The following is a 71,712-nucleotide window of genomic DNA, read 5'->3' as shown; positions in this document are numbered from 1 at the left end:
TTAGGAAGGTTGAGAACCACTGCTTTAGTTAGATTTGGGGGTTTGGGGTATAGGAGAAGCTTCTGTCTCTTGGGAGATACATCACCGAACCTGGCATCCCCCTCTCTAGTCCTCCATGTGGCTTCTGTGGAAGCGTCTTCATTCCCAGTTGGCCTGGCCACATGGCCCATGTGTGCCATGTCTGCCAACCCAGGCCTCTCCGCTGTGCTCCATGACACGACCATGCCCCTCTCTGGTCAAAGTATTTGATTAGACATTTCTCTCAGGAAGAAATATAAGTGGCCAATGAGCACATGCAAAGATGCATCAAAAGATGCAATACTAGTTATTAGGAAAATACACTAAATTCACAGCGAGATAATCGGACTGGGATGGCTACGATAAACATGATAGATAATAAGTGTTGCTAAGGCTGTGGAGAAGTTGGGAACCTCATGCATTGCTGGTGGAAATGTAAAATGGTATAGCCACTTTGGAAAACAGTTTGGCAGTTCCTCAAAAAGTTAAGGTAGAATTACCATATGACCCAGCAACTCCACTCTTAGATGTAAACCCATGAGAAGTGAAAACATGTCCTCACAAAACCTTTACAAGATGTTCATAGCAGCACTATTCAGAATGGCGAAAAGGCAGAATCAACCCAAATGCCTATCTATATAGGCTACAACATGAATGACATTTCAAAGCACCATGCTAAGTGAAAGAAGCCAGCCACACAGAAAAACGTGTATTGCGTGATTCCATTTATAGGAAAAATCCAGAAGAGGCAAATTGATGGAGACAGAAAGTAGATTACTGGTTGACTAGGCCGGAGGAAGGGGGCATAGGGAATGGCTGCTGGTGTGTACAGGGTTTCTCCTAGGGGTGATGACATGTTCTCAAATTAGATTGTGGTGATGGTTGCCCAACCCTGTGACTATAGTAAAAGCCATTGAATTCGCCACTTTAAATGGGCGAATGGTCTTTGCATTTCTGCTGAGGGCTCCCTTTCCAGAGGGAGAGCGGTCTGGGTCTGGGTGGGGAAGGAATCACAGGGTTGAGCCTTTACAACACCGTCCCGTTTCACACTGGATGGATGGGAAGATAGAGAAACAGGTGCATGTGGACTGGTCAGCGGCAAGGCCGGCAGCATCGGGGCGGGGCTTCGGCCAGCAGTGGTGTGGCCTGGTCAGGAATTTCCCCTGGAAACAACTTAGCCTGGGACCTAGCAACATGGACGGGGCAGCTGCAAGCCCCTGTTGGTCAGATTTAGGAGTTGGCTCTAGGCCAGCCGTGGGCAAACTACGGCCCGCGGGCCGGATCCGGCCCGTTTGAAATGAATAAAACTAAAAAAAAAAAAAAAAAAAAGACTGTACCCTTTTATGTAATGATGTTTACTTTGAATTTATATTAGTTCACACAAACACTCCATCCATGCTTTTGTTCCGGCCCTCCGGTCCAGTTTAAGAACCCATTGTGGCCCTCGAGTCAAAAAGTTTGCCCACCCCTGCTCTAGAGTCTGGTACCTGAGTTAGGACCTCGGCTTTACCGCTTGTAAGCCGTTTGCCCCAGGCAAGTTATTAGTATGTAACCTGTCTGGACCTCGGTTTCCTCACTTGTGCGCTGGGGATAATGATATGAAATAATCTGTATCTATCTCAAGGGGTGGTGGTAAAGATCCAACTATACATTCCGCAAAGCATGCTGAGCGCAGTGCCTGGTACCAGTAAACACTCAGTAAAGGTGAGTTCTCTTCTAGAGAAATCTCACCCCTCGGGGCACAGGGAGGAGGGGAGTCACCTCACCCAGACCCCGGAGCAGAGAAGGCGGCTTGAAGGCTGCGGCAGGGGTGGGTCCTGCGGGTTTTACAGCTTTTGCAGAAAAGCTGAGGGAAACCACCAAGCCCTGCTGGGGATGAATCTGTGGCGTGGGTTGCAGCTCATCTCTTTGCCCACCTCTGCGGCAGCGATTGCGTTCCCAGGTTTGTTCTGAGCCCAATCGCCAGCATCTGCCCCTGCCGTGATCTCAGCGTGGGTGCGCTTGCAGAGGGGGAAGCCGGCACTGCGGCCTGTAAACCACATTGTGTAACGGGACACAGCTGCGTCTGGGACAGTCATTCAGAAAACCCAGGAGGAGGAGAGGAGAGGAGAAGGCCCGACAGCAGCGGGGCCCGGACCCCACGAGGCGGGCCATCCGGTAGCTGCTGAAGCCTGTGTCGCTCCCGGGGACGCCCAGCCCAGGTAAGCCGGGGAGAGCCCTCTGTGAGGGGGCAGAGCCGGACGGGGAAGGGCCCTCAGCCCTCAGCACAATTCTGAGTCCAAACAGCTCCCAGAGCCCAGCGTTTGTGGAGACTCATTTGGCTGCCAAACCTGATCACCTCATGTGGTGGCTCCTGTGTTTGCTGCAGAATATTAATGGCTTTAATGACGGAATCCTGCCCCGGCCCTGCCCTGGGCGTTATCTAACATATGACGTGTGCACTGTGTATTTCCTTCCTAAACCGCAAACGGACTGCCGGCTGAAGACTACCTGGGCCCCAGGTTTTTGGTTATGGGTGTGTGGGCTCCTACTATTTTAAATCTCTTTTACCCTCAGACTGCAGTCAGTGAACACAACATGGTCAGCTGGTATTCACGGAATAAGAGCAGAAGGGAAATGCAAGGGTTTTGCATCAGAGACAGCTGGGGCCGAGTCCTGTCTAACTCTCACCAGCTGGGCCCGGGGAATCATTCCGCCTTTCTGAGCCTCTGTTTCCCTCTCTGTCACACAGGAATCTTAACACCCACCCTGTGGCCGCTGGGGGTCTGAGTGAGAGGAGGCATGCTTAGAGTAAGTGCTTAATAGTACATGCCAATATTAATGAATAATAATAAATGTATAGTTTGATAGGTCTTTTTCTGTGTGTCCGTGGGAATCCACAACCAAGCTAGGGAGACAGGCAGGGGTCACTGTGCGTGAAGAGGGAGGGCGCTGAGGACATAGTGCTCAGAGTCTCAGGGAAGAAACCATGTAGCAGATGCTGGGAGAGGCTAGTCAACACAAATTCTCACACCCAGGAAACCGTGCTGGAGCTTGCGTCCCACCCCCACTCACCCACCACTGCCACACCACGTTTTCACTTCTCGAGAGAAGCAGGTGGATCAACAAACTGTGACGATTGTCTATTTGTCTGGAGGTCTGTGTCCCCTGCAAAATGCTTGGTGGCCTTTAGCGCTGAGGGAGGACGAAGGCTAACCCAGTGGTGCCTCTAGAAATCCTTTGATACACACACCCCTGCAGACTAATCGCTGAGAAATTTATCTTTCAGTCCAAACTAAGATTTAAAAAAGTATGATTGAGTATCATCATGGACCCACAATTTCTGTCCCCAAGAAGATAACAAAACACTCCCCTGACATGGGCCTCCTTTGCTAAAACTCCTCCTCCTCCTCCTCTGTGGGAGGGGCTGGGCTGCAGGAGGGGGTGGGGGGGCACTTGTGCCTGCCCCTCGCTAAAGGAGCTGCACAGCCCCAGGGACCCGGCCACTGAGCTCATCAGAGAACCTCACTTTGGCCAAGGGCTGTTTGCAGTGCGGGTCACATGGGATGTTGTTGAGGTTGTAGTTGATCGAAAATAAAAGCTGAGCAAAGCCCTTGGAGAAATTCTGTCTCCTGTTGCTCTAAACTTCCCATATCATTGTGGTCAGAAGTACCCAAGAAGTCTAGCCCACTAGGCAGGGGAAGCACTTCTATTTCTGACTGTACCCAGAAAAACAGTCCCCATCCTAGGTGCCTCTAAGCTCTCCCCAAGCTTGAAGCCTTCAGGCTGCAGGGGAGGGGGCCATTCTGATGGTCAAACCACCCCAATTCCTCTGCACCCAGCCAGGCACTGCCCCGGCCGTGGTGGTGCTAGCGGAGGTGCTGGCTGGCTGTAGGGATCCCAGGGTTCCTCTGGTTTGTGTTCTGACCCAGGGCCTGCTCTACAACTTACTCCTGGCTCGGCCCCAGCACTTTCTGTGCATAAACATGCCCACATTCTTGAGTGCTCTCCCCGCTTCTGGGCTTGCCAAACTGCTGCCTTCTCCCACCATTAGCCTCTCAGGGCCCCAAACTCTTGGCGATGCCTGAACCTGCCTCCCCCAGCACCCACAGCTGGGGCGCCTCAGACATGCCCTTGTCCCCCAGTAGCAGCCCTCAGCTCCCCCCACAGCCTCAGCCCCCGGCAGCCATTCAGCCCTTGGGCAGAGCTTGTTGCTCTTTGTTCTGAGCAGCAAGGTGGGAATAAGCACCTGGAGACCAGATGTGTCCTTTTTTTCATATATATTTATTCCAAAATAAAGATATAAAAATCTAAACAAATATATATTTTTAATTATAAAAAATATAACAATTTATTTTGATTTAGCGTGGCTTACTTAATTTTTAAACTGCAACAACTTAAAGAGAAGGCTTTTAAAATTCAATAAATAGAATAAATACTATTTTTTATCTTTATGCTCTGCCTCTCATCCTTTCTTTCTGGAAAACTCCCAGGAGGCTGTTGAGAAACGTCAGTGTGTTGCCTGTAGTGGTTTGGTTGCACGGCTGTTCACAGGAAAAATTCTGTGGGGATAAAAGTGAACAAAGACGGAGTGGTTATAGCAGTATGGAACCCAGCAGCCCAGGAACTGCCCTGCCCAGAACCTGCTGAGGGGACGGGGTTCCTTGGGGAGAAGCTGGGCAAGCAGTAGGGAGCTTGAGACACAGAGCAAATGGATGGGGAAGCCCAGGGCTAGCATTTTGTGTAGACATGCAGGTGGCTGACTTTGTGGTAGGATTTCAGGACACACACACACACCCCTATCAAATGCTCCTAAATTTCTTTATTAGGGAAAACCTTTTCTTGGACTCTTTGAGGCCAAGAATTTTGTTACTGTCCTTTTGGGTTGTCCTTTCAGGGTCATTTATAGCACAGTGGTGAAGGGCAGGGCCTTGGGGTCACAGAGACCAGAATTCAAATCTCAGCTTTGCCACTTATTAAATACTAGAAGACCAGTGCACGAAATTTGTGCACAGGGGTGGGGGGGGGCTCAGCCTGGCCTACACACTCTCCAATCTGGGACCCCTCGGGGGATGTCCAACTGCTGGTTTAGGCCTGATCCCGCAGTTGGACATCCCTCTCACAATCCGGGACTGCTGGATCCTAACTACTCACCTGCCTGTCTTCCTGATCACCCCTAACTGCTCCCCTGCTGGCCTGATCACCCCTAACTGCCTCTGCCTGCCAGCCTGATGCCCCCAACTGCTCCCCTGCTGGCCCAATTGCCCTAACTGCCCTCCCCTGCCAGCCTGATCACCCCTAACCACCTCTACCTCGGTCCCCACCACCATGGCTTTGTCCAGAAGGACGCCTTCCAGTCTAACTAGCACAGTATCCTTTCATTAGTATAGATGTAGCCTTGGGAAAATTAGTTAACCTTGCCGAGCCTCAGTTTCCTCTTCTCTAAAGTGAGGGTGATAAACCTGACAAGTCTGCAAGGTAGCCACGCAATGAAACAGTATATATTAAGCCCTTAGAACCACATGCTGTTGATGGTAGAAACATGTTCCATTGGTTCTCAACCTTCTGGCCCTTTAATACAGTTCCTCATGTTGTGACCCAACCATAAAATTATTTTCGTTGCTACCTCATAACTGTAATGTTGCTACTGTTATGAATCGTAATGTAAATATCTGATATGCAGGATGGTCTTAGGCAACCCCTGTGAAAGGGTTGTTCAACCACCAAAGGGGTCGCGACCCACAGGTTGAGAACCACTGCATTAGGCAGCTGAGCGAAGGGCCCTCAGCCTTCTATGAGCTCGGGTGGCGGTGCTAACTCCCAAGGTGCCCACTCCCCTCCCCAGCCCTCCAGGGACAGGGTATAGGCTGCAGAAGATAACATGCGGATGGGCATGTAGAGCAAATGGCCAGCTTTCACCTGGATCTGGGTGAGTTTTCCTTTAAACACCTCCTTCCAACCCTCCCCCAAACCTTCTTTAACGTGCAGGCTGCAACTGCCATTCTGTTGCTAATAGGTTAGCAAATTGAATCTCTGGATAAGTTAGTGTTCTGTGGGCTATGGCCCCGACTCCCTAGATTTTAGCATCTAATTACAATCGGATTTAGTAGGTGGAGAGAAGGTGTTTTTAAAGCTAGGGAACATCGGGCTCTCCGAGGCAGCGCTCACTTAAATCTGTGGTTCTGATTCATTTTCTGATATATCTCTTATCGACCTTGAACTACCAGTTCCACCGTCATCATCCATTCTCACTCAGACAGGCTTGGCATTACATTCACATAGAAACAACTGAGCCGAGTAGGGATATCACAGATGCAAACACACTCACTGGGCACTTGCTGTTCTTCAGGGCTCCAACCGTTTTCCTCACCCGATTGAAAACCAGGGGGAAACTTGCTCGCACTGTGGTGTTGGCCATCTGGGCCAGGCCCTCCTGGAAGCAGGGTGTGGTGCAGTTGTCCTGGGAATATTGAGAGGGAATTAGAAAAAGAATGCTTTTAGACACTATTTTAATTTAACCAATGGAGCCGAAACGGACCACGTCCCTTGCCGGTCTAGGAAATGACCAGTGTTTCTGGGGAGGCCCTTCGTCCGCAGCAACACTCCCTGCAGGTTTCAGGATGTTCTATCCAGGGAGCCTGAGGCCTGTAAAAGGGTCGTTCAACTGGAAATCAGCCAGTTCAGAGTCTCCTGGTCAAACAGTGCTCCCTGTTCCAAGTCTGGCAATAGTGAGTTTGAAAGTCAGAGAAGAAAAAGCCCTTGCACACCAGCCGGATGGGATGTGCTCATGAATGCAGCGGTGTTTCTGTAGGAGCTAACCTCGTGGGCTGGGACGAAGGGCGGAGCGGGTAGAGTTGCGTGGTGCTGCCTGTCCGGTTCTCAGCTGCTGGGTGGGCCTGCCCTCAGCTGGGGCGGGAGCTCTGGTTCTCCCAGTCCTTGCTTCAGAGAAAGCAAGCAGGGCCCTTTGGATAAGTTCTTCCTCCTCACCTCAGCCAGAACGTTCCTGCCACGCTTCCTCTTCGCTCAAGTGGGCATTGAATTTCCAAAAGCCCTTTCCACTTCCCCTCCACCCACAACCTTGGCCACTGTCCTCCCAGAAGGCCCCCTACATCAGCTAAGTAGACAGTGCGTCCAGAGAAAAGAGAAGCGTGGCCGTTTTATTTACATTGCTTTGCAACCTTAGAGTTATCGTCAAATGCATTAGAAATTAATGTGATATGGGCTGTATCATCTGTTATCATCTCAGTTCCAGTTTGATTCAATAATGCACCTGGCACAGCTCATTTAAAAGGACAATCAAGATTCTTTTTTAAATATTAAAAAGTGATCAAACTTCTCAAGGAACATAGAGCTGACCAACTACAAAGAAATCTATATGGCCGAAACCAGTTTGGCTCAGTGGATAGAGCGTCGGCCTGCGGACTGAAGGGTCCCAGGTTCGATTCCGGTCAAGGGCATGTACCTGGGTTGCGGGCACATCCCCAGTGGGAGATGTGCAGGAGGCAGCTGATCGATGTTTCTAGCTCTCTATCTCTCTCCCTTCCTCTCTGTAAAAATCAATAAAATATATATATATATATAAAAAAGAAATCTATATGATATAGAATTCCCAGAGCCTGGTTTTTAAAGGACATACTAATCGGAAACAATTGTAATTAAGTAACACTTGCTTATCTAAAATACCAAATAAAGCAATTATTTTTGCTTAAACACTTTAAAAAAGAACGAGATCAAGATTATAGGCTTTTACTATACTTACAGAAGGAATGGGCAGACACAAGCAATTGGTCACCTGCAAAAGAGTAATTTCAAAGTGAAGATTCCAGATATGGAAATTAAATTCAGCTTGGAAAGATCTTAACAGAGCATTTACTCACATTGCCGCTACAGCTGCATGTTGACAGTGGATCTTTCTAAAATAGATTAAGAGACAAGAACCCTTAATGTGTGATGTGTTTTTCATTCTCCCAAAATAATGCACTTACATTTCAGTAGCTGCCTTCTCCACTGGTGCCCCTCTCCGCAGCTTACCTGTAGGTTATCAATGAGGTGCGTGACGTCCTTGATCCCTACCAAGGTCAAACACCCCTGCCCAGCCACGGAGCTGAGGAGAAGGGCAGAGGCAAGGGCCACAGTCAGGAGCATCTTGACACAGAGCTGGAGCTCAGCCTGCAGACACCTTCACATCGAGGCGTATTTAAAGCTCCCTTGCAAATGTGGAAAAACCCCGACATCAAACTGATACCAAGTGCCCACTTTTTCTTTGTAAGTTTAGGTCACTTGACATTGAAAAAAAAAAGATATACATATTATAGCAAACTGAGTCACTTGGCAAAGACTATGTTGTATTATCTCAGGAAATATCATTCCTTAGAAAAAATGCTTTTGAAAAGGTTGGGTGTGAAGATGCTATAGGAAAAGTTAAAGATCTTAAAACACACACGCACACACACACACGCACACACACACACACACACACACACACGCACACACACACACACACACACGCACACACACACGGCAGAGGTTCTGGTTGTGAGAGTTAAAACACTCTCCACGAAAGCCCAGGGCTGTATTTTCCCTCTTTCACTTTATTGGAAATGCGATAGAGTAATAGCCAGACACGGGTGTTCTGAGGAAGGTGGGGCTGGGCTGGGCTGGGTGGGAAGAGGGTGGCGGACGGGGCAGGAGGATGAGAGATAGTGCAGTTTCCTGAGCTGCTCTGTGGGACAGGGTTTTTGCAACCTCGGTCTTTGCAAACTCAGTCTAGTCACTGCTACCTCAACCTTACTGTACTTTATTCCCAAATCTTAACGATGTCTCTCTCGCCTGGGGCCAGAGTCTGCCCCTCACACAAATGCATCCCGATGCAAGTATTCCTTTGAAAAAGGGTCTCAAGAGGATCTCTTCACTGTAAGAACAAGAATGCAGCAAGCGAGCCTGTTAGCACTGGCCTTGAAACTACATAGCACTGTGCTACACAGAGGGAAAACTCAGCGCTTGCAATGGGATCGTCGCTAACGTTTATTGAGCACTTACTGCATACCAGTCACAGTTCTAAGCACTTCATGGGAACCACGCCATGGAAGGGTAAGCCAGGAGTTGTGGTCCAAGTCAGTGTCTCTTCTCCCATTGCCCTTCTGCTCACTCAGCTCAGGCCTCTGGATAGAAGGGAGGGGCTTTGACACCACCGGCTGCCTCATCTCTGAAGGGCTGGAGGCCCGTCCTGTCCTGTGCTGTCTGGGAGAGGGCTTGATGGCCCATGAGCCAGAGGCCTGGTCTTGGTGTAGCCACGTACCCACCATCACTGGTATCTCGGGTAGGTCCTGGTTTACTAGGAGGAGCCGCACATATTCAAGTCAGGAAAAAAGTGAGCAAACTAACATTTTTTTTCTCCCCAGGCCAAACTCTGGCCTGCCCAGTTGGGCTTGGGTCACCACCCTCCTACCCACCCCAAAAGCTGGTGCAGGGAAAGGTGATCAGGGGGCACCGGAGCTCCTGGGGCAGGTTACCAGCCTTTCCAAGCGTCAGTGTACCGCCAACCCTCCCCTGCACGGGAACCGGGAGGATGGCCCAGTCCTACCTCCTGGAAGGGCAGGAGCATTCCATTCAGGATGCTTCCTCGGGAGTGAGCCAAGTTTATTGGGAACTTGGGCTGGTCTCTTTCATACTCTGCTCACGTACTGCTTCCACCTTACCTACCACCCTCCAGTCACAGTGGTTTCTTTCTAATTCCAGCCTCCAGGCCTTTGTTCTTGCTAAGTTCTGCCTGGACTGTTCTTCCTCAATTCTTCCATGCACATCCATTCTCATCCTTGAGGTCTAAACCCAAACGCCTCCTCCTCCATCTCCTCCATGAAGCGCCCCCTGACCACAGTAATCATTGCAATCTTCATGATTCTGTCTTGATATCTATTCCTCCTAGGACAGTGGTCGGCAAACTGCGGCTTGAGAGCCACATGCGGCTCTTTGGCCCCTTGAGTGTGGCTCTTCCACAAAATACCGACTTCTGCGCATGGGCCATGAAGTTTCAATCGCACTGTACGTGCACGCCCGCACATGGTATTTTGTGGAAGAGCACACTCAAGGGCAAAGAGCCGCATGTGGCTCGCCAGCTGCAGTTTGCCGACCACTGCCCTAAGGGGATATTAGTTCCATGACAGCCAACATGACAACTGATTCTTGTTCATTACTGTATTCCCAGGTCTAGATGAGTGCTCAGGAATTACTGCTTAGATAAATAAATGACAAATTTCATTTTCTTAAAAGGGTTCTTAAATTTATATTATTTATGAAGTGACCAATAGATGTTCCCAGTGGATCCGTAACAAAAATAGATACAACATTTTAAAAACCTGAGCAAGGAAAGCATTTCACAAGTGATTAAGCAATGAGCCATGTAAACATGCTTATTGTGTAGTCCCTTGAGAATGTTGAAGTGCTGTTCAGCCTCTTCTCCCTTTCAATTCTGACAGTAACTGCATGAGGAAGGCATGTTCGTTGTGGGAACTCCAATGCTGTAAAGGATGAAGCAGAGTTAGGTGACTGTGGTCTACAATTCTTGCCCACTTCCCCACCCACTCAGTTATAGAAAAAAAATTAAGAATATTTAAATGGTAGTTCAGCAGTTCAAAACACCATTAGAACAGCAGATGTTTATCTAGGCAGGCGACAGCTTTTGAGGTTTAGCTTCTAGGATTTCTTTCAATATCAAAATGTAAGTATGCAAATGACCTCCTGCAGAAAACATAAACCAAGCTCAGAAATTAATTACTCATTATTTTAAATATCAAGAAGATTGGAAAGTAGGATGCTTACCAAGATTTAGTCTAGATAGCATATTTTACAATAAATGACAATACTCAACTCACTTACTTTGTTCCAAAGATAACATATGACATTTTTATTTTGTGATAAAAAAGCCCATGTGTCATGAATTATTTCTTTAGGAATAAAACAAAATAGTTAATTGTTCTGGGAAGCCACAGCACAAAATGACACACACAAATGGCATGAAATTTCTAAGTAAAACCCATTCTGCGTTTTTCTCTAAACAGCCAAGAGATAACTAATTATGAGAACCCTCGAGTACTAATTTCTTAATCAAATAGTTATGTCGAAGTCGATCGGTATTTCCCAACCAATGGGATGGGCAAGCCCCGTGGGATGCGCTGTCCTCCCCACAGGAGCTTCTTCCCAGGGAGTGTGACTTCCAGCTGGGTGTCCTGCACCTCTTGCCTCACATCCCTCCTCAGCGAGTTCTGGGCCCTGTAGACACAGGGCTGACTGGGCCCTGTTAGGCTCCCGCACCATTTCCGTAGCTCCAGACACCTCCCCGCTACTCCTCACTGTCCGGGAGCAACAACCCCCGCTACTCCTCACTGTCCAGAAGCAACAATCCGGGCTGTCCTTGTAAATGGAATGTTTCTGGCCTCGCATCGACACAGCCCGTCATTAGCTGAAAGCTGCCTCTGTATTTGTCAGAGACTATGGGACCCCCTTTGCTGCCCCCATTTTCTTGGTGGCCATCTAATTAAGAAAGAATGAGAACTCCTGCTCAGGGTCGCACTGGGGAAGGCCCTAGAACAGCGGTTCTCAACCTGTGGGTCACAACCCCTTTGGGGGTCGAACGACCCTTTCACAGGGGTCGCCTAAGACCATCAGAAAACACATATATAATTACATATTGTTTTGTGATTAATCACTATGCTTTAATTATGTTCAATTTGTAACAATGAAATTGGGGGTCACCACAACATGAGGAACTGTATTAAAGGGTCGCGGCATTAGGAAGGTTGAGAACCACTGCCCTAGAATCTGTTGAACCCTTAAATGCAAGGTAACATATTAAGCACTTTATGGGGAAGAACATATCAAGCAGAGGGAACAGATGGAACAGAAAGGGCCTCTATTTTGATAGCTACTGTGTGCAGGTTTTATTTCCTAGCTGGTTATTAGTGGTGCATAAATAATGAGCTTCTGCTCTGAGCCAAGGACCACATTCCTTAATGGCGGCAACAACAATCATTAATCACTAACACATCCCCTGCAGGCCTTTCTGCACTACCCAGAGAGGGGTCCCTGTGGCGCTGTTCTGGATTCCTGTTGTCATTTCTTTCTCGATGTCCGGAGCCCTCAATGTCCTGCGAATGAAGGAGGAGGATGTGCTCAAAGTCCTTGCAGCAGGAACTCACGTAGGTGGCACCAATCTTGACCTCCAGATGGAGCAGTCCATCGACAAAGGAAGAGTGATGGTGTCTACATCAGAATCTGAACAGAACCCGGGAGAAGCTTCTGGTGGTAGCTTGTGCTGTTGATGCTGTTGAAAATCTGGCTGTGGGATTGGGCCTAAACCGGCAGTCGGACATCCCTCTCACAATCCAGGACTGCTGGCTCCTAACTGCTCACCTGCCTGATCGCCCATAACCACTCTGCCTGCCAGCCTGATTGCCCCCAACTGCCCACCCCTGTCCGCCTGATCGCCCCTAACTGCCCCCTCCTGCTGGCCTGATCGCTCCCAACTGCCCCCCAACTGGCCTAATCGCCCCAAACTGCCGCCCCCCCCCCCACGCCACATCCCAGGCTGGGGACAAATGCAGGCAGCGTCACATCAGCACTGGGTGGGGATGCACATAGGCAGCATCACGTCAGCGCTGGGTGAGGATGCATGCAGGCAGCATCATGTTAGCACTGCGCAGGCCTCTGCTGGGGGCTGTCCCTGGGCCGGGCCGTGCGGAGGCCCTCCTGTTGATGGATTGTGCCAGTGTAATGCAAGTCCCTGATGCTGCAAGTTCCCGCCCACCCGCGCCTGCTGCGACACAGCCTGCTGATCGGTCATTACACGTGAGGGCATCCCAACCAATTTGCATATTACCCTATTATTAGTATAGATGGTGAGAAACTGAAGTTTTAAAAAACTAAATGACTTGCCCAGGATCACATGGCTATTTATTACTCGATAATGAGCCATTTTCTTTTGAGCACAGTCTGGACAGCATCACACAGATTTTGGTATGTAGTTTGCCCACTCATTAATTTCTTAATAATCTGTAATGTCACTTTTGGTTTCTTCTTTGATGGAGTTCCTGTTGTTTTTGCCTCTGTAGGGAGCCTTTTTGTTTCTTCACCAGAAGTTGACTAGTTGTGCTCATTCTTTTTTATTCCTGCCCATAGCCCATTTGATCTTAAGATCACACTGTTTTTCCAGTAAAAAAAAAAAAAACTTTTCTATTCGTTTTTTTATCTCCAATCTCCTTTCTCCCCCTATTGTATATATGTTGAAATCTCCTAAACTTATTTTTCATACCTTTGCTTTTGTTGTTTTTATTTCTGATTTCTGGGGAAATTTAGGATTGGATCTTTTCGCAATTCAATTATCTGAAGAACCCAACCCCTTGTTTAACAGTCTCTATTTAGGTTCTTTCCCCCAAATATTTTAATTTTAATGTTTTTTAAAGTTCAATATGCATTCCAAAAAGTATGTAACAAGCTCATAAAGATTGCCTTGCACTATTTTTATAAAAAGAAGGCAGGAAGATGATACAAATGACAAAGCTATATAAGATGGCCTTTCAACTTTCCACTAAAATTAATTAAACATTCCACTAAAACTCCACCCTAGACAGAGCCATCTAGCATGTCTTTCTCCCAAATCTGATACCCACTGCCAGACCCCCAAACCAGGTTATGGTTCTGGCTTACTCTCCCCAAACTTCACTGAAGTACCTCTCCATCTTTTCTTTAATACTGGTTTTATTTAGAACAGTTTAAGATTTACAAAACAGTTGTGAATATAGTACAGAAATTTCCCATATACTCCACATCTATTTCCCCTATTATTAACAGCTCACATTTATTGCAATTCATGACCCAATCTTGATACCTTATTATTAGCTAAAGTCCTTACCTCATTCGGATTTCCTTAGTTTTTACTTATTGTCCTTATTCTGTTCCCGGATCCCATTCAGGTCGCCACATTACACTCAGTCCTCATGTCTCTTTGGGCTCCTCTTGGCTGTGACAATTTATCAGACTTTGTTTTTTATGAACTTGACAGTTTTGAGGAGCACTGGTCAGGTATTTTGCAGAATGTCCCTAAATTGGGATTTTCCTGATGTTTTTCTCATGAATAGACTGGGTTTATGTGTTTTGGAAGAAGACCATAAAATAAAGTGCAGTTTTCATCATAAAATATCAAAGGTCCAGATATCAACATGAGTTATCCCTCTGGATGTTGACCTTGATCATCTGGCTGAGGTAGTGTTTGTCAGGTGTCTCCATTGTAATATTTCTCTCCACCCCCACCCCGCATCCCAGCCCCCACCCATACTGTGCTCTTCGGCCGGAAGTCACCATATGCAGCGCACATATAAGAAGCGAAGAGTTATGTCCCACTTCCTTGAGTGCTGAGTATCCACGTAAGTTATTTGGGATTCTTCTGCATGGGGATTGGTCTCGACGTTTATTTATCTATTTATTTAGATTATTTATATTAATATGGATTCACAGATATTTATTTTATACTTTGGGTTACAATCCAATACTGCTATATTTATTTTGTTGCTCAAATTGTTCCAGCTTTGGCCATTTTGGGAGCTGTTTCCATTGCCTCTTGTGTCTCCTTTGACCCCATCATTGTGGCTTTTTTTGATTTTGTGTTTTGATCACTGCATTACTTTCTGGCATTACAAGATGCTCCAGGCTCATCTTGTCTATTTCCTTTGCTGGTTTCTTCATTGGAGAATGGCATTAGAAGGCAAGATTAAACCTAGCTGTGCTTATTGCTACTGGGGTTCTAGTTTTTTCACTTGTGCAATTATATTTTTTATATTCAAGAATTATTAAATATGGCTTCCTTTCCATAACAGCCTGCTCTTATTCCCTCAATGCAATGTAAAATTAAAGTTGTAAATATAGATACACACAGGAAACAAGTGAGGGAGAAGCTCTTTTATTAAGTGCTTTTTCACTCAGGGTTATTTGTCCTGAATGTTCCATTTAAACTGCTGAGTATTTTTATATATCTGCTCTTTTTTTTTTTTTTTTTTGCTCTGCTGATGCATATGTATAGCTGTTCAGAAAGATAATCAGGATTGGTAGCAGAGATAGGTCCCGATAGAGACTGTATAAGCCAATATGATTTCTTTGCATTCTTAGCAAAAATAAAGGACAAATTAAGATGTATACTTTTTTTCAGCAGCTTAGAGATCCAATAGTTTGTTCAGCACAGGGATGCTAAGAGCCACTTGGGTGGAACGTCACCTTAGCCCAAATAAAGTCTACCTCAAAGGGGGGCAGGGTTGTATGTATCAGCAGTTTAGGATTGTAGTAGAACCCACTTCTGTGCACCCCCTCAGATCTGTTAACATTATCTAGTCAGCCCCAAATGCAAACTCTGGGCCTCTGTCTCAGTGTCCACCTTTCTGCCCTGTTCCCTTGGATGGAATGTATCAAAATGACTCTCTCCTTGGCTCCTGGCTCAGTCTTCTCACAATCATGGCAAACCCTGCTCTTCCTCAATGGCTAGTGACAGGTCCTAGAAACCCAGCCCAACTTAGAGGCCAGATTTCTCACTACCTGCTCTCCAACCTACCAGGTTACTTAGACTTCCAAGGTCACTCAGTTAGTGAGAGACAGAACCAGGATCCAACCTATTTTCTTTGTATTATCACATTCTGCCTCCTAGGCTGACCATTAAAGTAATGATCTTAGCCATACTATTCACAGACTATTATGTCCATCGTCTAGATAGGGTCAATTTCATTAAATAGGTAAAATGGAATAGAGAAAATGAATACTGTGAATAGTGTGAAGGCAGGGCAGGGGTGGTAGGCACCTGGAGCTCAGAGCAATGGTGGGAAGAGGAGCAGGGCGCCGGCACCATGCATGTCCCAAGGATTTGTTTCACTGTTCTTTTTGGTGGAAAAGAGCCTCCCCCCGCTGGTTCCATTTCTACCATCTCCAGAACATCTGGGATGCCAAGCACAGGTTCCCAGCAGAGGCCTCACCCACAAAGCCATGTGCTTTAGTGTCTGCCTGAAAGAATAAAAGACCGATGTGTTTTCCAAGTTGATTTCAGAAAAAGATAAGAAAAGAAAGAAACAGTCACGATGCTTCATAAGAGCAGACTGGAGGATCCGGTGGAGAACCTCTAAAAGTTCTCAGTAACAGATGGGGGATCCCCAGTGGCCAATGTTCATTGCTTCAGTCATCCCGGTGGGGTTTCAGTTTGGCTCAAAGAGCACAGCATTCACTGAATAGAGCATCACCTTAATTAAAAACGGTGACATGATTTTATGAAGTTTTGTTACCAATGTCCTTTTAGATAAGGAATTGTTTTATTCATTTCAACCTGTCCTCATTATCCCTTCTAAGGAAGAATTGAGAATCTGGGTCAGGATCAGAGTCAGGTGGGTCAGGATCCTTTTACAGGCTTGAGCTCTTGGGAACATTTAATCCCATTTGAGTGCTCCCTTCCTCTGGAAACTGGCTCCTCTCGGGGCCCTAGAGAGACCACATTTGCTCTTAACCGTGTTCCTCTTCCATACACTACCTCTCAGTGACTCTCACTGGCTCCTTCCCCCGTCCAGCCTCTCCTGACTGGATTGTCCCAGTACTATCTTTTGGGCGCTCAGATTTCTCTATCATAAATTTGATGTTCTTATTCACATGCTGATGACTCTCAAATTGTATCTTGAGCAGTGACAGCTTCATTGAGCTATATGCTCATGTTACAAGTGTAATATGTTTAACTATGTCCAGATTTTGTTCCTCTTAAGAATAATCATATCAACATTTCCCACACCCCCTCAGCCATCAAGGTACAGCAGTGAGATTGAAAAGAAGTTTTATATCTTTCAATGCACTAAGATTCAATATGTACAGAGAAGATTACCCTCCTGCCTCTGCTGGCTGGGCTGTGATGGTTGCTGGGCCAGGCCAGGAGAAGAATGGACCGGGAGGAATGAACGTAGGAAGCCCATCTCTCCTGGTACCAAGGAGTTGTGGGGGAAAGAAGGTGGGACAGAGGGAGCCATGTGGTGCAGATCTTCCTTTTCTGAACTTCCGCCCAGCAGGGGAAGTGTGTTACAGCTCTTAAGTGCAATACCATGAGTTTTTGCCCAATTTACTTTGAAGCCTTTGACAAGAGAGCATCACCTCGCTGGCCCTGATGCCAACCTGGGCAGCAGGGACTATACAGTGGACCTATCAGAGTAACAGCGGTGGTACAACATGGTCAGGCAGACACAGGGCTGGATGGTAGTTCTCTAAAGCTATCGCCAGTTCCCTTGTGGTAAGGATGGGACTCAGAAACTTCCATATGCTCCCAAAGTGTCCATGGACCAAAGCTGGGTAGAGAGCAGATAAACATCCACAGGGCCAAGATGGGTCTTTGGGCCAGGAGCTGGGTGGAGAATATGGCAGACACTGGCAGGGTACAGGGCCAGCTGACATGAGGCTGAGTCAGCCAGGGAGTCCCAGAGCCTTCACCGAGCTTTCACCAAGCCTTACTGGCTGCCAGCGTTAGCAGTGGACACCAGCATGGCAAGCAGTGACCAGAGACAGGTGAATAAGATGCATTGCTGTAGAGTGCAGAGGAGGTAGCAGAGACCTAAAGGTATAAGGATGCCTCCTGGCACTGCTGGGAGGGCACCAGGGTGCCTACCTTGTTGGGGGAGAGATGAGCAATAGGGTAGAAATCTAAAAGAATGTGAACATGTCTGAATTCTTCCTTCAGATGAAGAATAACAGACTGGACTAATTTTAGTTCCTTTCCTCTGCCTTCCCCTTATCCCCAACCCTGGTGGATCAGGAATCATGAGGAAAACCTAAGAAGAGGCTATAATTTCTTTGCACTTCTGAGCTATACTAATGGCATCATAAATTTCCCCAATGCATAAATCTGAGTATTGGATCTTCAACATATATCTTAGAATAAACCTAGCCAAAGTAAATTCTTGACCCCTCTCTTTAAAATATATATATAATAATAAATGTGTAATATGCTAATTAGACTGGACAGCTGAATGACCTTCCGAACGTCATTCCGGATATCCTTCTGGACGAAGCTGCAGTGGCGGGGGCCAAGAAAGAGGCGATCAGGCAGGCAGAAGGAAGCAGATAGGGGCGATCAGGCAGGCAGGCAAGTGGTTAGGGGCGATCAGGCAGGCAGGCGAGTGGTTAGGGGCAATCAGGCAGGCAGGCAGGTGAGCGGTTAGGAGCCAGTGGTCCTGGATTGTGAGAGGGTGCAGGCCAGGCTGAGGGACACCCACCCCCCCACATATATTTTGTGCACTGGGCCTCTAGTAAATAAATAAACTTAGTCCACTCCCAACTTTCTCTACCTCAGTCAGTGACAGCACCATATCCCATGGGTTTAAGGCTCATGGTTGATTTCTCCTTTTCCCTCACCTCTCCCTCACATCTAATCGATCAGCAAGTCCTGTCAGCTCTACCTCTAGACACATCCTAAACCCACTTCTCTCCTTCTCCACCATGACTATTATCCTTGCAAAGATTATTGTGATATCCTCCCTCTTGTTCTCACTCTTGAGGCTGCTTCCTGCCTGTATGGCACATTGTGTTTGATGAAAAATACCCCTTTCTACAGGTGAATGCAGATCTATGCTTGACACAGGGCTTGGTGAATAGCACAAAGGCTGGATTTCAATCCCCCACTCATCTGTTCTGCCTGGTACCCTGTGTGGCACCCAACCTACAAAAACACAGCCAGCAGCCCTTCTCATTCTGTGCTTGTCCCTCTGATCTGTTATCCACCAGAAACCAGAATGGCCTTTTTAAAAACATGAATCATATGTCACTGCCTTGCTTGAAGACCCTCAGTGTCTTGCCTAAACCCTTAGAACAAAGTTTCAACCTCCCCATGGCCCATGGTGCTCTGCATGCTGGGAGCCTGCTTCCATCTCCTTCCATCACACTCCTTCACAGTCAGCTTCTCTCTTCACCTCCTATGTGATGTCAGCCTGCTCTCTGTGCTCTTGCTATCCTCTTGCACTGGAAAATGCATGCAGGCTCCTTCTTGTCATTCGGGTTTGGGGTCACCTCCTCGGTAAGGATTGTCGTAAATGTCCCTATTTCTATTGCCCTCCTCCCAGACCCTCCGTCATATTACCTGTTTTGTTTTCTTGATAACATTTATCAACCTCTAAAATAATCTTTTTCATTTATTCATTTGCTTGTCTCCTCTGTCTCACACAAAAATAACAATTTCAAAAACAGGGACCATTTCTGTCTGGCCCACCTCTGTTTTCAGAGTCTTGAACAGTGAATGGCGCATATTTGTGGAATGAACACTTGTAGTAAAGAATCAATGGTGAGAATTGCATAGGGTGCTATTGTGTTTCATGAAAAGGCTGACCAGAAAAGCCAAGACTTGGGTATTTCTCCTAGAAACAGGGACGTGAGCTCAGAGACATACACATGGAAGAATAAACACAATATACCAGTGAACAATATAAAGTGTGTGTTTTTTTATGTTTCGTAAGTTCAAAAATAGTTGCTATAAAGTACTCTGCTTGAAATGTAAAACTACTGATGGAAACCATCTATAATTGAGACTATTTGTCTAGATTAGCAGTTGCCAACTGATGGTCCATGAAGTCCAAAAGGTTGGCAACCGCTGGTCTAGATTACCATATGAATCAGTCTAAAGATTTCTTACCTACAGAAAACCTTATTTAATAAGTAATTCACATGGTATACTACATGTTCCTAATTCAATGAAGATGATAGTGAAATATATCCCCCTTTCCTTTTTATAATGTATAAATTTTAACTAAATATCACATGGTAAACCATGCCCTTCATTTGTGTGATTATGATACTAAGAAATCTTTTGGGGTGTCCTTCGTGACTGAATTTAAAACTAGAAAAGAGCAAGTTTTAAATAGTGAGTACTTTTACAAACCAATGCAAAACAAATTATCTTGATGCCCATCTTATTTTCTGACTCTGAAACTTTTTTATTCACCATTTGTCTACATCCTGTTTGTGGTTCAAAAATTCTGATCACAAAGAATGATATAACATATACTAAACAATAATTCAAATAAAATAATCTTAACATCTATTCATCATCATTATTATTCACTGCGTTACTAAGTCCAGGAACTGCCCACTTTCACACAATTTACTCTAATAGTCAGCCCTTATAAATGAATATTACTGATCATGACTAAGCCCTATTGTAAACAGTTCATGGAACTACAACAATTAGGACATTTATCAAGTGTCATCATCTTCTGTTACCTCATTTGCTCCTAATATTCAGTCCTATGAAGACAGGCTTTGGTCTGAGGCTCTGACTTGAAGTTTCTCTTATGGTTTCTTCTGTTCAATTTAGGAAAAACAGTAGTTTCATAGTAGACTAGATTTCATGGACATATTTTAAGATCATTATAAAATGCTAGTTATTAATATAAACTCGATTGAACAGTAAAAAAAAAAGAATTAATTTTTACTTGAAACCCACTCTACTTTTCTTCTTAATATTTCTCCCTCCCTCCCTCCCTCCCTCCCTCCTTTCCCTCCTTCATCTACATCTACTGATTTTCAATGATTCATGAAGCCCAGTGTGAGGCAACTACATATGATCACATTTATGAAAGACCCTATTGATGTGCCTAGAACACATTAAACACCATCTTTTGCTTACATGAATGAATTTTTCCCTGATGTAACATGGTAGGGGGAAAAGACCTGTATTATCATTCAGAAAATATTGAATAATTTACAAGATATAGTATATAAAGCTCAGTGTGGAAGAAAATTCATTGGAATGAATATCAGTAGCTCTGATTTCAAGTCCAAATTTTGTCCCCAATGTGCTGTGTGACCTTGAGTCAGTCACACTCCCTCCATTGAGCCTCACTTTCCTCATTTGAAAAATTAGAGGATGATTATCAAGGTTCTTTTAATCAAAAATGACAAGTCTAGCTAAAGCTAGTTCAGGCAAAAAAAGAAAGTGTCTCAACTCAAATATTTTCAGGCATGGCTGGATCCAGGAATCAGACAGCATCACTGGAACACATCTTTCTCTCAGCTCTGATGATCTCTGTGTTGGCCTCTATTGGCCGAAGGGAAGTAGCCTCTGTAACTTCACGCTTGCATCATCTCAGCTTATTCACTTTACAGAGAAGAAACTCTATTTCCCAAATTCTGTAAACCAATCTGAAGGGAGAACTTGGATTGGGTCTGCTTTGGTCACATGGCTATCCTTTGGACCTATTTATGCTGCTTGGGAGTAGGAACTATCATTGGCCAAGTATGGGTCACATGTCTTCCCCTGAAATTGGTTTGGAGGAGCGATCTTCTAGGTTCCTGCCCTGGTGTCCATTGTTCCGGCTACAGAAAGAAGCTAGAGAGATGTGGGCTAACACAAGTGTGCTCTCAGCCTTCCCAGCCCATCTGTTTCTCTAAACCTTTGACAGATGAGGAGACACTGAGCCCAAGAGGCCTTTTACAGCAATTCTATTGCCCGTTTGCTTTGCTCGTCTAGTGGCTCTGTCCTGGCACATGACCGTGAGCTTGGTTACTTACTAGGAGGGTTTCTATGGCCAGATTGTGATGAAGGCTGGGCTAAAATTCACACCTACCCTCTCCCAACCAGTGTCCTCTCCACACCACCTTGGTTTTTCTTTGGTCAAGCAGATAACACTGATTTACCATTGGTGCATGGTCATGGCATTACTTCAGTGTAGAGGCAAGTCTAGGAATAAGTTAGTTCCTCCTGGGCCCAACTCGAAAATCTCCTTAATAGTTTATATGATTTGCATTCCTAGAACAAGGGCATTTTTAGAGCATGCTGGCTGACAAGCTCAGTCAAGTATCGCTACTTTAGACTGGAAGGATATGCAGCAGGACTATGCTGAGTTACAAGACCTTTTTCAAGAAATGCACTCAGCCGTTTCCAAGCGCACACAAAAGCAAGACGTGGAATGTACACTGCGGAGATCACAGGACAGTAGTTAACTGTTTGGAACCTTGATTTCCTCACCTATAAAATGAGAGAGTTAGACCAAATGACTTCTGAGATCCTCCAGAAGATGGTACATATATGACTTAAGACCTGTTGGCATTTCTTTCAGACCTTAAGACTCATGGGGCAGTTTATTTTAAGTAAAGCACTTTGGAGTCTGGTCTTGTGAGTGTCTGTCCTACTCAACTCTATCTCCAGGGCGTAGGCAGTCAGAGTCCTGCTCCCTAAAACAGAGGCTGGACCTGGCTTACTGATGCCTGAAACTTCACCACTGACACCTCACTTGTTTTGCTTCTGGCTTTGTTTTCTCCAAAAGACATATAACCACCTTGGAAGAGGCAACTTTTTAAAGCTATAACAGAAGCTTTCCTGTGTGCCAATTTTGAACGGATGAAGGGTCCTGGGCATTTGAAGAGGGGGTCTAAGGTGCTAGGAGGCATGCCATTGGGAGACCGGGACACCAAAGCCACACTCTAAACATCTGGCAACTTTGTGGGAGCTCAGTCTCAGAAAGAACACTTATCTTTACCTTACAAGTGTGGTCAACACAGAGCACATGTGTCACTCACACTCTGACCTCAGGAAAACACTTGGTTAACCGCCAACAGTGAGCCCCACTTCCTTTCCAGAGCCTTCCTGAGTAATATGCTCAACCATGACATGCTGCGCAGACAGGAAGAATCCAGGTAACTAAGGTAACGGCCCAAGGACACCATGACACTCTGTTGACATGGGCATTTTTAGAACATTCTGGCTGACAAGTCATTTCACTTTTTTCTTATACGAATAAGCCAGGCGATAATAGACTTTCTAAGGTTTAAACGGCATATTGTGATGTCAAACTGCTACCTGGGTTCCCCTTGCACGTTCTCATCCAATACGAAGGTGTCAAAAGCCAGTGAGATCTTAAATCCATGAAGCCTCTTGCTGCTAACTGATGTAGAATAGTGAAGAATAACTACATGTAGTTATGGTATTTTTTTTAAAAAATTCATTTTAAGATGTTCAAATGAAAGGTACTATTTAATACTTAATTTCAGAGAAACGCGAAATGCATAAACATGATTATATGCTATCCTCAGTTTAAAATGGGAGAATTCTATTTGTAATTCTATATCAGAACTTGTGCTGCTTTCCCTGGAGTAGGGGTGAGAGAGGTAGTGACAGTTATACCAACCTATCTATAGGCTTGTTCTATCATCTATCTATCTATCTATCTATCTATCTATCTATCTATCATCTATCTATCTATCTATCTATCTATCTATCTATCTATCTATCTATCATCTATCTATCTCTATCAATCCCTCCATCTTCTGGCTACTAGACCAATTTTGTGAGATGACAAGACATTCATTTACTCATTCCCTCTATAATTATGCACTGAGTACCCACTATGTGCCACACACTGTTCTAAGTAATGAGGATATAGCAGTGCACATAACAGACCAACACCTCTGCCTATCTGGAGCCTCCATTCTAGTGGGAGAGAAGCAAACCATATTCAGTATATAGTGGTTATACTAAGGAGACAAAAAGCAGATGGCATGTGAGTAAAGCCCTTGGGGGAATAGAGAGTAAGCCTCGCAGATCCCTGTGGGAAGAGCATTCTGGGTAGAGGGAAAAGTAAGTACCAAGGCCCCAGGGCAGGAGTATCTGGAGGGTTTGAGGAACAGGGAGGAGGAGCCCCCTTAGAGTGAGGGAGGGAAGGAGGAGGCAGCAGAAGATGAAGTCCAAGAAATGGAGTGGGGGATAAAAAGATTGAGGGAAGGTTTCGTAGGTACTTAAAAGGTGTGGCTTTTACTCTGAGTGAGGACACAATTGGAGGGTTTCTAGCAGAGGAGTGACATGAGCTGACATTCTAACAGGCCTACTCTGGCTACTATATGGTAGGCACGGCCGTAGATGGTTAATAGACTTTCATGGTGACCACATAGTAAGGCATATAAATGTTGACTTACTATATTATACACCTGAAATGAATACAATATTGTATGTCAACTATACTTTTTTAAAAATTTATTAAATTGTTTGGGGTGACATTGGTCAACATGAATATACAGATTTGTGAAAAGGACCTTTTGCTCAGATCCATTACCTTTTATGGATGGATAGTGTCAAAACTCCATACTGAGAACAGTTAGGAAAAGTGCTAGGGATGCTATGAATGTTGTGTAAGAAACACTGTGACTTATTAATTAATGTTTTAACACAATTTCCCAGGTAGTTAACTCAAGGAAATGCAACTAAATTATATTCAGAAGTCAGTGAAGCAGTTGACTGCTTGTAAATGGCAACCTACGCATGTAATGCTACAAGTTTCATATTAGTGAATTTTTCTGGGTTGAAAATGAAAACTCTGTTACCCAGGGAAATACATCAACATAACAAGTTTGACTGGGTTCTCTTCTGAAGCACCTGTGCAATTATTCTGCTAAAAGTAACCACTCACTTTCAGGATATGACTCAACAGCAATTTGCTTTTAATGAAACACACTTCATTCAATAGTGGATGGTGTTGTGATTTCCTTTCAGAGATTTAAAAAGTTTCCTAAAGGTAAGAAGGTTTGATCGATGTTGATAAAGAAAAATGAGTAGCAAAGTGTTCTCTGAAAAGTAAACATCTTTAAAATATATATATATATACACACACACACACATACTAGGGGCCCAGTGCACGGGGGCGGGGGGGGGGGGGTGTCCCTCAGCCCAGCCTGCCCCCTCTCACATACTGGGAGCCCTCAGGGGATGTCCTAGTGATGGCTTAGGCCCGCTCCCTGCTCCCCTTGGGGATAGGGCCTAAGCCACAGTGGGAGGTGACCGGGCTGATCAGGGGAAGACACCAGTCCCATCACCCCGCTGCTGCAGCCACTGCCAGTCACCGCAGCCAGCAAGGTTTTTTTTTATCAACACGGACTCCAGTCCCTTCACCATGAAAAAATGACAACTTTCTTTAGGCATTTTCAAGAAGTATCTTTCATATAATAATAATTTCTTTATTATTTTTTTATCCTCACCTGAGGATATGTTTCCATTGATTTTTAGAGAATGTGGAAGAGAAAGGGAAAGACAGACAGAAACATCAAAGTGAGAGGAACACTTTGATTGGTTGCCTCCTGCATGAGCCCTGACCTGGGCCCCAGCCAGGGAGGAGCCTGCAACCTAGGTACATGCCCTTGGTCAGAATTGAACTCAGACCCTGTGGTAGGCAGGCCAAGGCATTACCCACTGAGCCAAACTGGCTAGGGCAGGATATGACATTTCTTAGCCCTCCAGCAGCAGACCTTCATTTTTTTCGCCAGGAGTGTGGTGAAAAACCCTAGATCACCTTTTTGGATTCTTATTACCCAAGTTACTAAGAATAATACCAGTGGCATACAGGGAGCTTAACCAATGAGCGGTCAGAATAGGTGTTTCCTCTGTAGTTCACACCAATCGCCAGCTTGCCCCCTCCCTCCCCCCCCAGGCCTGACGCCTCTGGCCCAGGCTTCAGGCCTGGGCAGGGGACCCCCATCTCCCCCCGATCACCAGCTCCGCCCTCGCCCAGGCCTGATGCCTTGGCCAGAGGCGTCAACCCCCATCACTCTCTGATCGCCAGATCTGCCCCTTTCCCAGGCCTGACACCTCCGCCAGAGGTGTCAGGCCTGGGCAGGTGACCCCCATATTCCCCTGATCACCAGCTCCGTTCCCCACCCAGGCCTGACACCTCTGGCCCAGGCTTCAGGCCTGGGCAGGGGACCCCCATATTCCCCTGATCACCAGCTCCGTTCCCCACCCAGGCCTGACACCTCTGGCCCAGGCTTCAGGCCTGGGCAGGGCACCCCCATATCCCCCCAATCACCAGCTCCGCCCCCCGCCCATTCCTGATGCCTCTGGCCCAGGTGTCAGGCCTGGGCAGGGGACCCCCAGACCCCTCCTATTGCCGGCTCCAACCCTGCCCAGACCTGATGCCTCTGCCAGAGGTGTCAGGCCTGGGCAGGTGACCCCCCTCTCCCCCTGATCACCAGCTTCTGGGCGGCTTCTGGGGCTTCTGGGGCCGGCCTGCAGCCCGGGATGGCGGCTCGTGCTGGTGGCTGCGCTGTCCCGCCCTGCCTGCGGTATGCAAATTAGCCGCCATCTTTGTTGGCGGCTAATTTGCATATTGTGCTGATTAGCCAATGGGAGGTGTAATGAAGGTATGGTCAATTACCATGTTTGTCTATTATTAGATAAGATAGATATAGATATAGATATAGATATAGATATAGATATAGATACAGATATAGATATACAAAAATGGTCAACAAGGATTTGGGTGTAGGGAGCGGCTATAGTGTCAAGCCTCAGACTGACCTGTGGCAGGGCCACAAACAAGTCCCACCTTGGAGGGCAGAGCCCTCCTAGCATAATTAAGCTTGATCTTATAGTCTTCCCTTGTTCCAAGGTAGCTAATAGGCTGTGGGAGGTGCAGCAAGTGCTGCCAAAACAAGGTGAAACTCGCAAGAACATTGTAAACATGTTGACCACTCCCCTTGTTTTGCTTTGTGTGCTCTGACTATAAAATAAAGCTTTGGCTTACAGTCTGTGTCACTGTGTCCTCATCCAGGCACAAGTGAACCTACCTGTATTCTCTTGCCTGTCTTCTTTTTTTTTTAATATATTTTTTTAAATATATTTTATTGATTTTTTACAGAGAGGAAGGGAAAGAGATAGAGATAGAGAGAAACATCGATCAGCTGCCTCCTGCACATCTCCTACTGGGGATGTGCCCGCAACCCAGGTACATGCCCTTGACCGGAATCGAACCCGGGACCCTTCAATCCGCAGGCCGAAACTCTATCCACTGAGCCAAACCGGTTTTGGCTTGCCTGTCTTCTTTAATCCTTCACCGCCCCTCCTCAGGTTCACCCCTGGCCTTACTGGACGTGGTTCATTTGGGGATCTAAAATATACTCTTTTACTAGGACACAACCCAAACTGAATACATAGGCTACAAATCATGAAAGAAAATAGCTCCAACTCTCACACATGAGATCTGCTCCCTTCTTCTGTAAGAAAATCACTCCTCCTGCCCTAACCGGTTTGGCTCAGTGGATAGAGCGTCGGCCTGTGGACTGAAGGGTCCCAGGTTCAATTCTGGTCAAGGGCATGTACCTTGGTTGCGGGCACATCCCCAGTAGGAAGTGTGCAGGAGGCAGCTGAATCGGTGTTTCTCATCGATGTTTCTAACTCTCTCTCTTCCTCTCTGTAAAAAAATCAATAAAATATATTTAAAAAAGAAAGAAAGAAAGAAAATCATTCCTCCTAAATCCAGAGCTTTCTGTATTCTCAAAAGTCTGGACTTTTCCTGAAAGCCCATCTTAGAGCCCAAACCACTCCAAGTGCTGGATATGCATATGGTCAGAAAAGTAGTTTCATTTAGACTTTTATTTGTACACTAGAGGCCAGGTATATGATATTCCTGCATGGGTAGGCTCCATGGGCCTGGCCAATGATCAGGACTGATCTGTGGGGTGACGGGCGGGGTGATTGGGGGAACCCCACTGGCACCTGCCTTGGCCAGCCTGGCACCATCCACTTGCTGGCCCTGCCCTCCCACCTCTGTGGGGCGACCAGCGGGGTAACCGGGGTGGGGGGGCATCCTCCCGCTGGCACCTGCCTTAGCTGGCCTGGGGCCTGCAGGCTGGAGGCAGCTCCTGCATTGAGCGTCTGCCCCTGGTGGTCAGTGTGCATCATAGTGACCATTCGGTTGATTTGCATATTAAGCTTTTATTATATAGGATGTTTTGCATACCTCACCCCATTTATTTCCATAAGACTCACAGGAAAGATTTGAAGATGGAACTCTTCAAATGTTGAGCTTTATAATTTTACTCAATACATGGAGTCCATACAGGAAAATGTAAAAACCAGACATGCTGTGCTCTGTGTTAATTTCTGCAGTTGTAATAACTGTAATTAACACTGCCATCCAGGAACCTTGCTGCAGCTGTAGTGAACATTATTGTCCCGAGTACCTAGCTGTGTTGCACGAATGTTTGTATTTTTGCACTGTTCTTTGTCCTGGATTGGTTATCATTGTCATCAACTGGCAAGCCTTGCTGAGGTCTTTGAGCTTGTTTTTCCAATGTCTCCTTAATAATTTGTAACAAAGAGCTGCCCTACTTCTGTTTGGGTACTTGATGGGTGTGTTTGCTGGCAGACCACTGCTATGATGTGGCAGACCACTGCTATGATGTGGCATTTTAAATATTACTTCCATTAAATATTTTTTCTATTTCCTCTGACAATTGTTCGACTGGCAATACAGCATATTCCTTAAGTTGATTCAAAGTAATCATTAAAAAAAATCCCTTTGAATTTCTAAGTCCAGTAAGTTAAACTACTGCTTTCCTAATTTTCCATCTCAAGGTATGTCATTTTTTAAAGATTTGGAATTAACATAGGAAAACTTTCCATAAACAAGGAAATCAAAATTTAGTAACTTGAGTTTATTGCTCTTTATAAAGAAATGATTTCAGTGTTAAATTTTTCTTTTTTGTTCAAAAGACTAAGAAATTTTTATAGTTGCTAATGACTCCTTTTTGTAATGCCCTTAAAAATGATGGATCATCAGGACAGATGTGACCTACTAACCTACTTTTATTAAATGATTTTGAATGACTGACCCTGTTTTTCTCAATGGTCCCAGACTTGTGCTGACAATCAAATAACACAGGGTCTTGCCTTTCATAAATAAAACAACTGTAGAAAATTATCTCTAGGTTAATAACGTATGTCTATGAAATGTTTAAACATGGCAATAAATTGATTTCTTTCTTTTAAAACAAAGTGTATTTGCAGAATTATTTTATTTGAATTACAGCTTTTAAAAACTAGGTAACCTACAACGTTAGAAAACACAATTCAATGTTATATTTTATTTTAATGACATTGTACTATAAAGCATAAGTGAAAAGCAACAGATTAAAAATCATCTTTCTTCTCTGTTTTAAGAAATAATATAAGTTCAGAACCACAGGGCTGTGCAAGACTAGGCTATCTTACATCAGATAGAACATAGTGTTAACAAAATCTCTACGCAATCCCCTTGACTTTATTCACTCTTCAAAACAGGGTGATGGCTTTGAATCAATGTTGTCAGTGATGACTAACCCTGACCCATTTAGAAATGCTTATTTCATAATCCCCCCTGTTTATGGGGGACTTCATACTGTGTTTGAATATGGTGCCAACAGCAGTAAGTTTTTCCACATTTAGAAACACACTAGTTGGCATTTGTGATTTTAAAATGCATAGCTTTAATTTTTTAGTAAAGTCAAATAGTTCCTTTTTATTCACTTATTTTAGCTGGGTACAGTGAACTTGTCTGATGGTGCAAGACAAAGTAGGGCTTCCTAAGCCCCTCCTCTTCTTCAGGGGGCCTGAGATGAAAAATATGGAGGTCAGGAGATTCTTAGTGTGTTTGGGGATGGATTTGGGGCCAGGATTCACCAGCCTCTCGCTGGGGCTGGTGGTCCAGGGGGCTCTTACCCCTTGGAGGTCATGTGGACCATAAAGTCCACCACCCTGTTACTATAGCCAAATTCATTCTTACCAGGAAATGAGCTGGACAAAGTGGTTATTGAGGGCAATGCCAGCCCCAGCATCGCAGATGAAGAAGTGGGTGTCACTGTTAAAGTCGCAGGAGACAGCCTAGTCCTCAGTACAGCCTAAGGTGCCCTTGAAGGGGCCCTCTGATCCCTGCTACCTTCTTGATGTCATCGTATTTGTCAACTTTCTCCAGGCGGCAGGTTAGATCCACAACCAACACATTGGGGGTGGGGATATGTAAGGCCATGCCAGTGAGCTTTGCATTCAACTCAGGGAAGACCTTGCTCACAGCCTGGCAGTGCCAGTAGAAGCAGGGATGGTTTTCTGGGCTGCCTCTTAGACATCATGCCACAGATTCCCAGAGGAACCATCTGTGGTCTTCTGGGTGTCAGTGATGGCATGGACTGTGGTCATGATGCCAAAGTTGTCATGGATGACCTTGGCTGGGAGGTCCAAGCAGTTGGTGGCATTGCTGATAATCTTGAAGGAGTTGCCATACATGTCATGGTTCATACCCATCACAAACATGGGGGTATCTGCAGAAGGGGCAGAAATGATGACCCTCTTGGCTCCACCTTCCAAGTGAGCTGCAGCCTTCTCCAAGGCACTGAAGACACCAGTAGACTCCACAACATATTCAGCACTAGTTTCACCCCATTTGATGTTGGTGTGATCTCGCGCCTGGAAGATGGAAATGAACTTCTAGTTCTCAGCCTGGACTCTGCCTTTGAACGTGCCATTAGCAGAATTACACTGTAACATGTAGGCCATGTAATTGACGTCAATGAAAGGATTATTGACGGTGACAATATCCACTTTGCCAGAGTTTAAAGCAGCCCTAGTATCCAGGCGCCCAATATATCCAAATCCATCCACTCCAACCTTCACCATTGTATCTCAGGGTTGCAGCTGGCACTGCATGGGAAGACAGTCTGTTGAACAGGGGTAGCAGAGAGCAAATAGTTCTTTTACTAATTTCATTAGGGGAAAACTTAATCTAAAAAAATATGAAGTGAAGGCTGAATCTCAAAAATATCTTGAGTAGGCAAAAAAAAATCTTAACCTATTTAGAAAATAGATCATATACCTTTTTAAATATGAAATACTGAAATTTTTAAAGAAAAGCGGGATAAATCTTCAATTAAATTCATTGTAGGGTTCTCATGGAACAGATGATAACAAAGCAAATCTTGGAGTATCTTTTTATGTAGGTAATGTGTTTGGTAACATGCAAGGTATAAAAGGGGAAATATACCTAAAATGTTCTTTGGAAAGTAGATAGTTTATATATTAAAGCAAATATGGCATTGATTTTCCCCATCATTTGCTACCTAGTAAGAAGCCAAAAATGAATGCTTTTTACTAGGCAGTAAATATTACTGACATATATTTTTCTTTCAAATAGGATCCATAGGCAATTTAATTGTGGCATTCTGAAATGATGTTAAATCAAATATGATTTAACCCCTGTGTAGTAAAGAACTAATCTTAAACAAAGAGAAGTCTGAGCTTTGCCTTCAACTCCTGCAGTGTGATGTCTAAGACCTTGGAATGCTCTGCCTGATAAGACAGACTGTCTTTGTTTACTTGGGGCTTTGAGCCACACCAAACATTCTAGCAATATGCCTTATGGTGGGGCATTGGGCCACACAGTTATCAACTGGACCTGTGGGGGGACTGAAGACTAAAGGTCAACCACAAAGGCAGCCAACGTTGTCTATATGACCAAGCCCCGGTAAAAACTCTGGGAACATCCCCAGTGAGCATCCCCAGTTGGAAATACTCCATGCATATTGTCATGCAATATTGCTGGGAGAATTTAGTGCTGTCCCTGACTCCACTCGCAGTTGACAACTGGGAGCTCCCATGTGGAGGTTTCCTGGACTCTGTCCCATGCATCTCTTCCCTTGGCAGCCTTCAAGCTGTATTCTTTCACTATAATAAAGCATCACCATCAATATAACAGCTTTCAGTGAGTTCTGTGAGTCCTTCTAGAGAGTTATCAAACAATCTGAGGGTGATCTTGGAGATCCCCAAACTTACAATTGTTGTTAGAAGCAGCGTAGTCTTGAGGATCCCTAATATCTGCAGTTGGTGTCAGAAGTAACTGCAGTTTTGAGGACTTCCCTCTTCAAACTTTATAAAAGTGAGTCCTTTTTTATGCTTAAAAATATTTTTTTTAAAAAGAACAGAAGTATAAGACAATATTAAAAAAAAGAACTGAAGTATAAGATAATTTTTGTGAAAATTTGATTGCCTAATTTTACTAATGTGACAGTCATTATGACTGTTTCCAAACATTCCAGGTTTCTCCTTCCAGGTGAGTGGTCAGATTGGATTGTTTCACCCACTTAAAATTAGGTGTGGCCATTTTGATTAGCTTTGACCAATGAAATGAGGATGGAATTGATATATGGTTAGAAGCATAAGATAAAATGTATGTGTCCCACTGTCTCTTTCCCTCTGTCACAGACTGACAACTTTTTATATAGTAACTATATCTATATAGTAACTGAAAGAAGGCAACAGGGATCAGAGCACCTAGTTGAATTGTGACAGAAATGTAGTATGACTGAGAAATAAACCTGTGTGTGTTAAATCACTGGAAATTGCAGAATGGTACTGCAGCACAACCTAGACCAGTGGTTCTCAACCTTCCTAATGCCGCGTCCCTTTAATACAGTTCCTCATGTTGTGGTGACCCCCAACCATAAAATTATTTTCGTTGCTACTTCATAACTGTAATTTTGCTACTGTTATGAATCGTCATGTAAATATCTGATATGCAGGATGTATCTTCATTGTTACAAATTGAACATAATTAAAGCATAGTGATTAATCACAAAAACAATATATAATTATATATGTGTTTTTCGATGGTCTTAGGCGACCCCTGTGAAAGGGTCATTCAACCCCCAAAGGCATAGGTTGAGAACTGCTGACCTAGACTATCCTGATTCTAACAACCAGAATCTCTATTTGCTCAAAGCATGAAAATGGCATTCCCTGTAAAAGAACTATACAGAGATGCTTTAAAAAATATATTATTGGCATAATTGCATGCTCCTGAGTTTGAAATAAAATATCCATGGTGTCCCTCAAAAAATGTATATAAATCAAACAGAATAGAGAATTTAAAAAATAGACCCACACATACAAGGACAACTGATTTTTCACAAAGTTGCAAAGGCAGTTCAGGCGAGAAAAATAATAGTCTCTTCAAAAGCTGGTGATAGAGTCCTAACCAGTTTGGCTCAGTGGATAGAGCGTTTGCCTGTGGACTGAAGGGTCCCAGGTTCAATTCTGGTCAAGGGCATGTACCTTGGTTGCCGACACATCCCCAGTAGGGAGTGTGCAGGAGGCAGCTGAATTGATGTTTCTCTCTCATCAAGGTTTCTAACTCTCTATTCCTCCCCCTTTCTCTCTGTAAAAAAATAAATAAGATATATTTATATATATATATATATATATATATATATATATATATATAGCTGGTGATAGAATAGTTGTATATACATTTACCAAAAAAGTGAAGTTTGCCCTAACTGGTTTGGCTCTGAATAGAGCATTGGGCCTGCTGACCAAAGTCGTTGATTTCGTTGCGTTGATTCCGGTCAAGGGCTGGTACCTCATACCTCGGTTGCAGGCTCCTCCCCTGACCCAGGCCCTGGTCGGGTGTGTGTGCGGAAGGCAACCAAAAATGTGTTTCTCTTACATCGAAATTTCACTCTGTCTTCCACTCTCTCTAAAAATCAATGGAAAAAATATCCTTGGGTGAGGATTTAAAAAAAAAAAAGTGAACTTTGATTCATGCCTTGAACCATACACAAAAGTTAAATGAATCTACACCTACATGAAATACCTAAAATTACAAACAATATAGGAGAAAATCGTTGTGAACATGTCTTAGGCAAAGATTTCTTAGATTTGGCATCACAATCCATAAAAGAACAAATTGATAAACTGAATTTTGTCATGAAGAAAACTTGTGCTCTGCAAAAGGAGAGTGTAAAGACAAGCAACAGATGTGGCGCAGAACAGGGAGGTGATATATACATATTTAATGCTGAGCTGTTATCACTTTTGATATCTTTAAAAGTTTCTTTAAAGCATTTATATATTAATAAAGGGGTGCATTTTCTGGGGAGATTAAGTTCTAGAAACCAGAACGGTTAACTCATGAACGTTTGGAGAAGTTGGCCATCTGTTTTACTTTGCAGGTTGTTGAAATTAGTTGAAGACCAACAGGCAGAAATCCTTCCACTCACCCACTAGGGGCCGCCCAGGGGATTCCTGAGCAGGTGTGAGCATCGTACCCGGTCTCCCGCGAAAAATGAAGCTGTGCGCATGCGTGGCTGGGCCATGGGCGGGGCCGTGGGCGGGGCCGTGGGCGGGGGCCGTGGGCGGGGCCGTGGGCGGGGCGGGGGACGCCAAGGAGCACTGCCCGCCGCTCGCAGCCACTCCGAGCTCGGACCGGAGTGCCGGCTCCCGCCACCGCAGCGCGCCGTCGGACGTGTGGCAGAAGCAGAAACACACGGTGTTGTATGTATTAAGGTAGCGTTTCCTTCTGGGGTCGCGGTGGACTTGGAGGTATGCGCCCCGGCTGACCGAGGCCGCTAGAGATTTGGAGACGCGGAGGTGCCCGAGCTCACCGCGCGTTTTCTTGGGGAACTAGGAGGCGTGACCTGGTATCCTTAGCGGCCCTAGGCGTGAGGTGGGGAGGAGACCCCGAGGAGTGACCCCATCTCCCCGGCTGGAGACCAAGACCGCCTTGCAAACTTCCCACCCCCTGCATTGCCCTGAGGTCCGGTGGTCGGTGGCGTTTTACAGCCTCAGTTCTGTTCTTGTTTCCTCCCGGTTGTTTTTTTCTGCGGGGGGAGCACGGGTCCCCGCGGTCCCTGGATTCGGTCATTTTGCTCATCTTTGGAGGGTAAGCTCGGAAAAGATTGCACCCTAACCCCTCTCTCAGACGCGCATCAGGTGATGTTTGGAGCCTGTGTCGTTGCTGGATGAGGGATAACAGACTCGCGGTGGCTTTAGCGCGACCCCTCCAAGTGCTCTAGTTTGCAGGACGATCGGGTAAGAGAGTTTATACTCGCCACAGAGAAATACATGTCCAAGAGGAAAATGGATGCAGGCTTGCCTGCGAGTTGGAAGAGTCTATACCCTTTAAGATGTACTGGTTTTGTCTTTGACACGTGTGTCCAGAAATGTTCTCCAAAATATGAAGTAGACTAAATTAGGATTATTTTCTTTCAGAAAAATGTTGCAAAATGCTTTCCTGAATGGTTTGCGCTAATTGTTAGATCCCTTAGTCTACCTTCTCTAGGGTGGGGACTCCCCGTTTCGAAGGCTTCCTGTCCAGAGCCTGGGCATTCAGAGTCCCGAGAAGGTGGGAACAGCTGCCCTTCGGGGACTTTAACACATTGCCCAATTCACTTTCTGCATAACTCTTCTTTGCATCTCAAAAGGTGTTTTGAATCGATATATATTTTCAAAACTTCAGTTTTTCATATGAAAGCAAACATACCTGTTCTAAGATTAAAGGGTTTAAAAAATAAGAATGTCTTAATATCGCAGAGACTTTTGAGAGTATAGAGAATTGCTAAATCACTGATAAAGAGTGAGGACACCAAATAGTTGGCAATCACTGCTTTAGGAAAGATTTATTTGACGTAAATACTTATCTTTTGTCTTGTTGAAACCTTGATGATATTATCATTTGACTGGGACTTTTTTTTCATGTAGATTTTAGATTTAGAAGGCAACTTAGAGGTGATGTGGGCCGCAAAGAACGTAAATATTTTTGACAACATTCCTAAAAAATTGAGTTTTGTTCTCTGTTTGGGTTCTATTTAGTGGGAGGAGGTGTGTTAGAACGCTATGTGTTTTAGAGCTGTATTTTTTGAACAAATTTTCAGTTTTCCTGTCCGGGCCACATCTCCCTTCTCATTGTATCAATAACTGGGACTTCAGACCCCATAGCAGAGACCATCAGTCTGGTGACAGCAGTCTGACTTGACAGTGCACCACTTTAGAAAGTAACTTAAGTGGAGGGCATTTGCTAATTTCTTCCTGAGGTGGCAACAATCTTACGTATTTCTCAGTGTGCCACTTTAGAAAGTAACTTAAAGGACATTTGCTAATTCCTCTTCATTTTCATCTGCTGCTTCTAACAGATTTGTCTAGCCTTTTAGATAATTTTGAATCTTTATTATCTGTAGTATTTATACAGCATTTCTAGTGTTGTGATAATTGAAAAGTTGGAACCTAAAAGTCCTTTCTGTGTATTCATTTAACCAAGTTGGAAGAACCTGGAGAGGTGCAGAAGATAGTTGCTTCCATTGCTGCCACTAGCTTGGCTTTGGGTGTTTTTAGTCTTTCTCCTAACATCTTTGACTATCTTTCCCTCAAGAATACTGTGGGAGCCCGGCCAGCATGGCTCAGTGGTTGAGCATCGACCTATGAACCAGGAGGTCACGGTTCAATTCCTGTGAGTGCACATTCCTGGATTGTGGGCTTGATCCCCAGTAAGGGTGTGCAGGAGCCAAGCAATCAGTGACTCTCTCTGGTCATTGATGTTTCTCTCTCTCTCTCTCTCTCTCTCTCTTTTCCTCCCTTCCTCTCTGATATCTATATATCTACATCTATATCTATCTACCTACCTACATACATACATACTGTGGGAGATTTCTTACTTTTAGAGGATCTGAGTCGCGTGGCCACCTGATCCACCAAATTAGTAAACATATCAAAAAAGAAAATTGGGTTAGGGTGGTTACTGAAGCCTCAACTTTGAGTCATCATTACATGCTCCCCAATGCTAATAAACCTGTTTTGTACTCCAGAATTGTGCTAAAGATCAAGCTTGCTCATCTCTCCCTTTTTGGAAGTATGGCTTATCACTTGATGGGATCCTGTACAGGCAGTCCTCGGGGTATGTCAGACTCGACGTGCGTCAGACTCGACGTACGTCGTTTCGTGGTTACGTCGCCATCTCCCATTTACAGTATTTATATATAAAAAAAGTTCCATCATTTCGACGTATGTACATATGTGCTTTATGTTTTTTATTATTTATTTACCACAAGTAAAGGTCAAAAATTGTTATCTTTTCATTTATTTTTACTGTTTCACTTCATTACTGCTGTGTATGTGCTCCATGTGAGTGCCCTAGGTGCTTATGTAGGTGGGTTCCGACTTTCGGTGAAAATCGCGTCGCGTAGGAACGGATCTCCGACTTAACCCGAGGACCTACTGTATTCTGGTTTTGTCTTCTACCAGCCTCCCAGGTCCCAATAGTGACTCTGAAGCAGCAATCAAGTTCCTTCAGCAACGCGGTACGTAGCTCATCTGATCCTGAAAACTCCAGTGAACTGATTTGAGATAGGTACTTGCATAGAGTCTTCTGGGTCTTAGGTAGTGATTTACTATATATACCATTACCAGATTACTTTATTATTTTCTAGCATAAAGAATGGCCTGAAAACACAAAAGTAACCAGATTGAGAACTCAATAGAAAAGTTTCTGCAGTAAATAAAATTGTGTCATCAGCTTAGGGCAGTGGTCGGCAAACTGCGGCTCGCGAACCACATGCAGCTCTTTGGCCCCTTGAGTGTGGCCACGAAGTTTCAATCACACTGTACGTGCGGGCCCGCACGTGGTATTTTGTGGAAGAGCCACACTCAAGAGGCCGCAGTTTGCCAACCACTGGCTTAGGGGAATACAATCGATTTGTCTTTCTCTTATTTGTGGTGTTCCTTTCACTGTAAGCCTGATAGCTCCTTTCTGCCTGTTTCTGGATTGGAATGTAAAGCACAGGGAGCCTACCATTCTATTGCCTGGAAAATAATGATTTAGATAATAGAACAGATGGTAGTGGGGGAAATCAAATTGTGGAAACTGGTGTCTAATATGTTCTCTCTATCTGCCCTCCAAAGCTCTAATTTAGGAATAGGATCCAGAGAGAGGCTGAGAGCTGGCAGCTGTTAGACAGAGACTGAAGAGAAGTTTTTAGTTGCGTAATAGGTTGTTTCCTCCATCTCCTCTGTGTAGTTTAATTTGGCTCACAAAAGTAATAGGATACATTTATTCATGATGCCCAGGCAGTGAGTTTTGTCATGGTGTAGAATAGTCATTATTTTCTTCCATGTCCATAAACTGCTCCTCACTCTAACAAGTCGCTGTGTCTAAAATTGGCCAAACCTCAAAGAGAATATGAATGTATCAATTAAGAATAAATCAATTATATCTATCAATACCACTGAAAAATTTAAAAATCACAGAAGCATATGTTCTGTTAATAGCAAACTTGTCAAACTATATTTATATGGGAACCGTAAGTAATAAAAGTTATGTCTGCTTATTTAATTATCACAGTTGTAGTGGTATTATTGCTGCTATAACCAGAACTGAACAATTTATGCAGCCTATTAAGAAATAAATGTAATTATGGACTACCTTAAATTTTTTGTAGTATCTTTCCATACATATTCATTAAAATGTGAATTTCAAAGCCATTTGACTGTTTGATCTACTACCTTCTATTTTAGTAGGGCTTCAAGTGTAATTCCTGGCAAGTGTTGCAATATTTCCACTAACCAGGTTGGTGGTTTTTGTTTTTTGTTTTTGATTTTTTTAATGGACAGGCTTCCTTCTGAGTAGAAAAAGAAAATAGTTTGTAATCAATAATTTTCTAACAAAAACTTGCAATATATACAACGATATATAAATATCCTAAGCACCAAAATTATTGGACTTCTACTTATACATTCTGATGAATGTGTTTTTGTGGTATTTTGCCAACTTAGGAAGTGAAATCAAATGGATGTTGGTGAGTACCCCGGGGCAGCAGTTACTGCATTTCATTCATCCCAAATGAACTGTAACCTGCAAGCCTTCTTTAGGTAAGAAAATTGGTCATTTGAAAAATAAATGATCGATTTCTAAAAACGACCATACATGTTTAGGCTGGAATTTACATATTATTTTCAAGCTAAGAAAGATCAATTTGTTTTGCATTCTAAAATGTAGTTTACTGACATTCATTGCCAAATTATTTTATATGACATTTATAGTTTGTGGATGAGTTTTGTGCTCTGAAAACTAATGTACACAAGAAAAAAATAAACTGTAAATTATTTTTGGTACATAATATCCTTTAGTTATGGTGATTCTATCAGTGAATTGGCAATTTAATGATTTTACTAAATAAGCAATTTTAGCAATCAATTCATATTACACACGGTCAGGTTTAATATATAGCACAATTGCTTTGTCTAGAATTGCAAGGTGATTTTTTTAACCTGGCATTTTGAAAAAGTCTTTGTTTTATTTTTGGCTTCATTGCTTTGCTAGTGAGGAAATGTATTAAGGATGACTTTTTGGTAATGTCTTAGTGAAATTTTATCTATTCTATAGGCTACCAAATAAAACAGTCACAAGCAGAATGTCAATAAATGTGCTCTACATTAGGGTTTAGAATTCAGTGTTGGTTCCTTTACCTTCCCCAGGCAATCATATGTTATTTTAGGAAATTAGCATTAAAGAATAGATCAGACCTTTCAAATAGCATATGCTTTGAATTATTGATGTCAGCAGTTTCATATATTCTGCATTGTATTGTTGGGCCAGTTCTCCATCATGCATGTGATTTTAGTGAGATTAAAATGTATGTGGTAGCACTTTTGCCTGATGCTTGAAACACATAGCTTTGCAACTATTTTTGCTTTCCATTTCAGTTTTCCAAACTCAAAAGATGACTTTTCATTTTGTTCAGTGACTAGGTCAGTCCTGCTTCTGGGATCCAACTCTATGTTGTGATTAAGAAATGTTTCACATCAGACAGAGTGACTCACAAGACAGAGATATTTATATATTAAATAACTATTTCATTAGATTTAAAGGTATGTTTTAATTATGACACTGAATCTTCCACATATACATTTCTGACAATCAAGGGTGAAAAGAGAATTGAATAGTCAACCAAAGTTAATGTTCAAAAGTACTCTTACCATTATTTTGCCTCTCAAATAATTGTATACGTAAAATACTTTGGATTTTTATGTAAGAACATGTACAAGATAACCCAATATACTTGGGTATATCTGGACCTGAAATTTATTGCAACTTAGTTGTATTTCAGGCTGACTAATACCTGGAGATTTATCATTTTTTTTCTGTTGGAGAAGAATGCTCTTTCCCTTGTTATTTTTCATTGGCGGGAAATAGGTGTGTTGCTTACACAGACTTTGCCCCTGCCATGGCCAGTTTCTCTAGAGCTTTTGTGTCCTGGGTATCATCTGAAAATTATAACAGATCATTTGACTTTTTATTAGAATTGTGCTTCAACTTAATGAAATTGGTTCAGAAAAATGCATTGGACAATTTAAAATATCAACAACTGCAACATGTATTGAGCACTTACTATGTGTTGGCACTTGATTCTCACAACAACCTTCCACCTTGGTACTGTTGTTCTCCCTGCTTTTCAGATGAGGAGACTGAGGCTTAAATTAATTTTCTCAGACAAGGTCACATGGTTAGTAAGTGGCAGAGCTGGGACTCATTGAGACCTGTGCTTTTAATTGTGTTTTACTATCCCCTAGTTCTCCCAGGAGTTCTTAGCACAATTGCGATGTGATGCATCCTTCTGTGTAGGAGATAATAAGAACACAATAACTGACCAGGAATAAACCTCGGACATACACAGTTTTCTTGGACATTTCCGCTTTGAAGCCTCCCCAGCGACCCCCTCCCACATACACACTCAACTCTGTAGCCTTGCCTTGCTACTTGTTCCAGTTTCAGTGATGGCATTTGTCACAGCATTTTACATTTGGCCACAGCCCTCTGAGCGCAGGTTCCCTCTTATTGATCTCTGTACCCTCAGCATATAGCAGTACTCATCAATTCATAAAAATGGAAGATTACTTTTAAAATAGTCTTAAACTGTTTTTCACTGTTTTAAACTGTTATGCTATACAGTTAGAGCACAAACACATAATCGGAAGGTGGAAAAATGATCACGTCATACTTTTTAATGTTTACAGAATGAAGAGGCGCAATTTCCCTGTTGTGAATAAAATTGTCCCGTCGTCACCAGCAATGAAACAGTCAAAACGTGAATTCTACTCTTCTCTCAACCAGACTCCTGTGTACACTGCTCTTCCAGACTGGGGGAGTTTGCCTCTTCATGTAGTGTTACACATTTTTCAGTATCTTCCTTTAATAGATCGGGCCCGGGCATCTTCCGTCTGTAGGAGATGGAATGAAGTTTTTCATATTCCTGACCTTTGGAGGAAGTTTGAATTTGAACTGAATCAGCCAGCTACTTCATATTTTAAGGCCACTCATCCTGATCTCATTCAGCAGATTATTAAAAAGCATGCTACCCATCTCCAGTATGTCAGCTTTAAGGTAAGAAAAATAAGCATTACATCGAAACCATGGCATATTTTACCAATATTTTTAATACCTAGATTCTTATGTTAAGCAGTGAGTGAATTTTGCAGAATTTTAGCTCAAACTATTTCCTGTTTTTCTGTAGTTATTTGCATAGATTGAGATGTAGAACTTGAGCTAGAATCGAATAACTTAAACTTCAGTTTCCTTCACCTGGGTGCTATTATTAAAATTCAGGTCATTGTAAAAGATTTGAAAGTATGAAGTGCTTAGAAAGTTCATTTTCCATAATCTCTTTTCCTTACTTTTTTATGAGACATTTTGTATGAAGAAAAAATACTAATTTACTTTATAGCTCGAAAGCTGAATACAATTTTGCAAATGAATTCTGTTAAGTAAGTATTTGTCTGTAACTTTCTAATAAGTTTGACCTTCATGAGATTAAGATTTAAATTGTCTTTTTAGGTTGACGGTAGTACTGAGTCAGCAGAAGCTGCCTGTAATATACTTTCTCAGCTGGTAAATTGTTCTATCCGGACCTTGGGCTTGATTTCAACAGCCAAGCCGAGTTTTATGAACATGTCAAAGGTAAAGATGCTATGCTTTTTTGTAGGATATACTAGAATTCTTGTCACACTGGCAGAAAGGATTCTTTTCCTAAAAACAGACAAAATTCTACTTGTCTTCAAAGAATTATTTAAAGCAATTTTCTGTTGACTAGCACTTATTTTTGCTGAAATAGCTTATTCATGGTTTCATTCTTTAGGTATATTTTAGTCATTGTTTCCCCAGTAAATATCATTAATATAAAGTTAATGATATGATTTTCAAGTGCTTGTTTATTTAGTTACTTTGAATAAAGGGCATGGAGGGCCCACAAATGGGTGTCTTCCCTGTCACTCTGGAGTCTCTCTTTGGAGGTGGAACAGTATAATATCTGACTAAATAAACTATATTTGTTAGGATGGTGTTTGAATCTATGTAGTAGACACTCCAACACAACCGTGGCTTAAAACACATGACTGAAGTTTATTTCTCTTACGTTAAAGAAATCCCGAGTGAGACAGTCCATAGCTGGCATGAAGTTGTTCGGAACCCAGGCTTCCTCCAGGCACTCCATTCTCTCCAAGGCATTTCTTCGTTTTCAATGGCGAAGACGGCTTTCTGAGCCGCAGCCATCACGTCCTTATTCTAGACGGCTGATGGGAGCAAGGGGGGAAGGAGGGTATGCCCTCTCCTTCTCAGGGAGACCAGCCATAGTATCACATGATGCTTCTGTTTGTCTCCTAGGCCAGGATTTAGCCCAATGGCCGGCCACACAGGTTTCTGGGAGGCTAGGAGCGTCTTTTAGCTGGGTGGCAATGTGTCCAGCTAAATGTTGGGACCAGATTACCAAAGAAGAAAGGATGAATGGTGGTTAGAAGCAACCAGCAATCTCTGCCATAAAAAAGAGTGACTGTCTTCTCTTCATCCAGGCTTCAGCTTGAATGCCATCTTTTCAGAGAGGCCTTCCTCTACCACTTGCTAAAACACCCGTTCCTCCAGCTACTCTCTGCTCTGTTATAACATTTTAGTGTTTTTGTGTCATCCGTCAGTACTTGGAAATACCATACTTATTTAGCATGTTTATTCTCTTCTCCCCAGACTAAGTCATAAACTCTGGAAGGCAGAGATTCTAATTTGTTTACCATGATAAACCCAGACTTAGGATAGTGCCTGCTACATACTGAGCACTAAATTATGGTTGTCAGTAAAACGGGCTCATGGAAACTTTCCTATAGAAGAGGATAGAGGAATAGTAACATCTTCTCCCTCATAAACTAGGTCATGGCTCTCTTAGCAAGCATTTCTGCTAGCTTGTTTATCTTTTTAAGAGATGTGCTGGGGGGAAAAATGGGTCATTTGGGGATTAGAGTAATACAATTAATCAGATGAAAATGTATTACGTCTAAATAGTTATCTTCTTGTTTGTAAACTATGGATCAGATGAGCCTAAAATTCTTAAATTCTAAGCTGTCTCTCATGTTACACATCAGCTTTAAGAGCCAGCTTCTAGGTAAGCTGATGCCGACACCGGAGAGAGGCCGCGGCCATGAGCAGGCTTCATGTCAAGCTCTGCCTCTATAATAAAATGAGCTCTGTGGCCTGTACGGGGGTTGTGGATCTCTCTAAGCCTCAGTTTTTCATTTATAAACTAAGGGAAAATAAGATAAAAGTACAGCATTTTGCTAGACATAAAAAGTGCTGTAAGAATATATTGTTCCTATAATAAATTTGTAGAGGTTTCCCTGCTATCCAAAAGCAGAGCTTTCCTATGAAATCTTTTTTTAAGCCGAAATGGCATAAAGTGAAGACGCTATTACAGTGGGGCCTTGACTTACGAGTTTAATTCGTTCCGTGACGGAGCTCGTAACTCAAATTACTCGTATGTCAAATCAAAAAGTGAACGAGTGAGACACGTGATGCTGGGCTGATGTTGCGGCGTTCACTGTGACGTTCGCTGCGCCAACTGGCGGTGGGGTAGCTGAAGCTGGCTCGTAACCCGAATTTTAGCTCGCAACTCAAAGCAAAAATCAGCCGAGAGACGGCTCGTATCTCGAAAAACTCGTTCGTCGGGACACTCGTAAGTCAAGGCCCCACTGTACCTCAGGAGGCATCTTACTAACAGATGCACAAAACACATTAAAATGAAGCACAGATGCTCACAGACACAGGGCAAAGCTGTGGCGGCTTGATGCTGAGATGCTGTGTGGCTCCTGGAGAAGGAGCGTGGCAGGGCCGTTGCCCGCCCAGGGTGCACGCTGCCTCTACGCCTCGCTGCCCATCAGATGCTGACCATTACTTTTGCTTGTGGCCTTTTTCCTATCAGTGAAATACTCCGGATTTCTTTCGGTTCGTGAAAACAGGTACTCATGTAGGTCTTTTGTAAAAGTGAAGTGGTGTAAAGCAGACTTTTGAAAAACGGGGAACCTGTACTCTAATACTTAACCGTGTCCTTCAGGACTGAAAGAGTCCACTGAGAGTTGATTAAAGGGGGAAAAAACCTTATATTTCTTAACGAAAAGGAGTTCCTTATTTATGTGTCCTAACAATTTTTGGCATCATCAAATTTTGCAAAGAGGTCTAGTCAGCCGCTGTTTAAAAATTTGTAAATCACTTAATTAGTATAAGTCAGTAAGTTTTCTTAAAAATAAATGATGATTTACAACCAATTTGATCATCCTAAAAGGGACAATAGAACCGTTGATAAATCCAAATAGATTTTGAAAAAGGAAAAGTGATCATGCCTGGATATGGTTTCCAGACTTTTTATCCATGTCCAAAAATACTAGTTCTGAAAACTTGTAAAACGATACCCATTTTGAGTTCAACCTATAAATAAGTTTGAGTTTGTCAATATTCAAAACAGAAAGTTTCAAAACATACTTTTAATTTGCCAGCAAAGAGCATGTCCCTAAAGAATGGCATCATTTATTGATTTACTCATCAACAAATATTTGTTGACCTTCTACTGTGTGCCCGATACTATTTTAGGTGCTGGATATAGAGGAGTGAATAAACCAGATAAGAATTATATTTCTTCTAGGGCAAGGGTTGAACAGGTACAGATAATAAATATTTTAGGCTCACACAGTCTTACTACAACCCTACTGCTGCAGTGCTATCAACTCTACGTATCTAGCACAGGGTGAAAGCCAACGTTCACAATACATACCGGAAGCAGCATGGCTGTGTTACAGTAGCTAGTTATGGACACTGAAAGAGTTTCATGCAATTTTCACATGTCATGAAATAACCTTCAAAACATTTTTTGCAATTATTTAAAAATATAAAAACCATTCTTAACGCATGAGCTATACAATAACAGACTGTGGACTAGATTTGGCTGGCAGACTATAATGTACATAATTATATCCTTTTCATATTGAAAACTAAATCCTGAAGATTGAAATAATTGAAAGACATATTTATGAAATCTTTGAAACTTTTTCCTTTCTCACCGTTCCATTTATGAATTATAAAAGTATTTAAAAAACTACACTTTGTTATAAAAATATCTTTTATTGGCTAATGGTGTTATGAAAAACAGTCATATGTTGGTGCCTTTTACTATGCTATTATTAGCATATGTTGATATAATAGTTTTAATGAATTATTTGATTGAAGCGGTAGATCTTTAAATAATGTTTTCATAATTTTTTTTTTCTTATTGCTGTGCAAGTCGCATTTTGTGTCAGCACTTACAGTTATTTTTGTCAACTCAAAATCATTGTCCTCGGTCAAAATCGAAGGCACGCCAGTGGATGACCCCTCACTGAAGATTCTCGTGGCCAATAACAGTGATACTCTAAGACTCCTAAAAATGAATAGCTGTCCTCATGTTTCATCTGATGGTGGGTTATATATTTTATAAGCTTGCATAATGTTTTTTATAGTAATAGTAACAATGCAATTTCTTATTGAAAACTACATGCTTCTGAAACATAATTTATTAAACTTTTATAAAAGAAATTTTAATCTGTAAGCTAGAGATAGCTTGAATTGCCTCTCCTAAGAGTATTGTAATTATATATATTACACATATATATATATATACACATACATATATATATAATTATGTATATCTTGGCTATAGTAAATAATGACTAATAACAAATGTAAATTGACAAAAATGTTAGTATGATCTTCGTTCTTAAGAATTTTCCCCCATTTCCCACAGGAATCCTTTGTGTAGCTGATCATTGTCAAGGCCTTAGAGAACTGGCATTGAATTATTACATGCTGAGTGATGAACTTCTCCTGGCACTTTCAAGTGAGACTCATGTTAACTTTGAGCATCTTCGCATTGATGTTGTGAGTGAAAATCCTGGACAAATTGAATTTTGTTCTATTAAAAAACAAAGTTGGGATGCACTTATTAAACACTCCCCTGGAGTTAATATTGTTATGTACTTCTTTTTATATGAAGAGGAATTTGAGATATTCTTCAAAGAAGAAACCCCTGTCACTCACCTTTATTTTGGTCGTTCAGTAAGCAAAGCAGTTCTAGGACGGGTCGGTCTTAACTGCCCACGACTAATTGAGTTAGTGGTATGTGCCAATGGTCTTCAGACTCTTGATGATGAACTGATTTGTATTGCTAAACGCTGTAGAAACTTAACAGCCTTGGGCCTCAGTGAATGTGAAGTTAGCTGCAGTGCATTCATTGAGTTTGTAAGACTATGTGGGAGAAGGCTAACCCAGCTATCTATAATGGAGGAAGTTTTGGTCCCTGATGACAATTACAGCCTTGATGAAATTCACACTGAAGTCTCCAAACACCTGGGAAGAATATGGTTCCCTGATGTCATGCCCGTCTGGTAATTGACTACCAAAGATTCTTAACTATTTTTTAATCAGTAAGATGAGCTTCTTTCAGTCTATGCAAATGTAAAATTTAAGATGCATTGCTAAAATATTTTAGGTAAAATATTTCATCATTTGTAAATTGTCTTAATAGGTTGCAGCAGAAACATTAGAAAAAGTACAAGAAATTTGAGAAGCCAGAAATTTTAGTAAAAGGGCACAGAGACTGTGTTGTGATTAGTTGATATGCTAAAAACTACAGTTTCTAGATAAGCTTCTTAGCCTTCCTTGAAGGAATATTTCACCTTGCTAAATGAATTTATAATATTGAGCTTAGGCTCCCTTAAATTATGCCATTTACAACTTTATATTATTTTAGTTGTTTTTGTTTCATATTAATTTTAATATATTTTATAAAATATTTAGTATTAAAAACAATAAAATCAAAATATAGATATAGAGGCTGACTTAATTATACTTCATTTTTAGTACTATGTAAGATCATATTATGATTTAATAAACAACTTTTAATTTCCAATACACTTGGAATTCTACTTTATTACATTAACTTGGGAGAAAATTGATAATAAACTAAAGTGAAATAATATTAATTCATTTTATGAAGATACTGTGTTAATTGATTAAATACACTACTGAATTAAAAAGGTAAATTTTGCAGAGTGTCTGGGAGGGAATCAGTGTTTACTGATCTATTACTATGTATCTGAAATGATGCCGAGTCCTTTGCACAGTGATCTTATAATCTAATCAGTAACACAGCAAAACTCCTTCATGGCTATGTATTAACTTTAGGATAAAGATATACCTTTAAAATGACCCACAAGATACTACAAGACCTGGCTTCTTCATACTTTGCTCTCATTTTCTCCCCACCAAACTGCCCCTTGCCCTTCTGCTCCCATTCTCTTTCAGGTTCTTAAGATTGCCATGCACCCTTTAGTCAGAAGGCATCGGTACATACAATTCTTTCTACTTTGATTACTCTCTTTGCTCCCTCAGATCTTTCCTTTAGAAGTCTTTTCCTCAGGGAAGTCTTATGACTCTCAGCACTCTGTGGCTTTCCATGTGGTGCGTATCACTATTGTACTTTGCCATTTACTTGTATGAGTATTTGCTTATTCTATTTCACAGTGTAAGATCACTATTGGGTTTTATTCACTGTTGTGTCCCTAGAATCTAGCATAATATTTAGCACCATAATAGGCACTCAGTACATTTTACTTAAGTACTTTCTTTTTCAAACTTGTCCCCCCCCCCAAATCTTAAATTTAATTCTCAGAAATAAAATTAAAAAGAAAATTAGAAATACGTTTATTATTTTCCAGTTTTGAATATTTTAAATATTCAGGAAAACATATTTTATTGTTAACATTATTATAGATATCCCCCATCCCCCCCCCCACTAAGCCCCCGACCCAGCCCCTGCCCCACCCCAGGTCTTCACCACATTATTGTCTTGTCCATGGGTTTTGCATATATGGTATATGTTCTTCGGTTAATCTCTTCCAGTCCCCCTACCCCTCTCCCCTCTAAGATCTGTCAGTCTGTTCCATGTATCCATGCCTCTGGTCCCATTTTGTTCATCAGTTTATTTTGATCATTAGATTTGCTGCTCTGATTGACTGACTTTTTTCCACCTTGTCTTCTAATTCGCTGATTTAATCCTCTGCTTCCCAGAACCTACTATTTATTCCTTCCAGTGTATTCTTTATTTCAGATACGTTGTTTTTCATTTCTGGTTGGTGTTTTTTTTTTTTTTTCATGATTTCTGTGTCCTATTTCATGCTGTTGAGTATTCTTAAAACCATTACTTTGTATTCTGTTTCTGATGCATTGTTTTGCCTTCATTTTATTTAGCTCCTTTTCTGAAGAGTCCTCCTGTTCTTTCATTTGGGGCCTGTTTGTTTCTCCATTTTTGCTGTTTCTTTGTGTTCATTTCTGTGTATTGGATAGAACTGCTACGACTCCCAGTCCTGATGGGGTGGCCTTCTGTACTGTCTTGTGAGACCTAGTGGTATAGTCTCCTTGATCTGAGCTGGGTGCTCTAGGAATGCCTCTTGTGTGGGTAATGCGGGCCCTCCTGTTGTAATTAGGTCTTGATTGCTGTTTGTGGGTGGGCTCAGCCCTTGGGCTAGCTGACTGTGAGGCTCAACCCCGACCATGTTGTGCCAACTGTTATACAGATGTGGGTTCACCCTTTGTATCTGCTGATTGTGGACCTTGCTGGATTTTGCTCTGATGTTGTCTGAAGCTGGCCACTTGATGTGCTGGCCCCAGACCTCCTGGGAGTTTCTCTGGTGCAAGCCAAGTCACTGTCCCTGCCTGGCTCTCAGCAATTTGTCTGAAGCTCTGCAGGGCAGAGCCCCAAGTAGTCCAGTGGGCGGGGCCTCCAGAGACTGGGTCTTCCTCGGGTCTTGCACCTTGAATGTCCCTGCCCTGAGCTGCTCTCCCTTCCCCCAATGGAACTGTACTCTGTGGGAATATCGAGGACTTGCACAAGGGGCTTACCCTCTCTGCATCTCCTCCTGTCTTTCCTCTGTGTTCTCTGCTCTCAATATTTTAGATCAGCGACTCTTTAACTGATTTTTGAACTGATTTCTCTGCAGTTCAGCTGCAATCTGCTCTGGGGTTGGGAGCAAGTGGATGGAGCTTCCAGCTACTCTGCAACAACCTTTTGTTATCAGGAAAACATTTAAAACTGTTCTCACCTATTAGGAGATCAGAATACAATGTGATAAATAGCACATTTTATATTCCTTTATTTAGAGACTGCTTATGCATACATTCTAACCATGGTACCACATTCATTGTCACTGAGTTCTGTAAGAACAGTCATCTCATTTCATTTACTTGTGAGTTAAAATTTCTCAAAACAGTGTATTGTATATTAGTGCACACTAAATAAATGCTATTAGAGCTGATATTACTGGTTGAAAAATAAAAACAGTTTCCTAAAGATAGCTATTATAATTGCAGAATTATATTAGCCATAGCTTAAGATTTCTGCACTCTCTCTCTTTCTCTCTCTCTTCCCTCTCTCCCTCCCTTCTTCTCTCTCTGGTAATCAATAAAAGAATAAACAAAATATATATATATATGCCTGAATGGTAAGGTAATAGAGTGCCAGTGGTGTTTGCACTAGAGGATAATGAAGCAAACAGAGAAGGACTAGAGGAAAGGGAGGTCGAGGGGGAGTTTAGCTCACCCCTGATGATAGCTCACCCCATAGCTCACCATCATAGAGAGAGAATGAGTACAAGTGCCCTCTTTTACATTGAGTGAAAAGTTGCTGCAGTAAATATGATCTTCAGTGGCCCAGTAGTTGAATCTAGAGAACTGAGTACTATAATGACTCTTAGAGCAAAACTCAGAGTAAAACTCATCAGCTCAATTAAATGACCCTGGTTGGTCTTATTGGGTTGACAAATTGAAGAGCAAACATTTTTAGGACAACCAAAAACAAGACAAGAAAATATGGAGTATTCTTGATGCTTCATTTAATGAAAATGTCTCCATTTACTGTGGAAGTCCATGAAAAGTACTGTTTGCCTAAGATTAGAGGATTCTAGATAAATGAAAGAGTTTGATATTAGATGGATTTCGGGCTTTAGGCTTTTAAAAGTATCTTAGTTGTGTAAGCAACTTTTTCATGCTAAACTTGTGTTTTTGAGTTTGCTAAAGGGTTCTGGAAAAGTTAGAATAATTTTGTAGGCGAAATGTAAATGTAGGTTGCACTGAAAAGACATAAAAATAAGATTCTCAAATTTTTGTTTTTCCTTCCTTAAAAACCTTCATGGGCTCATTTGTATTATGCTAAATACTAGAAATTTGGGCAGATTTTAAAATTATATGTATTGCTCTTGATATGCTACTAAATGTGACAAGTGTCACAGGATATAAGAATTCTTCCCTCTGTAGGCCTGGCCTTTAAATTGACCACTTATCTTATATTTCCATTAAATTACCTTTCTGCAAAAAACTTAAAAACATTTTCAAAATAAAAATTGATTTTGTTCACATTATTTATAGTCAATGAACTTAATACCTGACACCACAATTTTTAAGTATTATCACTTTCACTAAGGAAAAATAAGTTACTCAGTACTCTTACTTCTCTGTCATTTGAACCTTTATAATACTTTACACTGGACACTCAAACCTGAAACAGAAATTAAAAAAGGAAACAAAACTCTGATATAATACACCAGAGGGCGGGCGCTGTATTCTAGTTCTTACTCTGCATTTCCGTTCAACAGATGTGAGCGTGCTTGTGGAATGCTAGGCAGAAGGCACAGTTCTTGCTCTATCTTGGGGAAGCTCTCCATCCAGGTAACGAGTCTGGTTTTTAAAAAAACCATTTCAGAAGGTTAAGTATTTAGAAGGCTATATATTTCATTATTTAAACATTTTAGAGCTCTTTAAAAATTGCCTTTAAAGTCTGTGCTGTGTTCTTGTTTTATGTTCTCAATGGAAACATAGCTTTTGTCCTTTGAAAACAAATGTAATTTTTAGAGACAATCTAAAGTTATTTGGCACTATGGAGATAAATAAGGTAGGTTATCAAACCAAGCAGTGCTGGTTATAGTTTTCATTTTTTAAATTAAATTCTTAATTTGCTAACCTTGTATAACACAGTAGAGAATAGTATCTAATTGGGTATGCCTTGTGTAGACTCTAAACTATCTGAGAACCATCATTAACACTTTTTCCTGGCCACCCCTCTGCAAGTCCTAGTATATCTATAACATATAATTCATAATAATAAATACTCATGAAATCACCTCCCAGCTATAAAACTACAGCATTGATAGTAACTTAAATTTGCCAGAGTTTTTCTGTCCTATCAAGTCCTTAGGTAACCAGTCTTCATTATTTGTTTGATTTCTTTTTTATATATATTTATCACATAATTATGTGTCCTAAAAATTATGTTGTAGCTTTAACTGTTGTGACTTTATAAAAAGAGTATTCATGCTATATTTGATTTTTTGGACTTTTTTTTTTTACCTTGGTATTACAGTAAACCCTCGATTTTGCGGACCTCAGTTTAACAAACTTCAGATTTAATGAACAAAATTCCTGGCTCATATGTCATATGTGAAAATTAACACCCTGTTAATTTTAAAATGCTTTTAACCAAGATTTGCTTACAATTAAATTGACAGGTTGTTTTTTGTTATTAATTCACTGTTATCTTTAACAAATTTTAACAAATAGGCCATATCTTGGAAAAAAACACTAGAAATTTTGCCAACATAAATAAATATTACATATCTACAATGATAGTCTACATATTTAAATCCAACAGTCACCGCTCAAAAACAATGTTCAGTGAACGATTAGCACGTATGCATCATGGGTGGTAATTAGTTCTATTGTAGCATGGCGTAACTTTATACAGCAGTTTTAACGTGTGCCAGCTGATGTTCCGACGTGCTAAGCCATGCCCAGCCGTGTGCATTTGTTTACTAGTGCTGACTGGTGAATGCATGCATTTACTAGACCTACTCAGCATAAACTTAAAATTACTATACTACATACAGAAAACTTTTCTGTGAAATTAAACTTTTCATGCATAGTTAATTTTAATTACACAAATGTGTCTACATAAGAAAGACAGGTAGCCCTGACCAGTTTGGCTCAGTGGATAGAGCGCCGGCCTGCAGACTCAAGGGTCCCGGGTTCGATTCCGGTCAAGGGCATGTACTTTGGTTGCGGGCACATACCCAGCAGGGAGTGTGCAGGAGGCAGCTGATTGATGTTTCTCTCTCATCGATGTTTCTGACTATCCTTCTCCCTTCCTCTCTGTGGAAAATCAGTAAAATATATTTTTTAAAAAAAAAAAAAAGAAGAAAGACAAGTAAACTAACTAATTTGTCAACTTTTTGACATATGCATTCAGCAAACCTACTTTATTATATAACAGACACCCCCTCGCCCGAAATGGCCCGTTATATCGAGATTTTACTGAATATTGCTATGATTCATCCATTTTGTCGTTAGCTGAGGATTATTTATTATGAGTGCTATGTAATATTCCATTCTATAACCACAATTTATTTGTCCATCTCACTGTTGATGGGCACTTGAGTTGTTCCAGGTTTTGCTCTGACAAATAGTGATGTCACGAACATTCTTATACCTATGCCCTAGTATACAACTGCAGCCACTTCCAACCAGTAGTAAAGCAAGTTCAATTAATTTCATTTTCCTCTAACATATCTACACTAAGAATGGAGTCATTCTACTGGAGTTTTCTACACTCCAAAAGGATTTAAGCAAAAATTCATGAAGGATATTTTCAGAATGATGAATTCAATTTATTCATTTCTTACTGACAGACTAAACTCTAGGGAGCCATAATTATTTCTGGTCCTTTGAACATTTGTATGGTTATTTCACGTTGGCACCTGTTGCCAATATAACCAAGAAATAATAATTTAGTATACAATGATGTGTAGAAATAAGTAGCTATCAGACGCATATGGCTAGATAAGGCTGACTGTCTTGGTTCCCTGAGATACTTCAGGTTAGGATAGAACTCTTTCTCTTTCTAGTACACCTTGTTATGCAATCATACTGAAATCTAGAATAATACATATTTTCTTAGGCTGCCATTATTCATTAACTTAGAAGATCTACCACTTATATAGAATGTGGGAATATAAAGACCAGTGAATTCTGTTCTATTCATGCAAGCAGCTCACGCTCCAACCAATTTGACAAACCTAAGGATATTGCTGAAATTCTCCACAACCTTAACTCAAAAGAAGCCTCCAGTTTATTCAGTTAATACCTATTCAGTATGTATGAGTGTCCAGCATTGTACAAACCTCTATTCTTTTACCATAAATACAGATTAAGGCTTTTTTTTTTCCTAAGCAAAAGTCTAGTTTTAGAATAATTAAAAATGCAGTCTGGACTAACTTGAATTTACATGTTTATTTACTCTATGTATTTAGGACTAAGAAATATTAAGAAAAAGCCACCACCCCAGATATAGGTTACCAAAAGTTCAGAGAGCCATGAGAAATTAGTCGACATAAAAAAACATGAAAGTGGCAGTGATTTGAAATCAAAATACGGTTTTCTTCCTTGCACTTATCATGTTTCTATTTGAACATAAATTTCTTGGAAAGCAGGATATGCGTTCAGGTTCTAGGAAGATGGCTGTCTATCTTGATGATCTGGTCATCTGTCTTCCATTTATAGGTACACGGTGGGATCACTCCGGTCACAGTTTTCAATGTGTATGTGGGATTGTATGCCAGGATAAACTTTCTGCAAGGGCAACAGAATTCCCAGTTTTTCTCCCTTCTTGATAGAACCTTTATATTTAATTGGCTTAATGTAGAACATTTTAATACAGAAACCTAAAAGAAAAGAAGTAAAATTATTCATTATCTGGGTTTTAATAGCCTAGAATCAGAAATTTTAAAAAATAACAAATAACTCACACAAAAAAAAACATAAAAAGAAAAGAGAGTTGATTGAATTCAATGGGGGAGTAGAAGGAAATGACAAAATCATACCAGAAATAAAGACAAAAATTGCAAGATGCCCTAGGAAGAATAAATTTAAATGACAATGTAATAAAAGCATTAAACAATAGCAGGAAAACACTAGATAACTAAGAATATTGACCTGGAATACTGTTAACTCTAAGGCATATTCTAATTAAACTATTAGACTTTAAAGACAAGGAAAAATGGAAAGAACTGGCACAAGAATACAAATCTTTCTAAATACCAAAAGAAAAAATTTTAAAGACCCACCATATAGAGAAATTGAGTTAATATAATACCATAATTATAATGTAATATGACAATGTTATATCTATAAATGTTAACTCATCTATTAAACAGAATTTTCTATTGACTTGGAAAGGAAAACCCTACTCTATGCTGTATAGAAAAGCAATCATTGTAAAAGGCTAAAAGTTAAGGAATGGACAGCTATTTGCCAAGAAAATGGAAACAAAAAGAAAAGCAAGGGTTATGATCATGTTATGAGAGTGGAATTCAGGCCCAAAGCATTGAAACAAGACAAAGGAGGACAATTTATAATGCGAAGTCCAATGATGACACAATAGTGACAACTGTCCATGTGCTAAATAACATAGAAACCATCTGTATAAAACAGACTTCAGGAGATGCAAGGAGAAAAAATGGAAACCCACTAGTAATAGAAGACTTCCACACATTTATATCATTAAAAACAAGTCAAGGGGACAGAAAACATCAGTAAGGCTATAGAATTATGTCATACAACATGATAGCCACTAGCCACATGTGGGTAGTTAGCATTTGAAATGCAGCTAATCTGAATTAGATGTGCTCTAAGTACAAGGTACATACTGGATTTTGAAGATAGTACCCCCCAAAAGGTAAAATATTAATAATATTTATATTAATTGCATTTTGAAATAAAAATATTCTGGAGATACTGGGTTAAATAAAGTATATTATTAAATTAATTTCACCTCTTAACTTTATGTGACTCAATTTAAATTTTAAATTTAAATTTTACTTGGGTGGTTTTTATTATATTCCTTTTGGATAGTACTGCCATAGAAGATCTAGACAAAATCAATAAGGTGTGTCTTATGTATATATGAATACTAGAGGCCTGGTGCACGAAATTCGTGTACGGGGGGAGGTCCCTCAGCCCGGCCTGTGCCCTCTCGCAGTCCAGGACCCCTCGCTCCTTACCACCTGCCTGCTCGCTGCTCCTTACTGTTCAGCTCGCTGCTCCTTAGCACTGCTGCGGAGGTGGGAGAGGCTCCCGCCACCACCGCTGCGCTCGCCAGCCATGAGCCCAGCTTCTGGCTGAATGGCACTCCCCCTGTGGTAGCGCACTGACCACCAGGGGCAGCTCCTGCATTGAGCATCTGCCCCCTGATGGTCAGTGCACATCATAGCGACTGGTCGTTCTGGTTGTTCCACTGTAATGGTCACTTAGGCTTTTGTTATATAGAAGTGTAAGACCTCCACACTGAGAACCAATACAACAACTGCTAATACCGCAATGCAAGAAGACCTACATACATGGAGGATATAACATGTTCATTGATTGGAGGATTAATTACTTTCAAGATAGAAGTTCTTCTCAATATAACCTATATAATCAGTGAAAATCCAATCAAAGTCCCAACAGGCTTTTAGTGGAAATTGACAAACTGATTTTACAATTTGGAAATGCAAATAACCAAGAATTGCCAAGACAGCCTGAAAGAAGAACAAAGTTGGAAGATTTATACTATGAGATATCATTATGTATTTTAAAGCTATAGCAGTTAATTCAGTGTATTATTTGTGGAAGATTGACAAATGACTGATGAAACACAATAGAAAGACCCACAGAAACTGACCCACATATATTCAGACCCTGATTTATGACAAAAGATCTTGAAGTGTAGTAGGGGGAAAAATGATCATATCAAACTAATGGTACTGAGTTAATTAGATATCAATATGGAGAAAAATCTTGATCCCTAACTCATTCCTTACACAATCCCAGATGGATTATAAACCTAAATATGAAATATGAAGCTTATAGATGAAAACATAGGGAGACTATCTTAATGACTTCAGGGTAGGAAAATGTATCTTAAATAGGTAAAAAATGTTAACAATAAAGGAAAATAATACTAAATTGGGCTGCATTAAAAATATGAATTTTTATTTATTGAAAGAAGCAGTAAGAAAGTGAAAAACAACCCATAAAGTGGGAGAGGATATTTGCAATACATGTATCTGGCAAAGGACTTGTATCCAGAATATACAAAAAACTCCTACAGACCAATAAGGAAAAGACAATTAAGAAAGACAGGGAAAAATACTTGAATAGGCACTTCACAAAAGGCAATATTGATGTTATCAATAAATATGAAAAATGCTCAATTTTATTAGCCATTAGGAAAATGCAAATTAAAGCTAAATAAGATATCACTACATACTCGTCAGAATGGCTGAAATGAGAAAGGTAGATAAATAACACCAAGTATTGTGTGTGAAGCCACGGGAACTTTCATATACCCTTGTTTGGAGTGTAAGTTGGTACTACTTTGGGAAACTGCTAGTATCTACAAAAGCTGAAGATACACATATACCAAGTGACCCAGCACTTCCTCTACCACAGTATCCTGCCAGTTGCTGAGTATATTAATTCTAATTATGTAACTGGGGAAATTATCCCAGGGTGGATTTGTGGATGCACTGGGCCCATTATAAAATGGACCCTAGTGAAAAGTACATTGATTATCTGACCTTACAAGTCCCTAGTCTGACTGATGGACCACAGTGGCCTTTTGAGTCTCTAAAGAATTAGTATCAGTTTTAAGTAAGTCCAATAATCTCTGAAAAGCCTAGTTATTTCTTCTTCCCCAATGTACATTCTGCTAAATAGCCACAGGTCCCTTTGGGAATGGTTAGAAGTAAGGTTTACAGTATAAATTTTTGGCTGTGTGACAGAGCCCTTCCTCAAAGAAACTCAGCCTCCCTTTTACTCAAGGGGCTCTGGGACTGTGAGCTCAAGTGTACAGGGAATTGGGGTGGGGTGGATTTTGACCCATTGTTGTGATGATTGAAGTCAGAATTCTGTTCATCAGACCTGGAGTGCTTCCATTTATCCAAATCAAGTAAGGCTTTAGTAGGCTGCCCACCTATTTCATTCTAGGGTCTCCATGATTAACTAGACAAGGCCTCAGATTTCCGGGCTTCAGACGAATATGATTACTGCTTCAGCTCTGCTGCCTGTTAGGTAATCATGCCAACCTTGGCCTTGACTACTAAGTGGACTTCATTCAATGGCAGCAGTTTCTCTTGTCATTCAAGCCTAAGCCTCTGTATAGTTCCTCGAGGACATGGGCTCCCTCACAAAATGCTTCTTACTTGGTGAAGGGATTGTCCTCCGGACTCACTTCCAGCAGAAATGCATGTTCATGTTCCTTAAAAGACATGTGCAAGAAAGTTCATAGCAGCATTTTCATAGTCCCTAACACTGGATACTGCCCAAATGTCCATGTAGAGAAGAATGACTAAATAGATTAAGATATATGCATGTAATGGAATACTACATAGAGCCATAAGAACTAAAATGATGTGCAAAATATGGATGAATCTCACAAACATGATGTGGATGGAAAGAAGCCCCATAAAAGAGACTGCATGTTGTTTAATTCTATTTATATCATCTTCAAAAACAGGCAAAACTAACATATGGTGGGAAAGTGATTGCCCTTGCTGGGAATAATGAAAAAGTAGCACAAATGGTCTCTGGGATGCTGCTGCTGTTCTTTGTCTTGATCTGGGTGCTGGTTACATAGGTGCATTCACTTTCTGAAAATTCATGGAGCTGGACACTTAGGCTTTGTGCACTTTTCTGTGTGTGTGTTATAATCCCAATCCCTGGAATACCAGGAGACACAGCTTTACCTAGAATATAGAGGGCTTTGTAAATATTTCAGTCAACTCTTGGAGAAAGGCCAACATTTTCCAATTGTGGAATTTTGGTAAATGAAAGTATGTATTCATGATAGTTAGTATTGCTGAAAGTGGTTTTGTTTATAGATTGTTAAGCAAAACCACATGGGCCACAGGAAGAAAGCCCTCAGTCAGCTAGAGAAGTAGATGGAGTGTGTGCTTAAAAGCAGTTGACTCCAGGAAACCAGTGTAACATCTTTGGAAATGCATTAGCTGTTTTAGTTTGCTACACCAGGTCCTTTATGTTGTAGGTTTTATCATCTTGAAGGGAGTATGAAATTTCAATTATGGAATATGCATTCAATAAATAAATATCCAACATCTCCGTATGTGTCCCAGACATATACACCACCTCTTACCTCTTCCAGATATCCGAACACCATTATTGATGGCATTTTTGTTTTTATAAGGTTTCTCCTGGCCCACAATCATTCCACTGAAAGGTGCATACACAGTAGATCCATCAGAGCACAAGACGTCCACACCCTGGTGAGGCCTATGATTTCTAGGATGCAGATGAGAATGAAGAGACTTAGGAACTGCCCTGGAAGCTTTATTGCCCAGGAGTGTGGTGTTAGCCCTCTGTCCCTGGACCAGGGTATCAACAATTGAAGCTGCTAGAGCATATTAGGATGTCCCAGGTTTCCTCACTCTGTTTTGCCCAATTTTAACCTCCTTCCCTGAAGGTAGTAATAACCATGTTGTAAAGATGAAAGCATTTAAGATAGTATTTGGCACTTGGGAAGCCTTTAAAAATATTAGCTATTCTTATTATATGGCATTTTGGGGAAATGAAGCAATCTGTATGAGTACATTTTAATATAGACCACTTAGGAAAGAGTTGTCTTTTTATGGGAACCTATCATAAAAGAATCTTATGTTACCCTAGTCGTGCTTTTCCCTCAGCGACCCAGAAGTTATTACAAACATCATTTACTGTACATGCTATTTTAATATAGTGAGTGATGCTGCCAGTGTTTATTAAAGTACATGTAGCACAAACACAGAATGTTTCCAGGTTGTGAGGTTTCTTGAGGTTGTCGCTAACAGTCCTCACTGTTGTCAGCATGCCCGCTCTTGCCAGCCTCTTCTTTCTAATAGGCTCCTGCCTGAAAACTCAGACTCACCAGGATTGTTAGATGATGTAAAGCAACATTGAGCAGGTTCCAAGTGAAGAGCCATTAAGTTATTGTATAAGTCAAGTGCAAAATTTTAGGGTAGGAACTAACTGAGTCTTAATTTTGGCAATTAAGAGGCCATTTTTCCATATTTCCCATCTCTTAGGTATATCTCCAGGTGCTTGAGGTTACTTTGTAAGTATCCTATATGCAAATCGACCAAACAGTGGAAGGACCAGTCACTATGATGCGCACTGACCACCAGGGGGCAGACACTCAACACAGGAGCTGCCCTCTGGTGGTCAGTGTGCTCCCACAGCGGGAGTGCTGCTCAGCCAGAAGCCGGGCTCAAGGCTGCAGGTGGAAAAAGAGTGAGGGGTCCTGGAATGCAAGAGCCCCAGACTACAAGAGGAATGTCTGACTGTCGACTTAGGCCCGCTCTTTGGGGAGTGGGCCTAAGCCAGCAGGCGGACATCCCCCAAGGGGTCCTGGACTGTGAGAGGATGCAGGCCAGGCTGAGGGACCGCCCCCCCCAAGTGCATGAATGTCATGCACTGGGCCTCTAGTTATCTGTATAAGTGAGAGTTCCACTGTACTAGTAATGGGGGTGGAGGTTAATAATGCAATTGGACATGCAGCTATTTCATCATAGAGTGGTACTCCCAAGGTGATACTGTACGTTACTGGAAATTCACAAGTCTGTTCCTCATTGTCTGAAATAAATTGCCTGCTTAGGGCCACCTCCGGTGTTCAGCTCCCAGAGGCTGGGTTAGTACACTGTGGTTTGATGGAAAGTGGATCCTAAGGCCTGAATCCTAGTTCAGCTTTCACCACCTCCAGCTGTGTTTGGCAGGTCCCTTAGCCCTTTGGTGCCTCCATTCAAGTTCCTCATCTATAAAATGGGATAGTAATGCTTGATTTTCACCTTGGAAAAACCAGGTGAACTAAGTCAACATGGGAAAACACTGTTTGCTCCCCTTCCTCTTTTCCTTATTCCACGCTCTGTTCCCAATTCAGAACCCATACTTGAAGCAGAGTTCTTGGAAGTTGCTCCAAAGACAGTAATGTAACTGATTCCATCTCCGAGTTTTCCTGTTGTCAGAGGAAATGATCATGAGCACTTGAGGAAACATAAGGCAGGCACACTAAGCAAAGAGGTCAATAGGTCAAGAGCCCAGAAAGCATATGGTAAACATACCTCTGGGCAGTGTACTGGCCACAGCCATGGCTGTCACACGTCCTGATCTCATTGGAAGACTTGCCAGCACATAGATTAGCCCACGGCCCAGCCAGCACTGAAAAGGAGAAACATGAGAGGCAAATTTCCTGTCTCACATATTTCCAACCTCCATTTGCCTTGTAAGTCTTCAGTGGATTCTGAAAATCTTGTTTTTGCTATAATTTGTCCCTAACATTCTATAGTTTATGGTAAGCTCTTCCTTTAATTCCTGGTTCAGATGTAAAATTGGCTTTTTCTCTGGCCACAAAAAGTCCATTTTATGACATATAGAGGTATTTGTAAGTGTGTCTGTTGATAGGCATTAACCTCCATCATTATAGTTTCAGATTATCAACTAATAAATGGCATAAAGTGTGCTTTTCAAATTTTCTTTGTTCATTGTTTGGCATGGGGTTAAGGAAAATAATCAAACAGGTTGATTTATTTAAAGAAATAACCCCAGAAATTCTTAAGTAACTTTGAAATGTTTCCTTATTGCTAGTCCCAATAATCATATCCAAGAAAATATTTGAATTAGCAGCAGTCGCCAACCTTTCAGACCTCATGGACCACCAGTGGTCCGCGGACCACCGGTTGGCGACCGCCGCTCCAAAGGTTTCCTTAAACCAGCAGTCGCCAAACCTTTGGACCTCACGGGCCACTGGTCGGCAACTGCTGAATTAGAGAAATAAACTCTGAACTAACAAAGTGTATGTATCACTAAATAAATCTCTCTCACATTTGCAAATGGAAGAGGGAGATTCTTAAAAATATGAACATGTCAAATCAATTTAGCTTAGAGTGGAGTCAGAAGGGAAGATGGGGAAGAGAGTAGAAACAATTACAGACAGTCCTTGGGTTACGTCGCACTCGACGTACATTGTTTCGTGGTTACGTTGCCATCTCCCATTTATTTATATAAAAAAAAAAATTCCGTCATTTCGACGTATGTACATATGTGCTTTATGTTTTTTATTGTTTATTTACCACAAGTAAAGGTCAGGAATTGTTATCTTTCTTTTAAATTTTTTTTACTGTTTCACTTCATTATTGCTGTGTATATGCTCCATGTGAGTGACGTAGGTGCTTATGTAGGTGGCTTCCGAATTGTGGCGAAAATCGCCTTACGTCACACCGTAGGAACGGATCTCCGACGTAACCCGAGGACCTACTGTATATAAAAAATTATGAAGCAGTAAAACATGGAGAAGGGGGCTAGCTCTCTGTGTGTATTTTGTACAAACTTTGTAAGTGCATCTTCTCTTTAATATAGTAAGCACTTGATAAATGTTCAATTGAATTTTATTTCCAGGATTTTCAATGTTAACATTCATAGCAAGATGAAGTTAGCAAACTCAATCTTTCATTTTAAAGCAAACTAACCAAAACAGAAGCAAAACCAAGAACCTGTTAATTTGATCACTGATTTTATTTAACAGTATTTTACTATTTATTAATAATACATGTGCTATGAAGTGAAGGTACAAAATATGGCCATTAGGCATATTCTTTAATATTCTTTCAAAAGTCTTATACCTTAAAGCCACACTTCAAGTCAACACCTTGATCAAGATATAAAGCCATCACTGTGGCAACTAATATTATCCTTGGGAACTCAGGCAGAGACTAGACAATTTGTTAATTTATTCATTTTTCTCTTAGGCTGTGACTATTAAGGGAGCATTCCCCTGGTCCCAATCCCACTAATCTCTGCATCAGGAATTTTCGAAGTCATATTCTTACACAAACTTTTCATCTTCTAATTACATTCCAATTAAGTTCTAGACCACAACTGAAAGACATTTCTTAACGTCCCCCCCATTCCGCTTTTGTTTCCCTCATTAAAGAACCAGAGCATTCGGTGGACATCATTGAGAGCCCCCTGTTCTTCCTATTGCATTTTTAATATCCAGATACACAAGTTTCTGTTGTGATTGTGCTATTATTGACTTTTAAATCTATCCTTGAAATAAGTTTTTACAAATTAGCTGAGATTCTAAAATTGTGTCTGACTTACCAGTTGAAATCAAAGCAGTCAAAAGGAGGACTCCTGAAGAAAACATTTGGCTTTTATTTTCCTGTGATGCTTCTTCCTCCGATAATTATAATGGCTCCACACTCTCTTTGAAGAATATTCAAGTCTGAGTAAATATTTTCTAGCTATTTAGCCTTAGAATTCTGCATTTTTCATTTCTTTAACAGGAGACAATGGAACAAGTCAAATTCTAATATCCCATGGCTAGCTATTTGGTTCAGATGTAGGACCTATATAAAAGCTTCTGAGCTGAAGAAGCAGCTAATTTTATTGGAAATGCTGACTAAATATTAACTGAAAGTGATCAAACCAGGTGAAGAGTGACTGTCCTCAGGGCTGTGGCTTCGTGAATAACTGCAGATACAGTAAAAATACAAAAATACCCTAACTTTAGGATAATAGTTACCTCAGAGCAGAGAGGGAAACAGAGTTGTGCAGGGGTACACAGTGCTTAAACTCTAAAATAACCTATAGAAAACAGAAGATCAAAAGCAAATATAAAAAAATATTAATTTGTTAATCATTGGAGGTGGATACCTGTTGTAATGCTCTCTGTACTTTCCTGTATATTTCAAATATGTATTCGCATTTCCTTCCTTTTGTGGGAGACTGAGATTGGGGCCCCAAATCTCCACCTCTCCCTGCATCCACACCCTTGCCATGACTCTTAGGGGCAGAGGGGGTTTTCTCAACCTCTGATTTGTGGTTCGATTCTATGATGCACTTTGACCAACAGAGCGAGGCAGACATGACTGTATCTGTAGAGCCTTCATGAGGAGGACATTCCCGTACTAACCTCCCTTCTTGTGTCCTGTTGTCTTCATGAGGAGGACATTCCCGTACTAACCTACAGGGAGAGAATGACAGTCACGTGGAGCAGGCTCATCCTAGCCAAGCCTTCCAGCTGAAGCCAGACTAGCACACATCTTAATTTACATTAGAAAATTCCCAGCTCTCAGGATTATTGAACACAAATGAACTCCATTGTGTTTAAGGAAATAGTAAGGGAATTAAAGCAAATTTAAGCTAACTAACTGGACATTTGTCCAGAACGAGGCTGGCCTATGTCCATTTTGGAGTGGTATTTCAGGGCCAGAAGGCACTGTCCTTGTTCTTTGCGTATAACCAGTGAGTATAAGGAATGTCCAGATGATTGCTACCTGTTAGAGATCTTTTGATTAGAAACACTGATCTGTTAATAGACATATTTGGATAAGACCTTTATCCTCTCTGAGCTATATTTCCTCATAAATAAATATATGTGGAAGTACAATGACTTGTTGGGCTATGATTACTGAAGGGCATTTAACCTTTGCAAGATATACTCAACTATCCGCATTATAAATTGACCTCATTTCTCCCCCATGCCTTGTGCCTTGACCATTTTATTTTTCTTAGCACTTTCACCAAAGATAGAGAGGACCAGGAGGAGGCAGAGAAATTGAAATTGGCTATAATTCAAGTTGGATGGCTGTGGTGATAAGAAACGATTTTTCCTATGTGGAGACCACCTAACCTTTACTTGCCTCTTTCGGCTCAACATTCTCATCTCTTTAGAAAAGCTTGAGTTAAATTATTGTAATAGAGTTCATCCAGTAGGTTCAGCTGTTCCCTCCTGCCTTATCTCTGGTTCTCTGTAACTGTCTTCTGCTCCCAATAAGGTAGAGTTCATACTGAAATATCAAAGTGAGAAGGCTGGTCATATTCCGGGAGTTTATGAACACATTGATTTTATATGTTAATATTTTGTGTTTGTCTTAGTTCATTCAGGGTGCTGTAACAAAATACCATTGGCTGGTTTATAAACCAAAGAAATTATTTCTTATAGTTCTGGAGGCTGCAAGTCTAAGATCAGGGTATCAGCATGGTCAGGTTCTGGGCAGGGCCCTCGGTGGATTGCAGACTGCCAGCTCCTCCCTATGTCCACGCCTAGAGAAAGGGGGCAATGGAGCTCCGTGAGTCTCTTTTCTACGGGCGCTGATCCTATTCATGGGGTCTCCTCCCTCATTACCCAAAGGCCCCACCTTCTAATACCATCACACAGGCACTGGGATTTCAACATGTGATTTTTTGGGGAGACACAAACATTCCGACCATAGCAGTATTGATTGATATTAAATCATAAATAGAAAACAATGGAGAGAAACTATTTGATAGAGGGGGCAAAGTTATAGATTTGAAGGTGACCTCCTAGCATAGAGTCTTATTCTCCCCACCCCACCCCCGATTAAAAATGCAAAATTTATCAGAGATGTAATTAAATTTGAATGAATGAGCTAGAAGAAGAAAAGGTTGGGGGAACCCTGCCAACGTACATGCCTATATGGAATACAGTATATTGTTTGGGGTCATTGAATTTGTGTAGCTAACCAGGCTTAACTTTTACCACGTCTAGAAACAGGTTCAAAATTAGCTGAACTATGCTACAAGTTTAAGTACATGTCCTCAGTGTAAAGAATATAAGACAAGAAAAATTAGTCTCAATACTGGGATGAGGAGAATGCTTCTGCTGCCAAACCCCAACACAAAGCCTCGATAAGTGTTCACAGAATTGATTTGAACCAAACTACATCCCCATCAATGAGGAAGTAGCCTCTTTGCTTTCTGCTTTAATGTAGATTGACAAGCGCCAATAACTTAGCACGTATTAGATGAGAACGAGGACTAGGAAATGCATGTAGGCTTTTGGTCGTGTTAGTTGCTCCAACCCATAAGCACGACATGGACAGCCCTTCCTGAAATTCAGTCATTGGTAGTGTTTTCCAGCTAAAAGCAGAGCTAATGTTGGTTTTGTCTGACCTTTCATTTGGTGAGGGCAGCGAACTCATGAGACTGGTGTCATATGGTGACCTCTCTGTGGGTCACTTACCTCTTCCTGCCCTAGGACCCCAGGCAGAGCCTTGACCCCAGCCTAGCATCGCAGGATGGAGCCTTGTCCCCTGAGGGGCTGAACTAGAGCACATAAGGGAATCAGAGCAAGTTTATTCCTACTCATGGACTGACCTCTTCCTTGTCGTCTGTTAGAAAGTGGAATTGGATGTAAACCTGAGTCTGTTTCCAATGTCCTGTGCCTGGAATAGGCAGCTGAAGCCCTGAGAGGATCTCATTAGAGATGGCCTTGTTTGTGGGAAAATTCTGGCAGCCCATGTATCATGCTTATATGTGGGATGTGTACTGCAAAGGGATTCTGAGTCTATGTTCTGATTCTGAGTCCCTTACTCTGTTGGAGATAAATGTTAAAGATGTTTACACCCCTGGTATGGGTAGGCAGACATCTTTCCTTGCCAATTTTCTCTCCTATTCTCTTACTTCTCTCTGATAAGCCATACGCCAAATAAAACACTGGATTTTCTTCTCTTAAGGCTATGGTGTACTTTTGTTGATAATTTCCTTATTTGTTTTTAAGTAGTTATATCCTTGTTCTGATTATATAAGTAGTACTATCTTATTGCAAAAATTACCCCAAAGTTTCAAAAAGTATAAAACAACTTTTCCACAAACATTTGGGGTATATGTGTTTTTATTTTTATCTAGTGTCTCTTGTCAGGAAAACATCAGTGTTTTATTAAATAGGCACTATCTTAAACTGAGCATAACGCTAAAAGTTACATGAAAGACCAAGGATGGTTTTTTTTTATTGAGAGAGAGAAAGAGAGAGAGAGAGAGAGAGAGAGAGAGAGAGAGAGAGAGAGAGAGACGGCAATATATTGTTCCACTTTTGTATGCATTCATTGGCTGCTTCTTGTATGCGCCCTGACCACAGATCAAACCTGCAGCCTTGGCATATAAGGATGACACTCTAACCAACTGAGCTGCCCACCAGAACAAGACCAAGCGTTTTACCAGGACACTAAATAACAGAAGAGTTAAAGTGTTGAGTATGTCCAACTGCTTCCATTTGGGTAAAACTTAAGTGAAACCTTGTTGGATTTCCTTTGCTGTGAGAGGGCATGGAAATCATTTCTTTAGTCTCTTTGATCTTTGTTTGGATTGGCAGTGCGGACGCCTTTGTGAAAGGGATGAGGCCAATGTGCATTGCCGAGGGTTGTTGGCCTGGGTGACCAGACTGAACACACTGGGCTCCCTCCCTCTCTCTTCCTCAGGGTTTCGCTGGACGGAACCTACCTAGAAACACCAGGCTATGTTAAACGGCTGATTTAGGAACCACATGCATTCAGAAACCACAACCCCCAGAACCGCTCAATGAAAGTCTGCCTCATCATGCGGAGAGGGGGGAGTCTCCACTAGGTATCTTACATGACTTGAAAATGCTAAGCAAACATTTCAGTCATGCATTCTGCCTCCCCTGACACACCCCAGGAACCTAAGAAGCATTTTCTAATAAGCCACTTCCTTTCTCATTGATGGGATAATGAAGGGGGCAGATTGTGGTCCTTACAATGGAGTATTAAGTTTGATTTGTTTTAAATTAAGTTGTAAACTACTGAAGGTGAAAAGCTCTCTTTACGAAATGAAGACACATAATACAACTCTGTGTCGTGTCTAACGCAGCACTTAAAGGGTAGAAGCATGTGGCCAGGGGGTTTCTGGCTGGAGGTCCTTGAGGAAGTATATCTAAGTCAGGGTGGCAAATGTGCGGTGCCTATCCCATCATTCCTGCCTGTGTCCAAGGGAGACATCACTCATCACGTGTGCTATTCTCTCCAACTACACTCAGGCATGACCTCTCAAAGTAAGGTCACTGTAGCCTAGGAGATTTAAATTAGACATGAACTTTCCCAATAAAGGTTTTCTTTATTCTAGTAGGTACAACCATACAATTAAGGAACACTTTACATACTCTTTATTGAAAGTCATTGTCTTCAATTGAGGGTCTCTTGGTTTTAAAATCCTGCCTGAGAATGTTGTGTGGGAATGACCATTTGATGCTAAGATTCCAGAATGTACGAAGCCCCAGTCAACAGACAACCCCCGCTCTATCCAATACTTACAGACCCGCAGTGGGCATATTTCCTCACCCAGTTTCACCATCTGCTAGTACTTTGACCAACACAAAGCAAACAGCCCCGGCCACCTCGGGAAATGCAGATGACCCCAAAGCATGGTAAACAGATGTGATTGGCCCACTGAGCTTTGAACCCTGAAATTGCACCACACACAGACACAGTCAGAGCATTGCCAGAGGTTACAACACACACATTCTTGGCACCATTGTTCTGATTGACTCAGACCAGCTGAACATCTTAAACTGAGTGATAAATGAACTACAATCATGGAAGAAATGATGCTCTCCTGCTCAGGGATTCAAATGCCTCTCTAGCTGCTGGTACCACCTGAAAAAGAAACTGTCAACATGAATGATTTTCAAAGCTACAACCATCTTCACTGTCCAGCACCACAAGCCATCACACATTTGGTGGGCAATGTGTGCAGGGCACCTAAGGAAGCACTGTGAGAATGTGGAGGGGAGGAGGGAGGCAAGCAAGCCCGGGCATACTGAGCACCTGGGAAGGGCCAACCCTGGACTGAGAATGAGGAAGAGTGTGGACTCAAGAGGGTGAAACGGGTGGAGGGAGTGTTGGTTGTTCTGTAGCTGGCTGAGCCCGGTGAAGCATTTCAGAGGGCCTTGCAAACCAAGCCTAACCCCGCTGTTTGCTTGTTTCCAACAATAAAGATGGAATTTTTGAATTTCATTTGACTCCAGGGAGAGCTGGGACTGCTCCAGGAATATTTGTGTTGGATGCTCTGAGAGAGGATAGGGAAGTCATGATATTTAAATACATTTTGTGCTTTTATCTGTTTTCAAAGTCTACTTAAAAATTTTTTTCCTGTTATTGTTACATAGGACCTACCAAGAAAAGGCATTTGGTTGGACTTGGTGGACATAGAAGACAGAGAATGTGACTTTAGAATAGATCACCTTACCCAGACAATAGGGCAAACAGAAGCTTTTAGGGGAAATGAAATAGTCCTAGCCTGGGAGCATCTTCTGTGATTCCAAATTCAGATAATTTCTCTCTGCAGTTAACAAAAGCGTATCCATCTGTATCAGTGAGGGCTCTCCAGAGAAACAGAACCAATTGTGTGAGAGAGAGAGAAAGGCCGGGGGGTGAGGGGCAGAATATGAATCAGAATGAGAATGAATTACTTTAAGGAATTTGCTCCTGCAAATGTGGAGGCTGGCAAGTCCAGAATCTTCAGGGCAGGTGGTCCGCAGGAAGGAGAGCCAGGGAAGAGCCGATGTTGGAGCTTAGCGTGAAGGCAGTCAGTCAGTCTGGAGACAAATTTCCCTCTTCTTTGGGGGACCGCCACCTTTTTTCTCTAAAGACCTTTAACTGATTGAATGAGTCTCCTCCACGTTATGGAGGGTAATCTCCTTTATTCAGGCTACTGATGTAAATGTTCATCTAAAAGGTACCTTTACGGAGACGTCTCACTGATGTTTGACCAAACATCTGGGTACTGTGGCCAGCCAAGTTGATACATAAACAAGCCATCCGACCAGCTTAGCACCTTTGCTTCAGGACTCAGAAGTTAGCTCTGTGCACTGACTTCAGGAGTTGACCTAGACCCGGAAGGAAGCGTGGCATGCTGTGGAGCCTGTGGCTGTGGGAGCCTTCAAGGGATTCCAGGAAATTTTATTTTGTTGGTTTACGTTATGGAAGCTTTACATACCTAACAACAATCTCACTGAGCACTTTCCTTATGGTCTGACCAACTTCAAACTTTTAATGAGGAGCTAGAGGAGAAATAAGACAGACTGGAAATGACTGCGCCAGGAAGACATGTCTGATTCCCACACTTCATGGGCATGCTTTGCATTTGGGGAGCACTCTGCACGTCTTTGTATTTTACCACCAAACGCACAGAAACCGAAGGGCCGTGAGAGAAGAGCAAAGAGTGGGTGGTGTGCTGGGGCCAACGGGGAACCCCACATGTGCCTTCAAGGTAGCCAGAGGCCCACATTTTTCACAGCAAAGAGCAGGCTGTTCCAACTCACTGTGTAAAAAAAGCAAGAGGGATTTCTGGCCCATGGTGTTTGAAACAAAAATCACCTGCTAGATGACTTCATGTTTTTGTCGATCGTTATGAAATATTTTGAAACATCTTTTCATTATCCAAAGTTACAGTTTGTCCATTTCTGCCCAAAACCATGTTAAAAAAAACAACAACATTGAAAACTGTTGCTTTGGGGCGGGTGCAGGGTGAAGGGGGTCAATGGGGAAAAACAACAAAGGGGATATCTGTAATACTTGCAACGAGAAAGATACTTTTTTAGAAAGAAAGGCAATGTTGCTTTGCTAAAATGATAGCAGGGTTCTATATAAATCCTCCATGTAACAATCCAGGGGACTTTATTCCTTGGTCCGTTTCTTTTAAAGAGAACGAGGAGCCTTTTTGTATTTGGGTTTACTACCTCATTTGTTTCTGCTCCTTGTTTGTGCCCAAACTGAAGCTCAGACAAGGCAAGTGATGTCTGTCCGACCCTGATTCCTGGGAGCCTCTCTTCTACATCCATTGAACTGTCTCCACGGACGGTCCGTCTCTCTTGGATGGCGACCACTTCCCAGTCTCTTGGACCGATGGGAGCTCCAGGTCTGATATTTTCCCTTGTGTGTCTCACATTCACCTAAAGCACAGAATGCCCAGAAGCACAGAATGCCCAGGAGCACAGAATGCCCGGAAGCACAGATAGTGCTCTCTCCTGTGAGAGACTAAAAAATGTAAGAGTCCATGGACCTGGTTATAGAGTCTTACCTGAGGTGAGGCGTTTGATCACAGATGGAGAATACATGACAATAAGCATTTTTAATTGGGGACAAACTATATTGGGGAGCTCATGTAGAACAGCTTGAATCTTCTGAGATGGGATAAGTAGAAAATAGGAAGGTGGTGAGGGAATAGCCATGAGCTTGACATTGAGCATGGTTTGGACTGGCCACTGCAGCTGAGAAATGGGAAGTGAAGACAAGGGCTGCCAAGCAGCTGGGCCCAGGAAGCCAGGCTCTGCGACTCTCCAGCAGGGTCTGGCTGCCCAGGAGTCGGGGCAGAGGACGTGACAAGCAGGAGAGCTACAGCCCAGGGTTGACAAGCTGGATTGGAAGGGCTGCCTTGAGTTCTAAGCTAGACAGAGAGGCAAAAAAAAGAAGCCAGCTGGGGACAGGGGAGAAGTTGGAGCACCTGAACTTGTAATGAGATGAGGTGTGGCAGTACCACTCTGCATGCTTTCTCTCCCCCTGGAGCTTCCTGCATCGGCCACCACCATGCATCCTTGTGGGCATGCCTTCACTGAGAACTCTTGCCTTCCTTTACTTCCACCCCAATGCCCTCCCTCTCCGTAAGGTTCAGGTCCGGTCCTGCCTGCTTCAGGAATTTCTCCTAGCTGTTTCTAGATTTGCCAGCACCCCTTTTTGAAACTCCTTCAGAACTTTTTTTTTCCGGGACACATAAATTATTTCAAAATTATAGTCATACTGTATCCATTGTATAGGGGTGGGCAAAAGTAGGTTTACAGTTGTGTTGTATTAAAAATACAATAAATAATAATACAAGAATAAACTCTGTGTTTCATGTGATCACAACTGTAGACCTACTTTTGCACACTCTGGTGTATATCTCATTTCCTTGTGAAGATGGGCAATGTCTTCAGGGGTAAGAACGGAGTCACATGCTGCTTTTATTTCCCTAACCTGGTGAGACACTGTTTGAACACATGTTTGTTTAATTTCAAAAGTATTGGTTGATTATCCTGCAGTTGGCATAACTCTATATACTTATTTCGAAGCTATTTGGTGGATTTTGTCAGATTTTTGATATTTGATAATTTGCAAGATGCTGTCCTAGTCACTCATGAGAAATTCCAAATATATGTCTAATAAATAAATAATATTGGAAATAAGAGGTTAGTAACTCTTATTTCCAATATTATTTATTTATTTCTGGGAACCATTTTATTCCAATAAAATATTCATAGGAGAGGCGATCCCAGGCGTTCATTTGCAGTTATTAAATTGTGAGAGAATCAAAGGAACTGACTCTCTCCTGACATGTTTCCTTGGATTACATATGGAGCAAATTTTCACTTTCTTTTAATATGGTGACCAGCATCGAGCAACAAATAAGTATTAAATAGTAGGTTATGATAAAGGAGAATAATTAGTCTGTTGTACAGAATGTAACTTTTCTGCATGAAACAAAAGAGCTGCCAACAGCTCAGTTCTGCCTCTAACTGGCTGGTTGCCTCGGACAAGGCACTTCCTCTTTCTCCTTCATTTCCCCCCCTCAGTGAGGTGCATGAATGGACTTTTGGCTTCAGGAGGGTGGAGCCGTTTTGGAGCCCCTGCAACAGGCAAGTCCACAGGGCCACTTAGTGGCCTTCCACTAGTGGGCGCCATTGAGCAGACTTTAGGGCCTCTGCCCTCCAGAACAGACTGCCTGCATTTCCCATCCTGACTGATGACGCATGTGGGTCTGAAATGGCACAGGATTATGAAAGTCATTGGCATAATTCGATTCCATCAGCTATTCTGAAGGTCTTTCCTGGCCCTCTGGCTTTGAG

The 71,712-nt window shown here is 42.0% G+C and overlaps 3 protein-coding genes and 1 pseudogene across 3 annotated transcripts; 1 reads left to right on the top strand and 3 right to left on the bottom strand.

Moving 5' to 3' along the window:
* Nucleotides 1-4,448: 4,448 nt before the first annotated feature.
* On the bottom strand, nt 4,449-8,142 carry IL9 (interleukin 9). The gene is made up of 5 exons (XM_006086627.1): nt 8,029-8,142; nt 7,875-7,910; nt 7,757-7,789; nt 6,326-6,457; nt 4,449-4,559 (listed from the first exon to the last, which is right to left on the bottom strand). The coding sequence occupies exons 1-5, from the start codon at nt 8,140-8,142 to the stop codon at nt 4,449-4,451; spliced, it is 426 nt and encodes a 141-aa protein (XP_006086689.1).
* Nucleotides 8,143-29,502: 21,360 nt separating this feature from the next.
* Nucleotides 29,503-30,457, bottom strand: LOC102420519 (annotated as a pseudogene).
* Nucleotides 30,458-36,423: 5,966 nt separating this feature from the next.
* FBXL21 (F-box and leucine rich repeat protein 21) lies at nt 36,424-46,616 on the top strand. Its single transcript, XM_023751997.1, has 7 exons — nt 36,424-36,503; nt 36,851-36,906; nt 38,378-38,473; nt 40,619-40,985; nt 41,436-41,558; nt 45,193-45,364; nt 45,691-46,616. Exons 3-7 carry the CDS (start codon nt 38,391-38,393, stop codon nt 46,332-46,334), a joined length of 1,389 nt encoding a protein of 462 aa, XP_023607765.1. The 5' UTR covers nt 36,424-36,503; nt 36,851-36,906; nt 38,378-38,390; the 3' UTR covers nt 46,335-46,616.
* Nucleotides 46,617-53,521: 6,905 nt separating this feature from the next.
* Nucleotides 53,522-62,355, bottom strand: LECT2 (leukocyte cell derived chemotaxin 2). The gene is made up of 4 exons (XM_006086560.3): nt 62,175-62,355; nt 60,137-60,233; nt 58,180-58,325; nt 53,522-53,710 (listed from the first exon to the last, which is right to left on the bottom strand). The coding sequence occupies exons 1-4, from the start codon at nt 62,218-62,220 to the stop codon at nt 53,544-53,546; spliced, it is 456 nt and encodes a 151-aa protein (XP_006086622.1). The 5' UTR covers nt 62,221-62,355; the 3' UTR covers nt 53,522-53,543.
* Nucleotides 62,356-71,712: the final 9,357 nt, after the last annotated feature.

Source organism: Myotis lucifugus, unplaced genomic scaffold (genome assembly GCF_000147115.1).
Source record: "Myotis lucifugus unplaced genomic scaffold, Myoluc2.0 scaffold_28, whole genome shotgun sequence".
Taxonomy (NCBI): Eukaryota; Metazoa; Chordata; class Mammalia; order Chiroptera; family Vespertilionidae; genus Myotis; species Myotis lucifugus.
This window is presented reverse-complemented; position numbering and strand designations above follow the sequence as displayed.

Coding starts and splice junctions, on each gene's coding strand:
- IL9 (XM_006086627.1), bottom strand. CDS start 8,142: ATGCTCCTGACTGTGGCCCTTGCCTCTGCCCTTCTCCTCAGCTCCGTG. Junction 6,458..7,756: donor TGTGTCTGCCCATTCCTTCT/GTAAGTATAGTA, acceptor CAATATTCCCAG/GACAACTGCACCACACCCTG. Junction 4,560..6,325: donor TGAAGAACAGCAAGTGCCCA/GTGAGTGTGTTT, acceptor TTATCCCCACAG/AATTTTTCCTGTGAACAGCC.
- FBXL21 (XM_023751997.1), top strand. CDS start 38,391: ATGGATGTTGGTGAGTACCCCGGGGCAGCAGTTACTGCATTTCATTCA. Junction 38,474..40,618: donor AACCTGCAAGCCTTCTTTAG/GTAAGAAAATTG, acceptor TAATGTTTACAG/AATGAAGAGGCGCAATTTCC. Junction 40,986..41,435: donor TCCAGTATGTCAGCTTTAAG/GTAAGAAAAATA, acceptor TTGTCTTTTTAG/GTTGACGGTAGTACTGAGTC.
- LECT2 (XM_006086560.3), bottom strand. CDS start 62,220: ATGTTTTCTTCAGGAGTCCTCCTTTTGACTGCTTTGATTTCAACTG. Junction 60,234..62,174: donor GACTGCTTTGATTTCAACTG/GTAAGTCAGACA, acceptor TCTCCTTTTCAG/TGCTGGCTGGGCCGTGGGCT. Junction 53,711..58,179: donor TGTTCGGATATCTGGAAGAG/GTAAGAGGTGGT, acceptor CTTTTCTTTTAG/GTTTCTGTATTAAAATGTTC.